Source organism: Nipponia nippon, unplaced genomic scaffold (assembly GCF_047370975.1).
Source record: "Nipponia nippon isolate SJK-2023a ecotype South Korea unplaced genomic scaffold, ASM4737097v1 scaffold_12, whole genome shotgun sequence".
Classification (NCBI taxonomy): domain Eukaryota; kingdom Metazoa; phylum Chordata; class Aves; order Pelecaniformes; family Threskiornithidae; genus Nipponia; species Nipponia nippon.
Window position 1 is genome coordinate 17171708 of NW_028262313.1, and position 67227 is coordinate 17238934.

The 67227-nt window shown below is 51.4% G+C and overlaps 1 protein-coding gene across 1 annotated transcript; it reads left to right on the plus strand.

The window, feature by feature from the left end:
- The first annotated feature begins 215 nt into the window (after positions 1 to 215).
- On the plus strand, positions 216 to 60020 carry PCDH19 (protocadherin 19). Its single transcript, XM_087749095.1, has 5 exons — positions 216 to 2369; positions 5420 to 5747; positions 28530 to 28588; positions 31634 to 31803; positions 55162 to 60020. The coding sequence occupies exons 1-5, from the start codon at positions 229 to 231 to the stop codon at positions 55749 to 55751; spliced, it is 3288 nt and encodes a 1095-aa protein (XP_087605221.1). The 5' UTR covers positions 216 to 228; the 3' UTR covers positions 55752 to 60020.
- Positions 60021 to 67227: the final 7207 nt, after the last annotated feature.

The window sequence follows — 67227 nt, forward strand, 5'->3', positions numbered from 1 at the left end:
CGCCGCCGCACGCCATGCCCGGCCCATCCGCGGCGCCGCCGGCTCGGAGCGCCTGAGCAGGCGGTTTTGGCGTGGGCGCGGGGGACCGCGGCTCCGGTGCCCGCACCCGCCCGCCCGCCGCCGCCGGGGCAGCCCGGCGGGCGCTGCCCGCATGAGGGCGGCGGGCCCCTGAGGCGGGCGGCCAGCGGCCGTCGGGGCGCGGCGCGGCGGCCGGAGGGGGCGGCGGCGATGGGGGCTCTCCCGGCGCTGCTGGGGGCCGCCTTGCTGTGGGCCGGCGCCGGGGCCCTCGTCAACCTCAAGTACTCGGTGGAGGAGGAGCAGCGGGCCGGCACGGTGATCGCCAACGTCGCCAAGGACGCCCGGGACGCCGGTTTCGTGCTGGACCCCCGACAGCCCGCCGCCTTCCGGGTGGTCTCCAACTCGGCCCCTCACCTGGTGGACATCAGCCCCGGGTCGGGGCTGCTGGTGACCAAGCAGAAGATCGACCGGGACCTGCTGTGCCGGCAGAGCCCCAAGTGTGTCATCTCGCTGGAGGTAATGTCCAGCTCCATGGAGATCTGCGTGATCAAGCTGGAGATCAAGGACCTCAACGACAACGCGCCCAGCTTCCCTACCGACCAGATCGAGCTGGAAATCTCGGAGACGGCCAGCCCCGGCACCCGGGTGCCGCTGGAGAGTGCCTACGACCCAGACTCGGGCAGCTTTGGTGTGCAGAGCTATGAGATCACCCCCAACGACCTCTTCGGGCTGGAGACCAAGACGCGGGGCGATGGGTCCCGCTTTGCTGAGCTGGTGGTGGAGAAGAGCCTGGACCGCGAGACCCAGTCCCACTACAGCTACGTGATCACGGCGCTGGACGGTGGTGACCCGCCCAACTTCGGCACGGTGGAGCTCAGCATCCGCGTCATCGACTCCAATGACAACAACCCGCTCTTTGAGGAGCCGGCCTACACCGTCAGCGTGCCTGAAAACGCCCCGCCGGGAACACCGGTCATCCGCCTCAACGCCTCCGACCCGGACGAGGGCACCAACGGCCAGGTCCTCTACTCTTTCCACAGCTACGTCTCCGAGCGGGCCCGGGAGCTCTTCCAAATTGACCCCCAGAGCGGCCTCATCACGGTGAGCGGTGCCATCGACTACGAGGAGGGTCACGTCTACGAGCTGGATGTGCAGGCCAAGGACATGGGGCCTAACTCCATCCCTGCCCATTGCAAAGTGACCATCAGCGTCCAGGATGCCAACGACAACCCGCCCCTCATCAACCTGCTCTCTGTCAACAGCGAGCTGGTGGAGGTGAGCGAGAACGCCCCACCAGGGTACGTCATCGCCCTGGTGCGGGTCTCGGACCGCGACTCCGGGGCCAACGGGCGGGTGCAGTGCAAGCTCCTGGGCAACGTGCCTTTTCGGCTCCAGGAGTACGAGAGCTTCTCCACCATCCTGGTGGATGGGCGGCTGGACCGGGAGCAGAGGGATCAGTACAACCTCACCATCCAGGCCAAGGACAATGGCGTCCCCTCCCTGCAGGCCACCAAATCCTTCACCGTCAAGATCACTGATGAGAATGACAACCATCCCCACTTCTCCAAGCCCTATTACCAGGTCATCGTGCAGGAGAACAACACCCCGGGGGCCTACCTCCTCTCAGTCTCAGCCAGGGACCCCGACCTGGGCCTCAATGGTAGTGTCTCCTACCAGATCGTGCCCTCCCAAGTCAGGGACATGCCTGTCTTCACCTATGTCTCCATCAACCCCAACTCTGGAGATATCTATGCTTTGAGGTCCTTCAATCATGAACAGACAAAGGCCTTTGAGTTCAAGGTCTTGGCAAAAGATGGGGGTAATCCCTCTCTGCAGAGCAATGCCACTGTCAGGGTGATCGTCCTGGATGTCAATGACAACACCCCCGTGATCACGGCCCCGCCGCTGGTCAACGGGACCGCGGAGGTGTACATCCCCAGGAACGCGGGGGTCGGCTACTTGGTGACAGTGGTCAAGGCGGACGACTATGATGAGGGTGAAAATGGCAGACTTTCCTACGAAATGGTGGAAGGAGACAGAGGATTTTTTGAGATAGACCAGGTCAATGGAGAGATTAGGACCACCAGAGCCTTTGGGGAGAACGCAAAGACAGCCTACGAGCTGATCGTGGTGGCTCACGACCATGGAAAAACATCTCTCTCAGCTTCCGCCTTGATTTTGATATACCTGTCTCCAGCCCTGGATGCCCAGGAGTCCATAGGATCTGTTAACCTCTCCCTGATTTTCATTATTGCCCTGGGGTCTATCGCAGCCATTCTTTTTGTCACCATGATCTTTGTGGCAGTCAAGTGCAAAAGGGATAACAAGGAAATCAGGACCTATAACTGCAGGTAAAGACATCTTTGTTTCTGTGCACCTGCCGGGTCTGCTTTGATTTTTGCCATCACAGTTACTTTTTCTATTTGCTGCTGTGTACTTGGGGGGGGTGGTGTTAAATTTGCTTTAGCAACAAAAGTGAGGTTCGCGTCTCTCTAAGGAAATTTCCTGCTAAGCTTTGAAAAATTGTTCCCTGGGAGGAGAGCAGAAATCCGTGCCGAGTAACGAATCGACTTAATTGTGCGGCTTGACAATCTGTTGCAGCATCCCTGATTTTACGTGCTCCGTCGCAGGAAGGGGGGAGAACAGTTTTGCAGCGGCACGGCCGGTTCCCGCGGGCAGCCCCCCCGTCCCCCATGCAGCCCCCCGGCCTTGCGAGGGGGGAAAGCCCCCCCAGCCCACCGCAGCATCCCGGCAGCCGACGGGGCGAGCGGCCGCGGTGGCATCCGTAAGCCCTCGCTCGCCGTTCAAAAGAGCTATTGTGCACCCGATGCGGCTCCTCGCCACGGCTGACGATGGGGCCAAATGGATAAAATAGTGGCGAAAATCACCCGGTTGCCCTCGATGCGCAGCTCCAGCTCCCGGCGCGGCCAGTTGGGCTGGGAACGATGGGGTGAGGGAGGATTTTTGCAGCGCTGCGTTATTTTGCCCTGGCTGAATGCGTGCTCCCGGGTCCGAAATGCCGGAGGGGAGGTCAGCCCTGCGCCCGGAGCCGCTGAAAGGCTGATAGGGGAAATCCAGTCCCCTGAATATGTAACAGCCCGGCGATTATTGTCTCTCTTTTACTATTCTCTGTGTTACACAAGTTAGGAGACAAATGCTAACCACACATGAATATCAATCAGATGCCATAAAAGAGCAGCTGCAATGCCTCATAAATGGTTTAATCCTGTTACTAGTGAAATAGCCATGACTTCTCCATTCCTTCGGCACTGAGTCGTTTCAGAGGGGAGGGATGGAAATTAATTTTGCTCTACCTTGGAAACGCACGCTGGCCCCCGGCAATTCTGCGGCGCAGGGGGATGTGCAGTCTTTGAAGTTTTATTTACGCAGAAATAATGCCGGAGAGTTTGGTTTTTACACCCCGTTTTCACAGCGTAAAGTGCATTTATAAGCCTTTTTGCTCGATGGGGGAAAAATCATCTGCAAATAAAGGTCGGTCTGTGCTGTATTATGGGATGTCTAGCTTCAAGTGAAAGCTCATAGACCAGATTTCTTGCCAGCTCAGTCCATTAAACGAGAATACGACCTGAATGGATAAAAATCATGTCGTGGCGGTGCCCCTAACAGCTCCACACATATGTATAAGCCCTGGGTTTACTGCGATGGCTTAGGGATTAATGAAGTGCAGTTTAATTAAATAATTGGTCAATAGAGAAGGGACAGCAAAATGAATGCCTGCAGGAAATAATTGGGCTCTCGCATTGCCAAACTTAAACATTTAGGTAAACAAAGCAATTAAAGCTTCATCAAGCATTGTTAGACGAGTCAGCAGCATATAGATTGTTGGCACAACAGAAACCCCTGCCTTCCCCTGATTTATTTGCACGCTCAGGGGGACGCACGGGCTGTTATCAGCGTGCATCTGAGCAGGAGAAGTCAGCTGCAGAGGTAGGGCAGCTCCAGGTAGGCTCGGCAGCGGCTGCGACCATGGGGCGCCCTCTCCCCGCGCTGGGTGCGTCCCTTTGGGCTTCGCCAGCGCCTTGTTTTAGAGGTTCTTCACAACAGCTGCTGGAGAGCCTTCGTAAAATGTGTTAATTTATGAGGGACATAAGGTTATATGAGAGCTGTTTGACTTGGTGGCATTTTCATGCTCAGGCAATTAGCTTTCTGGAACAAGAATATTTGTCCAATATTTGCCTTTCTAGATAAACTGTGTTATTTATTCATCCCGTTATTTCTGTTGCAGCTATTGGATTTTTTTATCTTTTTTTTTTTTTTTTTTTTTTTTTTTAAATACTGCTATCATAACAAGAAGAGGAGCAAAGTCCTGACTTTCAAATGTGTATTTCTGACCGTGGGTAGCATTTGATGTGCTTCCCTGGGAAATACCGAGCTGCCCAGCGCTGTGCATGGACAGATTCATCTGTGGGGCATTGGCTGGGGCTGTGTTGCTCCCTATGGAAAGAGGAGCCACAGTGACTCTGAGCCGAGCATACCCAGTTAATGCAAGGTGCAGTCCTATTTGTCATTATTTGCTCGGGTGGTGTTTTACGATAACTTTTTTCCTCCGGTGTTTTGCAGAAGGCATTCAAGGCACTTCATCAGTTGATTCTTTTGGCAGGTGGGAAGCGAAGAGGGAAAGAAAGGCAGAGAAAAACAAGCTTGCAGTAAAAAAAAAAAAAAGGTCAAAAAGGATCATTTCTCTTTGCAAAACACAGTTGTTGTTCTCCGATTTCTAGAAGACGAAAACGTTTCCCAGCAGAAGGGGGTGTGCGTGTCGGGGGGCGAGGGAGGAATAGGATGCAGTTGGAGAAAAGGTTTCAAGTTATCAGGTATTATCGGGAGATAGTCAAAATACCAGCAGTTTGGATAGATCATTAATAAACAAACAGCCTTTGGAGTGTGAGAGAATAGAGCTTGCCAGCTAGGACTGCTTCTGGGTCTGCCTTATTTACTGCTGTGGAAAATGAAATGGGAAAAAAATCCGCTATTCATTTTGAATTTTCATTACGGGGACCAAATTAAATCACTTCAAAAATCCTTATTATGCATGGAAATGAATGCAGGTACCCTTTTCAGTTCATGGATTTTAACATCTCCATTTTTCTGTTCTGTAGGCTGGACTTTACTCCTAGTAACTAAATATCAGCAATTATAAACACTAGAGAAAAGCAGAGGCATTCTCCCTTCCCATTATTTTTCATATTTGACCTGAAAGCATTATGCATATGAAAATAAGCTAAAGACCGTGTCGTGCCACCAGACCCAAAACATGATGTAATGTGCATGACTAAGAAGCCTACATGGAGATGGGGGCCAAGCCCTCCGGGTTTCTGCATGTGTATTTAGCGGGGCAGGATTCGGGATGCTCTCAGCTAGTCATTTTCTTTCTGTCCCCCAGAATCGCAGAATACTCCTATGGGCATCAAAAGAAATCAAGCAAGAAGAAGAAAATCAGCAAGAATGATATCCGCCTGGTACCGCGGGACGTGGAGGAGACGGATAAAATGAACGTTGTGAGCTGCTCCTCTCTCACTTCATCCCTCAACTACTTCGACTACCACCAGCAGACCCTGCCGCTGGGCTGCCGCCGCTCCGAAAGCACCTTCCTCAACGTGGAGAGCCAGAACAACAGGAACGCCGGCTCCAACCACATTTACCATCACACCTTCACGGGGCAGAGCCCCCAGCAGCCCGACCTCATCATCAACGGGATGCCGCTGCCGGAGGTGAGTGCGGGCGGGCAGCCCGCGCGCCCAGGGCGTCGCTGACAGGTTTGCACATGGACCGCGGCGTGCGGGTCTTGGTGTAAGCGCTGCTGAAACGAGCGTCGAGCAAATGGGCAGTGGTGGTTTCCGTGTGTCCGACACCGGTTTCCGTGTGTCCAACACCCCGGGGTGAGGGAGCGATGGAGGACAGGCAGGGGGGAGCGGCGACCACCCAGCTTGTGGGTTCTGGGGCAGCCCCAACACGTGGTCGTGGGTGGATGTTTCACCCCCAGCCACTGCAGAGACCCCCCAGAAGTGCCCAGGCAGGGATGCCGGCGGGGCCGGCCAGGCCAGGCTGCCTCCGTGCTGCTGGGAGGCTGGAGGTGGCTGCTTTGCAAGTGGATTTTGAGTGTGGTGATCCTCAAGGGAAGAGACACTTGTTGCCTTCACAGGAGTTTTTTTAAAAGGTTGTTGAAAGTGGTGTTGGTGGCTGTTGCTCTGGAGGCAGCGGGTGGTGCTGGGGACATGGGCAGTGCAGGATGCCCGGTGTGACCGCCTGTACGCCTGCCCGGTGCTGTCCCCTCGCCGTGCAGGACGGGTGTGCAATGGCCGGTGCGGGAGGGATGTGCGGTATCTGCCGAAGGCAGGGAAAGGGGCCGCTCCGATCCACGCCATCCTCATCAGGTTCTTCTAATTCATCGGCTTTCCTGTACATCACAGGCATCATTTAATGTTGCTTGTTTGTCTCTCTTTGAATTATTGTTTGGTATTAAGCAAAACAATCAAAGGTTTGTCATGTTTCCTGCTTTGAACGGAATAACAAAGCTGAAAAAGCAGCTAAAATATTTATGGCTTGCTCTGTTTTGCGTTCAGTGTGCTAGTGTAAATGCAAAACGATGCTGCTGAAGACAGTGGAGCTGCTTCAGATTTATACTTGCGCTATGGAGAGCAGAGCCTGGCCCTCTGCGGGAGTCTGCAGGGCTGCTGGAGAGGGCTGGTGCCGGCGGGCCTGATCCTGCAGCGTCTGTACTGGCAAAACGCTCGTTGAACCCTGGTGTTTAACCTCCGCTAAGGCTGCAGAACCAGCTCCCGAGAGGTCATGTATGGGTGTCGGCCCAGTTTTGGGGTGCTCCCAGCCCAAATGCCGGTCGCTCAAAGCAGCTTTTAATGACCAGACGGTCGGGAGGGGGTTGTCGGGATCTTCGTGACAGATCGTGGGCACTTAGCCGCCTTTGGCCCAGCCTCCGTTTCGAGCCTCTCCTGCCCTGACACATGCAGGCTCCTCACCGTATGGCATTGCCTTTTCAAGGTTACCTGCTGCAATGCTGTGAGGAGGCAACTTCTGCACGGGTGCACCAGTACAGCCCAGTGCAGCTGCCTGTGGTTGTGGGGCCAGGACCCTACCTGCGTTCGGGAGGGTATGGCGGGGGCAACCAAGCGCTGGTGCCGAGAATTAAAGCTCAATTTAACTTCTCTTGTCGGTTTAAAAGCCATAATAGAGTTTCTTAGCAATAACTGAATGGGAATGACCTGGATATAAGCACTCATATGTTCTACTTGCATGTATCCAGCCATAGAGCTGAGCGGGCTCTGCTCTCCCAAATGTCTCGATGAGGAGAGGCAGGGACTTTGCATCTGAGTCTGGATGGGAGCAGCCTGGGATAAGCCTGTCCCTGGCCAAGTAGGGCAGAAGAGCTGCTGCTGAAGCCGCCTGCTCCTTCTGCTGTGCCCGGGCAGGCCGGGGGTGGGAAACACCACCCTTCGTGTATTAGGGGATCTCCATCGATGCTCAGATTTGCCTGTGCTCTTTGCGGAGTACCAGTTGGGGCTCAGGGTGCCCAGCTGCCTGGGGGACGCATCCCGAGGTTGTGGGTGACCAAAGCTGTTGGGATGCTGGGGGCAGTGATCCCTGAGGAATTCCTGCCTTCCTGGAGCTGTGTCATTTGGAGAGGGGTCTCAGGCGTGTTTCTGGCTGGTGCTTTGCTAAGGGCACCGAGCAGTGGAGCACCCTGTCAGCCTGTGATTCACTGCCACAGACGAAATTCAGTCATAAAATCCATCACACGTCAGCATTAGCCAGAAGTGTGTGCTGGCAGCGGGAGGTCTGCGGTGCCGGGGAGGAGAGAAGGACCATTGGGAACATCATAGCTCAGCTGATAAAGTTAACAGGCAGCTGCAGGGAGAAGGCGGTGCTGCCCACGTTCCTCCCCGACACAGCGGTTAGCCTGGGGTCCGGCAGGATGGGCTCTCCAAAGACCCCCACCGCCTTGTGCACCCTCGCGTGAGGGAGCCGGGATGCTTGTTGCTTCTCCCCATGCCTCCAGCTCGCCCCATTTCCCCATCGCTCGTGCAGGTGGGATGCACTGCGATGAGCTGGTACCTTGCCTGGAGATATACGTTTGTCTCTTGTAACGAGTGCCATGGAGTGTCAGCTCAAACCGTGCCCTCCAGCAGCCCTGCAAGCACGCAGGAGGGCAGCTGGCGGCTCTCTGGTCCTGCTAAGGGCCCAGCAGCTCTCGGGTGGGTGCCCTCGGGGAGAGCAGCATGTCCTGGCAGGGGCCTCCTCGCTCCCTGGGGATGCTTTTGGACAAAAGGGCAGGGCCAGGGCACGGGGAGGAGAAATCCCAAATGGAAGTTGCTTGGAAGTTTGGTTTAGGGTGGGAACTTTTCTTTTTTTTGGCAGGGAGCCTCTGTGTAATGCTTCCAGCTGTTGTAAGGGAAGTTATCCCGCTGGTGTTGTGCATTCAGCTGGCTCCTAAAAATCCTGAGGGTGAGGAGGCTCAGCAGTGACCAGAGGGACAGCCCTGTCCTGGCACACAGGGTGACACAGAGACTCCATAAAAGATGCTTCCATGGAGCTTCCAAGGAGCATTGCAGCCTTGTACCCACCATAGCCTGTCGCTGCCTTAGCAGGTGCTATTGGTGTGATGATATGCTTATAAAGTATGCTGTTGGTACACCTCCAGGTGATGATGATTTAATAAATTAAATTCCTGCCCAAGCCTGGAGTTTCCAGAGCCAAACCATTCCTTGCCGTGCATCCAGCGGGACTTTGCCTGGGCTGGTTTAAAGCACCTCCAGTGACGAGGCTGCTGGCATTTCCCCTGGGAGCCTTTACGAGGTGTCGGCATCAGGGAGATATCGCTGCTGCTCCACCTGGGAGTGACTTTTCCTAATGGGAAGGCAAAGCATCGGTTGATAAAAGATAAAATATGGAGGTAAACGTGTCGCCGGCGGTGTCGCTTAGCATATGATGGTTGTGTCTGGGAGTAAGCGATTGCTTCTGCAGATGCACGCTGTCCGAGCAGCAGTGGGTTTGCAACGTAGCTGGTCTTTAATGTGAGGCTCATTTACTTTAACAGTCAGGAACCTTGAAATAAAAGTCCCCAAGGATGGGTTGTTTGTGGAGCTTCAGGAGCTGTTTCCTCCGCACCGTGGCAGCGGTACGTGTGGTGGCAGGTCTTGGGGCTGGCGGTGCCGTGCCGGTGGTAACTGGGTTCGTCGGTGCTCCCCGCCTTTCCCTGCTGATCCAGAAAGAATCAAACAGCGGCGTCTGTGGGGCTGCAACCCCACTCTGAGGATGCAAAAAAGGTGTGAGACAACCCTTGAAAAGCTTTTCCCTTCAGGTGGGAGCCAGGCTCGGCTGCCGGCTCTGCTTGTGCCAGGGCACGGCTGCCAAGAGAGCATCAGGAGGCAGCCAGGGGTGTCCCGGGGGGATTCCTGGCCCCACTGGGGTTTGGTGGTCCCTTGGGTGCTGGGGTACCACTTGGGGACCCCTGCCCATGGCCTTTTAGCATCCTCGTGGCTGTAGGCAGCGGTGGCAAAAAGCATTTGCGAGCTGCTCTGGTGATCGTGGCTGACAGCGGGAGGCTTGGCCCCCGTTAGTAGTTCGACTTGTTTTGCAGAAGGGAGAGTGGGACATGTTGGAGCTGCAAGGGCATTGCCGGTCAGAGGCTTTGCTGCTGCCGAGGGCTTTTTTTTTCCTTCCTGCTGAGCCGGAGGAGAAGTCAGCTTTGAAACCAAAAGGGCTTGTTGTCAGGTTTTGCATGTATATTACTGGAAGTTGTACCAGGAGATTAAAAATCAAAATTAATAGGAGCCATTAGGCAGCTTCCTTGATAAAAATGCACATTGCATTGGGGTGGTGTGGAAAGCGGTCTGAATGCCGAGCCGTTGAGGATCCCCGGGACACGACTTGCATGTAGAGCAGCCACCCTTGGGTAACACTTACATGCCTGGATTTTGACTTCATGGTTTTAAAAGAAAACAATGTGCGTGTAATGGCTGCGCCTGTGTTTCAGAGACAGTTTTACATCCAAAATCTGCGCCGCTTTGGGAAACGGTGCCGAAGCATCGTGTGCTGCCCTGGGATGGGGAGCATCCCCCGGGACACGGTGGCTTGCTCTGCACCTCGGTCTCAGCCGGGACCACAGTGGTGACCGGTCCCCGGCAGGACCCAGCGTGGGAGAGGCGAGAAGGTGTGAAATGGGAGTGGGCGAGCCTTGTTTGAGAGGTTGGGTGTCCAAAGATGGAATTAGCTTGGAAGTTCAGGATTGACTCTCTCTGGGGGTCCGGGATGGCTCCGTCGTGGCGGCGGCAGGGAAGGGAAGCAGCAGCGCTGCCGTGGCACCGTGAGCGGGGTGTGGATCAGGCGTGGCCTTGCTCTGGTGCTGCTTCGGTAGGTCCCGCTGGAGAAGGTCGAGGTGGAGCAGCCACTGATCCAGCAGGACTCGAGTCCTCCGGGGACCCGTGTGCCCTACGGCTCCCAGACCCGGCCCTGGCCCCGGCGCCAGGAGGGTCATGGCCATGGCGATCCGCTGCCTCCTGAGCTGGTGGCCACCATCAGTAAGATGGGGAATTACTGGTTTTAGTGATAATCCTGGTCTAATCCCCCAACCTTGATACACTCCCGCGTAATCCTCACTCACACTGATTTCGTTTGGGCTCCTCGTGGCAGCGGGGATTATTTGAGCGAGCAACAGTTGCAGGATAAGGCCCTGTTGGTTTCAGATATGCTTTTTACTACCTGGAAAGCGTTCTCCTCGCTGTAGGAAATGGTTTTCTAAGCACAATAGAGCAATTTTCGTTTCAGGCAGCACCGGCAGTTTTTGCTCTGGCTATCTGGCGGTGTTAACTAAAGCACATTTCTACAACACACAAAGATTTTTGTTTTGTAAGAAATGAAATCAGTGTGGCTGTTCCTCTTTCTCTGTCGTTTCTCTACTTGTCAATTCTTTCTTCCCCTCCAGCTTATCCTCCTCTTCTCCGCTAGCCTTAAAAAGCCCCCGAAGTGTCTGTTATAATCACATTTTGTGTGTTACAACCAGAATGAATGTACTCACTTTAATATGCTGGGTTTGAGGAAATCAGTTTCTGTCTGGTATAACAGACAATTTGTTATAAACCATGCCATTTAGAAGTGAAGGGCCTTGCTTTAGTGTAACGCTGGGGAAACGTCATGATACATAATTGGAAGGGATTTGGCTTGCTTCTGAGTAATACTCTGTATAGAGCAGGGGGAAAAAAAAGGAGATAATTTCCAACCCGGAGAAAGTTTGCGGTGCTGAGACACGCCAGGCTGTTGAAATAAGGCTTATTTTCAGCAGAGATAATAATTAAAGCATTATCAGCGATGATGTTCGACTAGTCGGAAGGCTGACTTCGCAGCGAGCGTTGCCAGTCTTGTTTTCTCCTTGGGAGGTCACTGTAACTCAGCACTTTTTTGTGCCTGCGATGCGCACCGCCATGGGTAAGCACAGGTCACGGCTCTCCTTAGTGCTTCTGCGTTTCTGTCCCTCTGCATCCCTGTCTGGGAGCTAGCGACAGCCCTTATTCTCCGAGAGCCCACCGAAGAGGAGTGATGCTTTCGGCTTTAGATAGTGACTGGTTATCGCCTCCCTGGGGAAAGCTCACCAGTCCCTGCCTGGGCAGCTCCCGGGGACCAGAGCCTGCGGGGTGGGAACCCCAAACCTCCCCCCACGCTCTCCCCATTCACTCCAAATCTGCCCCAAAATTGCAAGTCCCAGTAAATCCCTCGGCTCAACTGCTCCCGAAGTGTTTTGTGTATCGCTGCACGTTCCCTGACCTCTCCGAGCATCGGAGGCCGACATAATGGAGATCAGCAGCTCCATTTCGAGGTCAGCCTAACCAAATTATACATCTCCTAATGTAATCACTCCAAGCTCTCCGATTGGAAAAATTCATTTGAATACCTTGCAACAGAGGTAAATACACCAGCTCTCAGTCATGTTTAACCACGTCTCTCATTGATGGCCATGCTCGCTGTGCTGTGTCTTGGGGGAGCCTGTAGTTCAACATGCTTTGGCTTTTGTATCCGTGATATGAGGCTGCGACCCTGTCCCATCCCTTCTTTGGGTTTTCCAAGGGTTTTCCAGCCTGCAGTGGGGTCCTGGCTGGGTGGGACCAAGGGGTTTTTGCTGCAAGGGTCCGTGGAGGAATTAAGGCTGGTGTGGGATGTGGCGGCAGTAGCCAACCTGTATTTGGGAGTAAAACCCCTCTCCTCTGATGGCAAGGCCTATAGATAATAACATAATGATTGTATTGTTATATATTACATACTGTATGTTATATATCATATATTATCTATTATATACTCCATGCTATATGATATATACAACATATTGATGAGGATATAAAAAGTGTGTATGGAATTATTATGTATTGTACCTAATTATGTAAATAAGTATATAATATGTCATATAACCATATATATCTCTCATTTGTTTTTATGCTACTGGTTTGGGTGTTATGGTTCACTTTTACTGAAAGTAGAGAGACTTGTCTTTTTTTCCTTTTAGTAAATTTGAATTTCTGATGCACAGCTCTTACTTGTTGAGTCTTTAAAAAAAGGTTCTGCCCCTATATTTACATGCCAGATAAGAATTTTCCCTTAAATTGGGAAAGATTTATGGTAAGTTTTTTTTTAAATTACATCAAAAGGGTGGTCTTGCCTGCTATTTTTGGCCTTTCTTGTAGTAGTTTCCAAATTAGCTCCTGTTGTATTGAGCGATTTGAACTCTGTGGTTTCTCCCTGTCGTTCACTTTGCATGAAGCACACGCTGCATGCAAAGGCATCGTTAAGGCCAAGCGGTCGCCTTTGAATAGCCTTGTGCGCATCTGCTCGGCTCCCTGGAAGAGCTGTATTTTCCAGCTCCCATCTCCTGAAGTCCCTCCTGAGGGCTTTGAGCCAGAGAAGCTCCTCAGCCAGGTGCTCTCCCAGGCTCCAGCCCTCACCGAGGGTGCCCCGCTCAGGTCTTTCCTAAATTCCCATCAGCCGGCAAGGGCAGAGCCCTGCCTGCTCTGCGGCCCCTGCCTGCCTCCATCCGTGGGCTCTGCCTGCAGGCTCTCCAGCGATGAGCCCTCCATCTCTCCTGGGAGACCTCTCCTCTCGCCCCTCTGACGGCAGCTCCCACTCTCGTGCGAGGGCTCGGATGGGGGGACCCCCAGCCCTGCCCGCTCCCCCTTCCCTGCCAGGCTGCCTACGGGGCTGGGCACAGCCTTGCTTCAATAAATGATTAGATATTGTTCCCAGTAGAGGCTATAGTTGAGTTCCAATCATTTTCTGTTAATTAAAATACAGGATGGTCTTATTTGTAGCATAAATAGTTGTAATCTGTGTACTTATAAGTGTAATTATAATTTAAATTAGAGCGTGCTCTGAATTGGCGATGGATGGGGTGCTCCGCAGGCAGCGCTACCCTCCCAGGGCTGCGGTACGGGTTGTCTCCTGGGGTCCCCCGCAGTCCCGGTCCCCACCGTCCCCAGGAGAGCATCGCCCAGGGCTCAGCAAAGGGACTTTGAGGCTGTTGATGGCTCCCAGTTTCACCGTTCTTGTTGGGGCAGAGCTTGCCCGTGGCACCCGTTGGAGGGTTTGCCAGAGAAGAGACCGCAGCATCGTTGCTTTGGTGTCTCCCGCTAGTTTCTAGTCTAAATTTGGAAGGAAGTAATGGCTTATGTCAGCCGGACAAGTGATTAGTACTTAGCCTTGACGTGACTCCCTGTTTAACATGGAATTACGGTGAGTTCTCGTTAGGCTGGTGAAGGCTTGAGTGCAGCGACTGCTAATGCTGCAGCGGGCAGATGTGCATCGCAGGTATTGCAGTTCATCCACCCTCTGATGGAGACCCTCGGCACGCTGCAGGTAACCCCAGCCGCTCCTCCTCCTTACACCCAGCACATCGTGGAGGTCTGGGATAAATAGCGTAGGTCTGTGCGTGTTGGAGCCGTGTGGGTGAGGTCCTCGTCTCAACGCCCTGTTGGCCACCGGAGATCTGGACGTGAATCCTTCATGGTTCTCACGGGGATCTGGAGCTTGTTGGATTATACCATCTTTTGTAATGGCAGGTGTATGCCACAGGGCAGGTTTTAAAATTCCTGTGTTGGTGGATTGCATTAACCCATCCTAAGTCAGGTATGTAAAATTCCATTAAGCGAAAACCCTCTGGCATTTTCTCACCCGTGCTCGCGCTCTGCAGGCTATGCTAATGTAGTGTGTTTGCTCATCTATTAGGAGGATGATGGCTTTAAAATAATAACATTTATCTTTGGCAGCAGACCTACAATAGTGCATGCCGAGTACAATTTTGTGAAAGGCTCTGCAGATGTTGCCTCATTCAATCTGGGTCAAAAAGAGTGCTTAGAATCATAAAGGTTAGAAAGAGATCAAATAATTTGGCGGTTTTATTGCTGAATAATGTACTTGGAAAATATCATTCACCATTATTAGACTAAGTGAGTACAGAAAACACAGGACTCAATAATAATTTCTCAGTATTGGCTGATTTTACTGTTTTTATAATGTAGCTAAATTCCCTGTTATTGATTCTAGCATTGATTATCGATCTGGAAATCTAAATGTATGTGCTGGTGGGAGCACACAGGAGTCGGACAATTAGGGAATAAGGCTTCTGCACCTCCCTGCAGTGCCTGGCAGCGGGCAGCACGCCCGCAGGGCAGGTTGATGATATTTTTGGGGAGCTGTCAGGGTTTTGGGAGCTGTCTTCACAAACGAAGATGAAAAACCCATTTTATGTGTGTTCTTTTCCATGCCTGCGAGCTTATGTAAACTTGGTCATGCAAATCCAGATGGGCTGGGACGCCGGCACCGGGATGGGGGCTCGGTGCCCGCGCCTGCAGCTCCCGTCACCTGCTCCCTCCTGGACTTTTCATATTCAGATTCACATCTGGATGCTCTGGCAGGGACCCAGCTTCAGTGACATTTAGTAATCAAATCCGCACGGCTGTTGGCTTAGAAACAGCATCCGAACCTGTCTGCCCGGTGAAATGCTTTTCCAGACGTTTGCAAGCGGTTCCTCTGCTTTCTTGTTCAGCCCCCACCATGGCTGTGTCCCCTGTCTGGGGGGAAATACCACGCTCGGGCTGAGATCCTTCCCCGTACATCAATTAATTGCAGGGGTTGGATTAGTGAGAGACCAAAGCCATGGTCCCATGCGGGCTCCGCATCCCATGGTGAGCCCATGGACCAGAGCCGGCAGCATCTCTGTGGGAGTCACGGGCTCCCGCCGGGCTGGGGCTTCCTCAGCCGTGCGATGGATTCCTTTGTTCCGAAAAAAAAGATGAATTTTGGAATATGTTCATCTCTTGTTCTCCACACTTAGTTGTTGTCAGCATTAATATGCCATTAACACATGCTCATTAGGAGGAGAATGATTATACCCTGCAGAATATGGGGGAAACCTTCATTAGGCACTAACATATTGAACTGAGCTGCAAACTTCACTTGGGAAAACCGGGGAAGGTTCTGCTCGGCATCAGGTTTCCCTGATTTCTCCTTGTTGGTCTGATAAAAGCACCTCATCTTCTAGCACGTGGTTTCGGCCAGGGCTGCGGGTGATGTGCAGGCGAGCCTGGGCTCAGGCTCCAGCACTGAAGTCCTTCTCGGGACTTCAAACCCATCTTCCCCCAGATCGAAGATGTCCTCATCAGAGCTTATTTTGGCACGCAAAGAGGACGTGAGCCCGCCTGCCCGCTCCAAGGGCTGCGCTGGCTCTTCAGGCTTAACGAGATGAAATCTCCGCAGAGCTGGGAGATGCTCCGGGAACAGATTTGTTGAGAAAGGAGGTGTCATTTCTACATCCTCGCTTTTCACACTGTAACGACATTTTAAGCGTTCATCTGGCCTTGCTGCCTCCAGTCTGAAGCCATAACCTGCCATGTGTGACAGGGCAATTGCTCGCCCCGGTAATGATTACAGCGGAGCCCAGCGTTGCTCCCTTGTTTGCTCGGTGCGTGGCAGCTCGAGGCATGTGCATGGTGCTCTCTTAAAGTCAATCAATAAGAATAATTGCAAGTTCAGGTGGGGGTGAGGAAAGACAGTGCTGTAGCAGACAAATATTTGCCGATTAAGACCCTGTTTACATGCAGATGCCTCTTGTGATAGGTAACAAGGGACAGACAATAAGGACCATATGTGGTATTTAATCAGAATTTATTCTAAATGGGGTGATTTCATAGATTTCCATGGAGCTGACAGCTGTCCTCCATTAAATGTGAGTGTGCTGCCTCTGTCCCTGCCCCTCTGCCCTGTCTGCCCCACAGTTTTGCAGGATTTTGCAGCATTGGCAGTGGGGCATTGCAGTCCCGTCCCCCCTCATCTCTGTGTAGGTGCAGCCAGAGGGAATTCCATGGATCCGTTTTCATCTACAAACCTCAGCAAAGGAAAAATGGCATTGGATGGGCCTGGATTTCCCATTGTGAAGGTGAACGAAAGCATAGCCACGTCAGGAGTGCAGGAAGGCACTGGGGGAGGTAGCCCTTTCTTCTCGTGCCTGCAGCAGCCTCAGGAGCAGCGATGCTGGGCTGAGCGATGCCTGCTGTCCGCAGGACAGCCAGCACCCATGGGATGTGCTGGAGCTGCAGCTGGTCGTGGGGAGACCCAAACCAGAGGTTGGAGGGTTTCTTCCTGCAGAGATGGAGACAGAGAGGGCTGGAGCTGCCCATCCCTGGCTCATGTTGCCTTCAACCCCTTTGATGTTGATCCTGAAACCTAATAATGGGGAAGTACAACCAAACAAGAGAGGTGAACTGTGGTTATCTGTCATTGAAGGGGAGGGAAGTGAGGTGGCGAGGTGAGGTACCAACATGTGACAGGCCAGGCTTGGAAGCTTTTCGGTGTCTACCAGTGCCTTCATTAGAAGTAGAGTACCATCTCTTGGCTTGTGGTGGCTGGACGAACGGACAGATGGACACCCTGACTGTTGAGGAGGCAGGTTGGTGGCCGTCCCAGCTTCACCCAGCTTCTTGGTTATTTCTCCTCTGACCTGAATGACTTCTCCTCTCAGCCCGCCGTGCTGTCCGCAGGCAGAGCAGCCACAGGCTCCCATCTAATCGCATCTCGCCACGTTGGAAACGTGGCTGCGTCCGTTTGCTGGATGCTGTGTGACTCATGTAATCACCATGCGAAATGCATCATTCATAAACTGTTTAGCGTGACCTTTTGTACAGTAGCACTAATTATTATTATCACAGAAGCCCAGTAAACTAGACTAGTAATTATCAGGGATTTATTTGAATGGACAGCTAAGCTATTCTTGGCAAGTTAGTCAAAGCAGTTGTCATGACAGCCACACAAATGTGTCTTATGAATTGGGTTAATTAGGGTAATTAATAACTGTTGTTTTGCCCTTTTTAACAAGGTATTGCCTAGACACTATCAAAAAATAGCAATTGTACCTAACAGAAATAGTCATCTTCTAGCAGCAACCTTCAAATCACAAAATCAAAGTAGTAAATACCCGTTGGGTTGTCATTTCGCAAAGCGACGTGTCATCCTTCTCCTTGCGCAAAAGCAGGGAGGAAAAGGCTCTGTTGTAATTTTTCTGCTGAGCTTCCCCTGCTGTGCAGTGTTATCTAGAGATTGATCATCATCATTATTGATAATATTATTATTTATTTTAATACCGTGCTGCTCCGAGCAGTTGTCGCAGAGGGATCTCTGCCGTGCCTGGCTCTGTGCGAGCGGTGAGGGCAGCCCCAAGGTGCTGGACCCACCGGTCGGAGCAGGCTCTGCAAGTGGCAGGACTTAAAGCCAACTTGAAAGTCGTGACTGTAAATTATTGTTGTTTTGCTGGTGCATCGTCACCATCCTCATCAGGATGGCTGGTGCCAAGCCGCTGAGCCCTCGCTCAGCAGAGCATCTGCTTCTTTCGAAAGAAGGGTTTTGCTGATTAAGTGGTTTTGGTTTTGTCATGGTTGTTGCCGATATTGAGTAATGGCGGTAACTAAAGCTCTTAATAACTAAGTAGCACTAAAGAGCCTCAAAAGGAAAAAAAAACCCATAGTCCCCATCCCAGGGAGCAGCCTGGGCACCCCCGACTGCCTCGTAGGGGGTTTGCAGCCTGCGATGGTGGCGGTCCCCGTCCCGCGGCGGTGGGCTGGGTGCTTGCCGGCACAGAGCACCCTCTCCCCGAGGGCTGCAAGATTTGGTGGTGATTATTAAAAATGGCCCAAGATTACAGATGCGACTGAGGGATATTATGTAAGTTTTGTAGAAAAATGACCTGAATAGATGAGTGAAGGCTCTGACTGGTTCTCCAGCTGCACCGAGCCCTGGCTATTTATATCACCTTTGGGCTTTCGAAGCCCTCTTTTAACTAAAGGTTATTTGATAACACACATCTTTTTAAAAGAAAAGAATAAAAAGAAAAAAGAAGAAGAAGTAAAGGAGGGGAAAAAACCCTAAAGAAAAACACCTTTGTGGAGAAGGTAGGGTTTTAATGAAGAAATATTTTACACCATTCTCCTACAACCTTAGGGCTAATAGCCTGGAACTGGTACTTTGGCTCCTTAAAAAGCCCAACAAGACAAGCCAATTACGGCCTCTGAAACATTTTTATTTTTAGTTCCTTGTAATAGCAATTCATCCTCGGCTATGGTACATTAACTGGAAGGAACAAGAAGTAGTAAGGTTTTGGCATCTTTGTAATAACCAACGGGCTGTGTTTACCAGGCTGTTAATAATGCGGGGTGGCTGTCGGGCAGGGGGAGCGGGCAGCCTGGGGATGGAGAGGGGCAGCCAGTTAGTGCTGGAGCAGAGATCCCCTAACTTGGCGAGCGCTTTATTATCATTTACTTCCCTACAGTTTATTCTGGGAGAAAACAGGTTCCTGTTGGGTGAAATTCCTCAGTTTCCCAGTGCCCCCGAGCTGGCAGCACGGCTCAGAGGGGAGGAAGGGCTCTGTGGAGGGTGCTGATGTGTCCCCAAGGATGCTGGAGCCAGTGTGGCACCTTTGGGGGGCAGCGGGTTTCGAGGAGAGCTGAGCCGGGCTGAACTGAGCCAGGCTTTGGATCCTGCTTCCCAGCCGGGGCTCTGCACGTGGTGCCGCGGCCGCCGATGGCAGCGGGGAGAAAGGCCAGTCCTGCTCAGGTTTGCAGCCAGTCTCATGGCCGCAGGGTTGTTTTGTGGGCTGGAGAGCTGTGTTTTCCTGCTCAAGTAGGGAAAAAAATTAAAACAGGGGAAAACTCTTTGATAAATAATTTTGTTGTGAGCAAAATTCCCTTGAGGGCTTAGTGCGGGAGCTGGCCGAGGCTATCCTGATTGCAAGCCTTCCCGTGCAATTACAGATAAACAATGTAAATGATAGCACGATGAGCACACGGGGCAGTGTTCTCCTCGGTTTTATTATCCGCCATTGCCGGGGAATTTTAGCTGAAGCCAGGCGGGAGCTGCTGGTGTGGAGGTTTCACTCCAGCGCTGGGTGTGGATGCGCATGGCTGTGTGCCGGGGACACGGGCTGGACCGGATCAGGCCTCCGGTGAAGCCGTAGGATGAAAAGACCTGTGGGGTGTGTAGGTGATAGGGGAAGCACTCGCTGCTTGTCCAAAAATCAGAAGAAATGGGGCTTGCACTGAGACATGGGGCAGGGCCAAGGTCCTTGTGTGCCCATCCTGCCCTCCCCGGCTGCTGCCGTGGGGCTGCTGCCTGCCACCGCACCGGTCTCGGTACCCCCGGCCAAATTTCTCCCCGCTAAGCCACAAAGCGGGGAAATCCTCTGGCTGCCGCTGCGAGCCCCCTCGCCCACCGCCCTGGGGTGCCTCGGGGGCTGTCCCCGTCTCCTCCGGGGTGCAGAAGCAGAGCGAGGTGCCCCCGTGCTGGCTGGGCACCAGCTGAGCCCAGCTGCCCCTTTCGGTGCCTGGCTCGTTTTGCCGTGCCCCCGCGCCCTCCGCCGCCCCGGGGCTTGTGCGCGCTCAGGGATGCAGCCGGCGGGGCGGCTGCCCGGGCATCCCGTCACTCCGATGTGCAGAGCTGGCAGTGGCATCTCACACCTTTGCTATTTTTAACTCATCTGCAATGATTTTTGGTTTTTCTTTTTCTTTTTTTACTTTTTTTTGCAGTGACAAATCTGTGATTTCTCCTGTTCCCTACAAAATGCATCGGTCTGACCTGCCGCTCCAGAAGGTGAATGACAAGGAGTTTTATTTAGCCCTAGCGATGGGAACATTTAAAAAAAGGTTCCTCTGTTATATTTGTTTTCATTCCTAATGGCAGGAGGCAGGGAAAGGACAGTTCTGAAAGGTTTTTTTAACAAACCTGTAAGTCATGCCCCATTACCCTGGGGCTGCTGATTAGATCCAGATTGTTTCTTGCACTGCTTAGGGAGGGGTGTAGTCCACGCTGGAAGCTGCATGCATGGATCCATTACACATCTGAAAGTCCCAGGCATAGGTGATGGGAAAAAACCCTTTTATTAGGTTTATTGGCTATTATATACCCACAGGGAATTTTCCTCGGCGTATCAAGGCAGCACCCCCGTGCAGAAGGCTGTGCCATGGGGGGCCGGCGAGCTCGGCCCCGTGCCCGTTGGTGGGCACACGGGAGGGAGGCATTGCCCCCCTGCCCCAAAATCCCTCCGATCCCAGCCCTGGGGGGGCCATGGGCAGCCTCCTGGCTGCTCACGGTCCAGGGAAGGCACTTGTATGCTCTCCCCTAGAAAGCATGCCCCCCTTTTGGGTCAGTATTTTGCTTCTCGATCGATTTTGGGGGGGGTGGTACCAAGCGGGGGCCTGCCCTGGCAGTGCTGCTGGAGGGACCCCTGTGCCATGGCCACCAAGAAGCTTTTGGGTTATAGATGCCATCTGAATGTAAGGCAGGGTTTTTATTATTGCATTTTTGCTTTTCATAACCATATGGTAGATTTCTGATATGTTGACAAATTCAAGCGGGTGACACTATTTGTGGCTTTCAGGAGTGTAATTATGGCTTCATTGTGTGTTGCCGCTCTCGGGATTCAATCTGGGTTTCAAATCCTATACCCTTTTTCGAAATCACATCACAGCAGCTCCTTTCCTCCTGCCTCCGATCCATTTTCAGACAAAAAATGACAAAGCCTGTATTTATTTGGGGAGGGACAGGAGTTCAGCGTGGATTAGTGGGCACGTCTGCGCCGTAATACAATCTGGTTTGATACTTCTGCTCATTCTGATGAGCGGGGTGATGCTAAAGGATGAACTCTCCCAGTGATTTCTCTGCAATGCTTTTTATTTCATCAAGAGAAAATGGAGGCTGGACTCAGTTCCTTCGGTGTTTAATAACGTCCATCAGAACCAAATGCCCTTTATTTAAGCTGCAGTAATAATTAGAGGGTCGGTGGTGTTAAGCAGCCATGGAGTCTGGCTCTGAGGAATGTTCATTGTGCCTCATTAAATTTGGAATTAGTGCTTAAAAGGTCAGAAATAAATATTCTGTTTATATTTCGGCAATAGTAAATCTAAATGGATGCTGTGTTTGCACATCCTCGTCTCTGCTCGTTCCTGCTGAACTGAGCGAGGCACCGCTCCATTTGGTTTAGGCAGCAATCAGAGTGTCTGCAAAAAAGCCCAACCCCAAACCAACCCTGGTTTCATTGATCAAGGGCAGGAAAATGATCTGCTGTATTACATCTAATTATAAAACATCAATATCAGATGCTAAATGCACTTATTTTTTCAGAGACACTATGTTGCTGGTTAACAGTTCGCAATCTCCTGTATTATAGGCTTTAACGGTGAGCTGGCGTACAGGGAGATGGCTGCAAAGGGAGACGCCGGAGGTCAGATCCTGTTAGCCTTTATTGAACTCCTCCAGGTGACTGGCTCTTAAATGTTTCTTAATAAGAGCTGAATTGCTTCACGTTTTCCTTCCGTCTTGCCTGGGGCTGTTGACACAGCAGAGGTGCATCCCTCTGCCCCTCTCCTCCGGCTTGTGCTCCAGTGCCCATGGAGTGGGCTGCAGCTGTTGACGGGGACCGGTGGCCAGCCGGGTCCTTTCCAAAGGCGCTGACCCCACGGGGGTCTCCAGGCCACAGCACAGCTCGGCTGTTGGAGGAGAGGGTGGTGGGCTCCTTGGTGCTCACCCCACCGCGTCCATCAGCATTTGCTGACTTTCCCCCGAGGTGGAAGCACCAGTAGCTACTTGGGTAGAGTTTGCATGGGGGTTTAACCCAAAGCCTTGGGCTGGTGCTGCTCTCACATCTCTGACATCCACCGTGCCAGGATGTGCCGATGCTGGAGAGCGAGGAACTGGGAAATACGGGTCTGTCTTCTGTTACCTCTTCCTAGGCCGTGGCCGCGGTGCTCAGGACCCTCACCTGTGGTTGCAGACGTTGCAGATGCTGTCAGCACCTGAGCGGAGCTGGTGGCGAGCGCAGGGAAGGAGGAGCAGAGCTCCTCAAGTGAAGGGTCTGGAGCACAAGTCTTGTGAGGAGCGGCTGAGGGAGCTGGGGTTGTTCAGCCTGGAGAAAAGGAGGCTGAGGGGGAGACCTTATTGCTCTCTACAACTGCCTGAAAGGAGGTTGTAGCCAGGTGGGGGTCGGTCTCTTCTCCCACGTAACAAGCAATAGGATAAGAGGAAACGGCCTCAAGTTGCACCAGGGGAGGTTTAGGTTGGGTATTAGGAAAAATTTCTTCACTGAAAGAGTAGTCAGGCACTGACAGAGGCTGCCCAGGGAAGTGGTTGAGCCCCCATCCCTGGAGGTGTCTAAAAGATGGGTAGATGTGGTGCTTAAGGACATGGTTTAGTGCTGGACTTGGCAGAGTTAGGTTAATGGTTGGACTTGATGATGTTAAAGGTCTTTTCCAACGTAAACAATTCTATGATTCTATGATTCTGAGTGGGTCAGGCACCATGGTGCTCATCCAGGCTGGTCTCCAGCCACCGGTCCTGGCCTCTGACCGATGCTCTGAGGCAGTGGCGTCCTCGTCAGCAGCCGGTAGCGGAGGGGCTAATTACGTGGTGTCACACACAACAGGGGAAAATCTCTCCTGATGTCCTTTGTGATCCACTCCCAGCCCGGAGCTGGATCTGATGGGTCTCCTGCTGGTGTGTGGAGAGAGACCAGCCACCTCGCTGGGCGTGAGAGCATCAGGACAAGCCCAGCTGTTCCTCTCAGGGCCATGGGGCTAGATTTCGGTGTTCGGTGGGGTTTTGTACTGCGCCTGCTCTCGGCAGAAAGGAGTCTCCCGGCAGAAAGGAGACTGCTTATTTATTTCCCATGGGGTAAATAAGCAGCTTGCTAAACGATAATGACTTTCCCTCATTGCTGATCCTTACTTCATTTGACCTGGTCCCTACTTTGAAATTTTCCCTGTTTCCCAAGTGCAGCTGGAGTGTTTTTATTTAATTTGCATGAATTCTATATCACCTACAATATAGTTCAATCGGTAAGAATTAAGTGCTGGCGAGATCTCCTAACAGGGAGCAACAGTTTTATTGCAGATGCTGGAGCCTGTGATTGAGTGGCCCATGGAGAACGGGACCGAGGATACAGGAGGACCAGGAGAAGCGGTCTTACAAGCCCTGCCCTTCCCACCAGGGAGGCCCAGTGGATTTTTGGGAACGATTTGCCATTTCTATGGTCCCCGATGATGCCTGCAGCACGGAGGGAAGATCAGGAGACCGGTGCTCCTAGTGAAGACATGCAGCTTGATGCAGAGAATGAGGAGCTGTTGTGTGTTTCAGGAGGAGTTTCTGAAACCCAAAAGGAGAGATGCACATTGCAGCCTTGGAGAAAGGTCCGCTTTGTTTTCTAATAATAAAGGGTGACATGCAAGCTTTATTAACAAGGCACATGGGGGAAAAAAAAGGCTCAAGGGATAACCCTGAAAAAGTGGCGCTAAATGTGTCATTTTTATGAACCTGATTTTGTGAAGGGTCCCTACATGCTTTGGCAGGAGGTTGCAGCAGGTTTACAATAATTTGTAGAAAGATAGAAATGTTTTCACCCTGAAGTGAGAAGAAGGGCAAAAAACCCAGCGTTGAGATGCTTTAGAGTCATCTTCCGAGGCGGAGGCTGGCGGAGGGATGGATACCTGTCACTTCGGGTCGGGAGAGATGGGTCCAGCTTTGAACACCCATGGACTTTGCTGGGGGGCTGATGTGCGGACCAAGGAGCCAAACCCTCCATCAAGAGCCTGGATCCAGACACATCAGGGAAAGCTGGATTTTCACCTCCATGGAGTTTGGTTTGGAAAAAAAAAAAACAACCAAAAAACATTTGAAATAGCTGAAAAGAGGGAAGAGTGAGAAAAAGCCGGATCCTGGGCATCTGCCCCGAGGCGGGCAGGCTGGCAGGGACACGGCTGTGCTGATCCGAGCCTCCTGGCACGGCCCAGGACACGTCCCCCCCAGGCTGGGGACCGACCCCAGCCAGCATCTTCTATTTCTCCATCAGTCCACAGCAGTGGTTGTGCCCGGAGTTGCCGCAGCCCGCTGACCTTTCCGCTGGCACTTGCATTAATTCCCCTTAAAGCGCCTTTGGATCCTCCGGAGTTTATTTCTGTTTCTAAGGCAGGGAGTGAGCAGTCGTTAGAGCAGCGCCCTTTTGCTAACGGACCTTTCGCTAACGGGGAAGTCACTGGCCCCCGATGTCCAGGTCAAGAAGAGTTGTACTGACGTTTGTACATCTTTTTTTTTTTTTTAATTTAATGGAATTGGCAGTCCTCAACCGAAAGCAACCGCTGGGGAAAAAAAAAAAGTTTAAAATTTCCCTGCTGATTGCTCAATTCCGAGTGTGTCTGTTGTTATATTTCTATTTGTGTTGCTAGGGCAGCAGTTAAAAGCATTTTTCAAATTAGGCACTGGTAAGCTGCGGGCCGAGCCAGGGCTCTCTCTTTGATGGCATTGACACCAACACGCCTACATCTGGAAAGCAAATTGCGAGCCCGGAGGACAGCAGGGTTTCTCTCCTCTAAGAGAAATGCAGGCTGAGACCACAGACTTTATGCTAGGTGTTATTCAGCGCTTCCGGATGTCTCGAATTTATTGTTTATAGCACAGAGGCTGAGGGTTTGATCCTGACAAGCATGAGCATCCTTTGTTCATGTTACGATGAGCAGGAGATAAGAATTGGCAGCGCCGTTCGGGAGGTCCTTGCCATACCCAGCTCTGGACATGGAAAGGAGAGGCTGGGCTTGAGGCTGGGCTTGAGGCTGGGCTTCCCTTTGATTTCTACGGGAGCAATGCTGATCAGTGAGAAAGTAACGGTTTGTTTGCTTTTGCCAAAATAATGAAGAAGACAAGGGCTGGCCTCTCAATGATGCACTTTATGAAGAGCACACTTTCATCGGTGCCAGCCAGCCTTACCTTTTCCCTCTTTTTTGTGCTTCGACTTTGTTCTTTGGGCCTCATTAAGAGAGGGAGCGGGTCCTTTCCCAATTAAAATGTTGACATGTCGGAGACGCTCTCCTTCCCCATCGTTTTGCCTCTGTTTGTAAGTGATTGCACTTTGCAGGATGAACTAGAATTAAATCAAGTGAACTTCGATTGAATAATGCAAGCTATAAAGCAGCCCTTCTCCATGAAAAATCTAATTTCTTTTTTATTTTTCTGTTTTGATCCCCTAGCCTGCATGGAGATAACCTTGACAGATAATCCCATGGCTGAGGAGAGGCCTCGTAAAGTGCTGGGCTGCCTCGTGCACCGGTGGGAGTGTGCTGGTGCGGGCAGCACAGGCAGCTCTGTCTGAGGGTGCAAACCCCCAGCCCAGGGAAGCACATTTCCCACCCTTGTGGCCACGTCACTCCTTGTCTTGTCCAAGATCTGGAAGTAATTAGCATTAGTCGTGCTGCTTTTGGTGGTGTGGGGGATTCGAAGCCTGGGAACGGATGCTGTGACCGACCCCGCGGGAACCCCCTCGCTTGCGTGTGGACTTGGGGGTTGTGTCTTCATTAGCAACGTGGCGCAGAGCTTCCTGAGCAGGGGGCACATGTGGACCAGGGAGTCCGCATGTTACGCCAGTCCATCAAACTTAAACCATGGGGAATTTGCTCGTCGGTGAATGATTTCAGTTCAGCCAGGATTTGGTCTTTTTTTGGGTCAGAAATCAATAGCAAAGCTCCAAGTGATGTTGGTTAGAGGGGGATTTAGTGCGAGGTCTGCATCTAGGCTGCAGCAGGGGACGCGGTGGCAGCACATGTGGCATTTCCTCAGCCTGCAGTGGGGTTTCGGTGACACCAGTCGAGCTTTCCCTGCAGATGGCCCTGGGTATCCCTTGGCCCCTGAAGCCTGGGCCATACGGCGTCAGTGCTCTGAGCATTTTAAAGCTCTGTGATGTATGTGTACGTATTGAAATTTGCTTTCTGGGTCCTCCCACGCACCTGTTCCTCTCCTGGTTTTCCCGGGGCTGAGATGCACACACATAGGGATGAAGCTGATGGAGGTGGTGGTAGGTGCAGGGGGTCTCACACCGCTGCTGGGCACAGCGGCAGGGCTGGGGATGCGGGGACAGAGCCAGCTGAGGCTTCAGGGTTGCTGGAGCCATTCCCATATCCGCCAGTGCAGGGTGATGGAGGGGGCTCCCTGCCGAGCAGGGATTGCTCCGAAACTGGCTCCGATCCCTCCTGCCCTCCATCGCTCAGCTGCCCTCAGAGCCTGTTTTCAGGGCTGGGACCTCTTGCCTGCGCCGCGGGGCTGCTGGGGGGACCAGCTGTGGGGTGGCATCCCTCCCCTTGGGATGGCAGTGCCAGGATTGATGGGTAAACACAGGATCAGGAATTTTCTGCAGCGTTTAAAGTCTTGGGCATTGCGTATTTTAAAAATCCATGTGTCCATTTGCTCTCGAGCTCTAACCGTCAAAGTTGTCCTGCAGGACCGAGGATGCAGGAACTGCAGGGACCAGTAGTTTGTGCACTAAATCTCCTGCGTGACTCTCCAGCAGTAATTACTATGTGAAAGTAATAACTGAGCTGTGCTGAGTGCTAGGCCAACTCCCCCGGCTCGCAGCTCCTTGCATGTTTCTCTCTGGGAGGCTCCTGTTTGGTAAATTAGATATTGTGCTGTATTTCAGAAAAGGTCACACTTAACCAGCGCTGCCTTTGCTTTATTATCTTGGCAGAGCAGTCTAACCTCTGCCGGGGTACGATTGGATTTCACATTCGGCTCTGCTGCAGCGGCCCCGCTCCCTGCATCCTGCCATTGTGATTACGTTAGCAGCAGACTCTGCTTTCCTTTATTTATTGAGACATTAAAGATGCATGCATTTATTTTTACCATGTTCATAATTGCCATAAAAACAGGCCATAGTATCCCAGAGCGGCTCTTTGGGAAGGAGAGCGGCCGCGAGGCCGGGGCGAGGAGGAGCCGCGGCAGAGCGGAGGCAGGATGGAGCTGCTGGGGCAGGTGGCTGGCCCCGCTCCTGTCTGGGGAGACGCTTCCCGGAGGATGGGGGCAGAGCAGAGTCTGCCCCTTCTGCTGCCCAGGGTGCCTGGCAGGGGCAAGGAGCATCCCCCGGGCCAGGGGTGATGCTGGGGGGAGCCCAGGTGGGTTCCCTGCAGCTCTGGGGGGGCTTTGGGTGGACAGACAGACTGGGGTACCTGACTTATGCAAAGAGATCTGCATCCTCCAGGGTACGCGAAGGCCAGGATGGATCCCGGCCAGGCCATGCAGATCCCACCATGTCCCACCACATGGCTTCCACTGTGACTCACCGTGGATCTCCCGCCACATCCCACCATGCAGCTCCCACCACATCCACGGTAGTGCAACAGCCGCTGCATCCCACCTCACGGCTCCCACCATGTACCACCGTGCATCTCCCACCACGTCCCACCCCACCACTCCCACCATGGCCGCCTGGGTGGTAACACCCTGCTCTCTTCCCCACCTTCTGGCTGCTTTTTTTGGTTCCTTACCTGCTCAGAGCACCAGAAATCTGAGGCTTTGTAATCCGAGGTTAAAAGACGGTGTTTCAAGTGCAGAGCGAGTTAGTGGGTTTTGCTTGCAGATGACAAATCCATTGACTTTGCTTCCCCGCTTTCACTCCCCTCCAACTTTTAAGCATGTCACCCATTGTTTGCTTTTTTATTAATAACAGAGCCCACTGTCTCTGCAAATGAAATGATGTAAAACAAAGAAAAGTGCCCGCATTAAATTCTCTGGCAGGGGATTACCTTGCTAGCATTTACATATCTATGCAATAAATATTTTAACATGTTAATTATACACTAATAAGAAAAATACCTTTTGAACTTTCAGTCAAATTGACACACACAGAACGGAGTCCATCAGGGAATTAAAAGCAATTAGTTTTGTAACAGAGCGTAGTCACATTGTTTCTTCTCTGCAAATTGTTCTGTGGTCACCAGCCAGCCTTTTTTTCTGGTGAAAGCTGGTGGAAAGACCAGCAGGGACTGGAGTTTTCTGTGCCCAGCTCCGTCCCATCGCTGGGGTCTGTCCCGTGCCTGGATGCTCCTTCCCTCCTGTGGGGTTTGCTGGTGGCTTTTGACCTGGCTGTTCCCAGTCGTGGAGCAATCAGACCTGTAACCATCTCCCTTTTCTATTCCTCCTTCCAGACTGAAAACTACTCCTTCGATTCCAACTACGTGAACAGCAGAGCTCATTTAATAAAAAGGTATGTAGGCTTGCTTGAAAGCACTTGGGTTTGCCCAGCCAAATCCTGATTATTTAATGTTCTTCCTTACTGCGTTATATGCTACTAGCTTTTTTCAATATGCAAAACGTTTCAAGAGTAATCATTTGATTTTAAAAACAGTATTTACTTCCTATTAAGTCCCATTGCTCTTGGTTTGCAATAAAGGCAAGTCTTCTTTTCTTCTCCTTGGCTCCTTTGCACCGGGAAGTTGCAGCGAGTTAGGTGGAGTGCTGTTACCCTGACAACTTTCAAATTCATAGAGTTTATTCTATTTGAATGCATGGGAATAAAATTATAGATTTGGGTGGTGAGATCTCCCTGCCGTGTGAGGCGGGGGAAAAGGAAAAAAAAAAAATCTCATTTGGGGGGCAGGTCATTGGGTTGGATAACGCTTACTGTTTTAGTTTGAATACCGAGGCAAAACAGCACTTTGCTAGGCTTTTTTCTTCCATGGGTAAAAAGGAAATCATCAGTTCAGTTGCAACCTGGCAATTACTCTTGGGGGAATTTAACCCTTTGGATAAAATGCTGCCTCAGAGCTTAGCAGTGGCAAAGAAATGTCTCTGGGAGGTTAACACCGGGGTTATCCAGTTGAACCCCGCTGGATTGTATTAAACTGGAGATGAGCATTCCCCCCATGGGGCGAGTGGCTGGGCTTGCATCTGCCTCCTCGGCTGTTTCCGAGGCAGGGAAAGGCACTGACACAGCCCGATCGATACTCATCAGCAGGCCGCCGCGCAGGGCTGGAGGGCCGTCTCCCCGCGCAGGATGCGGGCGCAGGAGGTGGCCAGCAGCTCTTCGCCCACCTCCCCTCTTCTCGGCCGAGGTGTGGTGCGGGCGAGCCGGGGCCGTGCCCATGACCCTGCCTGCCGGGGTTGTACCCGGGGGCTCTGCAGAAGCCATTGCGGTGGCAGGGGTGTAACGGAGAGCAGGAGCCGGCCCTGAACTGTTGAGATCTGATCTGAGCAGTAAAAAAATCCAATTATCTGCCTGGCTGAGATCCCATTTGTTTACATCTTAAAAATATAAGGAGTAAGGGAGCTGCGAGCGCATTGTTTAAGCAGCTGGGGTTCAGCTAGCGAAGGGCAGGTATATTTGCCTGCGTGGCTCGTGATGTTTAACGATGCTAATGCAATTGCGAGAGAGACGGCTTGCCTGCGCCACGCCGCTCCTCGCCAGAGAGTCTGCAGGCATCCTGAAAAAAACCCAAATCTATTAATCTTTCCTCGTTCACACCTAAGATAAAGGCAAGCAGCGCTCCCGCCTGCCGCAGCAGGGCTTACTCGGAGGCTGTATTGTTTGGGAAATGCTGCTGCTGCCGATTCCCCGAGACCTGCCCATCCTTTAGAGAAGTGTCAGCCGCGGAAACATGTCGTGTGGCTGCTGCATTACAGTCTGGTTCACTGCGGGGAAGATAAATGCGTTGTAACACGGGTTGCCTGCGCATTATGAACAGCAGCTCCGTGTAGGACAGCGTTTCCCCTTGCTTTCTACCTTTGTCTTGTATCTTAAGTACAACGGGTGCCAGGAATGCTGTGCAGACATCTAAGAACAAAAAATATTTTCTGTAACATACTGTGGCATCATTTTCATCCTTTGCCTTTATGAAGACGTTGTAGCTCTTCTATCTTTGGTGAGTGAATCTCCTCAAATCCAGGACTTTAATTAATCTATTTGTACTTTTCCTGTGTTGTCTGCCTGCCTCTCTCGCACATCTACACACACACAAATGAATTGTAGATTTGTAGTGCTTTCTTAACTTAAAATTCTTTGATGTCGCCTGGAATCAAAGTCAGTGGCTTCAACAGGGACATCTTTATTTAAAAGGTAATGTTTGAAGGTTTACCAATTTATATGTATTTCAGAGCTCCCCCCTCGCGTGCTTTTGCAAAGCATCAGATGGTAGGTGGTCTGCTTGGTTTCCGTGGAGACGCAAAAGGGCTTTTCAAAGTAATGAAAATCTCCAGCTCTTTGGGGCTTTGAAGCACAGGCCGCGTCTTCCACCGACGCTTCACACCGAATCAGCCAGTGAGAAAGTTTGGGGCCATGGGTGCAGGTGGATCCCCCCCGATGGGTGCAGATTTCCCATGCCAAGGCTGGGTGTGGACGGAGGTGCAGAGCGGGTGGCCCCGGGGACGCCCCGCTGGCCCTGCCACTGGGGCAGGCGCATCTCGAGATGTCCCTGCAGCTTGCCGCCGCCGGGTGTCCTGGGGCATCACCCCTCGCAGGGCAGCGGGGAGCAGCAGAAGGATCCCAAATGCAACCAGAAATGAAACTCTTCCATCCCTCCAGCCTAGGAGCTGGGTGCCGTGGGGTGATCGGAGCTGCTCACCCCTTGGGGGAAATTTGGGAGCAGCTCAGCCGTCAGGTCCCCCCAGCAGTGGCTGCACTTGCAGGCGATGTCAAGCAGTTCGACTGTGTATCAGCTCTCCTTAAACCTGTGTGAACTTGGACCCAGAATCACTGGGTTATTTTTAAAGATAAGAATGGCATCGTCATTGGGAAAGGAAATTTCCGTTTCTGGGAAGACTTTTGTTTTCAAGTTTTAAGTGATTAGAATTTGGCCTATAACCTAAAAAATTAGGGTTTAGATCCTGTGTAACTTCAATATGAGGTCATACGACTTGAGGGAGCCTAATTATGGAAACAGCCCATTTAATGTCTATTTTTTAAATTTTATTTTCAAATCCCGCTTCACTCTCAGCTTCCATAATACCCACAGAAGCTCACACCAGGCAGCAGCAGCCTGTGAGGTGGTGCAGGCTGGATGCTGTGTTTTGGGGTGCAGAGGTGCCAAGCAGGGGCTGTCCCCCCTGCACCCCCTGCCCCGGCTCTCTGTGCTGGGGGAGCAGTCCCAGCCCTGCCGCTGGGTGCTGGGGATGGCAGGGGACCTGCCTGTCCCTGCGGGGCACGAGGCTGAGCGGTGGCAGCCGTGCCACCACCGCAGGTGTCGCTGCAGCACCACGGGGGGGTGGGGGCCACCTTGTCCCACCCAGTAAATCACGGCTGTGTCTCCCCCAGCAGCTCCACGTTCAAGGACTTGGAGGGGAACAGTCTGAAGGACAGCGGCCATGAGGAGAGCGACCAAACGGACAGTGAGCACGACGTGCAGCGGGGCCTCTACTGCGACACGGCCGTCAATGATGTGCTGAACACCAGCGTCCCCTCCATGGGGTCCCAGGGCCCTGAGCAAGGTGAGCCATCGCTGTGCGCCCTGGGGGGCTGCCCACCGCCCCCCCGACCCCCACGTGCCCCATCCAGTGGCTCCGGTGCTGCCTCAGTGGCTGCACAATAAGGATGCTTAGCGCTTGCTGGGGATAACACTGTACATCGTTGGAGTGCTGGGTACATAGAAATTAATCTTCACGCCATGCCTGTCAGGTAAGCAAGCAGTTAGGATTATCTTCTATTTCACAGGCAGAAAACCCAAGGCCCTGAGCATCTGCCTGACAGCGAGCGAGCGGTGGGATTGGGATTAGGACAGGAATTAGCGATGCCGTGCCTGGGGCTGGTCCCTGCCGGCGCTCCTCTCTGGAGCGCAGTCGGTGCGCCCTTCCCTGCGTGCTCCGCTCACCGACTCCAGAGCTCTTCGCAGGTCCTGTCCGTGCAACTTTTCCAAAAGGTCAGCGGAGCACATAGGCATCCCATGAGGGATTACTCCAGGCAGTGGGCGAGGGTTTTGTATCTTTTTCCCCAAACAGGCAGCAGGATTTCAGCTCTTACACATCCCCACGTGCAGGGATGAAGTCCTGCTCCGAAACCAGACCCATATTAGCTAGAGGAAAGAAGTCAGAGGAGTTCAGCTGAGACCAAGCCGTCATTTGTACTTGGGCATGAATGTCGCTTTTAATGTTTGACGGATGCAAACATCCTATGCAAACATCCTGTCTTTTTCAATTAAGAAGCCTGAATGCGGTTTGGTGCTCGGGCGCAGGGGAGCCTCGGGGCGCTTGGCTATATCTTGAGATAAGCTGTAGCTGAGGCTCAACTGGAAGCCCCACTGCTAAAAGACTTAAGGATATGAAAACAAAATGCTGTGATTATGAACTGGTCTTCAGCTGTTTAATTCAATTCATGGTAAACATCATTAAAAGCCTTTGTTTTGCTGTCATAAAAGAGTCAAACGGGGGAAAGAGAGTTCTTGCCATCTGCGCCACCGAATGTTTTTTTTTTTTCTGGAGAGAAGCTGATCGCTGTATTAATTCTCGATAGAGTCTGTTAAATGGCCATAGTTAACCCTGTAAGACTCCGCGAGGAGGGGAACGCAGAGGTCACCTACCCATTCCACGCTGCCAGCCACGCTAATTGGAGAGGGATGGCATCTGCAGCGATAATGTATTTCCAGACAACCCTACTGTGGCCAAAGATGAAAAAAATTAAACATTTATATAACTGTACAGTGGCAGTTTAATTCTCCGCGGACCGGTGCCGTGTCAGAGAATGCAGGCTGATAGCTATCATTTATTATTCTTCTATTACAAAGAAATGCTTTTTCATTTCGATCAGGAGAGGGTTTCCTAAGATGCATTTGCAGTAAGGGATGACTGTAGGAGCAAAAATGTTCATAATTGATTCCTGTCCTGTTGAATGGCCTGAGCAACATCTGTTAATTTTTTGTCACATTTCTTCGGCAAAAAAGACAATCTCAATGGACTGCAGATAGGGTTTTACAGAGATTACATTTCTGATAAGTCTGCGTGCTGGCTCTGTCATGCACCAGATAACAATGCAAATAAGTTAGAGGATGAGTTGGAGGCAGAGCTCGTCAGAGGATTCCGACGGAAATAAATATGGTTCCATCCGTTGTATCAAGAACTCCTTCTTGTGTGTAGAATACCCCCCAAAAATCAAGAGTATTTCCAGAAGGCGACTTTGAAAGGCAACCTGTGTGTCTGGCTCCCAGTCCCGTGATGGCCAGGGAGCTGGTGCTCTTGGCTCTGGTTTATTTTTGGGAGGAAGCCGGCATGCCGGCGCTGCGTTGCCATCCAGCTGGACCTGCAGGCAGGCAGGCAGGCAGGCAGGCGTGCCGGGGGGGCAGCTCTCATGTCCTCCAGCACCCACGCAGCCTCACGCGGAGGAGCAGGGGGTGCTCACCTGCAAGGTTATCGGGGTGTTCGGGGAGCAATGAGAGGAGCAGCGCAGGCGGGGGGGTTAGCAGTTACTGTCACAGAAGCTGAAAAAAAGGTTAAAGAGAGTATTTTCTGAGCTGATTTGTCGAGCAGGGACTGCAGAAAATAATGAGGAAAATCAAGATGCTGAGATGATGGTGATAGCAGCAGTTCCTGCATGATTAAAGCGATGGTTTTTGCATGGTAATTTTTACCCGATTTCGGGTCAGAGTGGCAGGGCGGGGAGGAAACACAACAAGTTCAATGCCAAGGATGCACAGGACCAGTGGGCTGACCACTGCCCTGACTACACAGTCCGTGGCTGAAGGGCAGCCTGGCAGCTCACATCCCCACGCTTTGCCTTCGTTCGCCGTCCCTGCCCGAACCGCATCTCACGTAATCCCAGAGAAATGGGGTGGGAGAGTTGCTGGGGTTTACTCGTCGATGTTAATGATCCTGCCTGGGAGCCTGGCGAGGTGCCCCCATGGCCAGGCACTGCTGGGCTTGGACCTCAGCTTCGTGAGCGGCCAACCCTCAGACTTCATCAGATCATTCGGGAGTCGTTATCTGCTCAGTGGGTAATCCTGGATCTGCCGAGGCAGGACGCTGCTTGGCAGAAATCCTTGCAGCTCGGTGGTAGAGGATGAGAGGAGCTCAGTGGTGGCACCGGGGGGTTAGCGTGGGCCTGTCTGGCCAGCCTTCTCCTGCTGAGATGCTGGATTTCCTGCAGAAAGAGGTAGGCGTGGGGTAGGCATGGATGTGTCCAAGCTTCTTTAGTGTTCTTAAACCAGTGCGTTAGGCTGGCACTGACGGTGAGTACGTGACCACGGGAGCCCCAGGGACCTGCTGCAGATTCTCGGGTGGCCTCGGGGCACTTTACCCCTTCACTGCCCTGGTGCCACTTTTGGATGGGAGTGACACCAGCTGCCAGTCCTGCTGGCAGGAGCCCTTGGAAATTTCCTTTGGAAATGACATAGATTTCCAGAAAAATGGCAAACAAGCGTGGAGGGTGTCAAGCTTTAGTGGGCAGCAGCAGGTCATCAGAAATACTGCCTGGAGCTCAGCCACACCGCTTATTTTGGGAGTAGGACTTCTGCCCTCTTTACCTCAGGATCTTAATTATTGATTATAAATTCATCAGCTGAAAAGATTGCGTTAATTGCTCTAATATGTACCCAATTTAGAATTCATTATCGCCCAGAATTGTTTTGCTTCCCCTGGTAATTGATACCAAATGGGACGCTGAGGAAGGCGGGCACCGGCGCGGCTCCACCTTTCGCGATTGCCTTGCTGACGTTTAATTGTTTGTTTATTTGTGGAGGTGTTAAGCGCTGCTAGAAGTTTATATGCACTCCTTTCCTAACGGCGTCCTCAGCTGAACTTCCAAACGGATTTGTTTGAGAAGGGGAGGTTTTCAAGTGGCTGTTGGATCTCAGCGACGTTTTGGGTTGGCTGGAGAAGTCTGTTGGAGGATGGGGGTAAATCCTGCGGTCCCCCTTCGTATCTTGGCCTATTTCACCGCAATATGGGGTGGATTTTCTCCACGTCCTGGCGTAACCTTGACTCAAAGTCCAGCACTGGAGGAAATTATGATTTCCAGCAAGGAGGCGAAGTGCACGGTGGTGCCGGGCGGGAGACCCACCACCGGCATCGCCTCCGTGGACAGCGGTGGGTGATGCTGGCAGCCGCGGGAGCTTTGCCGCCGGGTTTGAAGCTCCTGGCACCTGTTCCTCCCAGCAACGCGGGGAAATCTCAGCGTGAAATGTTTTCCAACACTGCAGAGCGTGGTGGTGCTTTTCCCGGGAAATGGCAGCGCGGACCAGATGTTTCACAGGGTAATTGAAAATTCCATTTTATCAGAAAGCATTTGCTGTCAAAAAGTTTTATCTTTACTTCAACAAAGAGGTTGATTAGATCCCTCAGGACCTGAATTAGCATCTTTGAGGCTAGATACTCAGTTCTGTAATTCAGGTAGTTATTCCTCCCTTGGTTTTGCTCATACTGGGACTTTTTTTTTTTTTTTTTAATGCCTCCGCCCTCTTCCAGACATAGTGTTTGTGCAGGTTTGTCTTGTTTTCTTTGTGTGGATGTATACGGGCACCTGCTTAAATGTTTTCTATCACCTTTTTCACCTTGCCTTGAGCCAGAGCCATACTTGTACTCTATAAGTCATAAGAGCTCTTGCTAGCATAGAAATCAGAAAGGAACTATTTAAAATATGTGTTTTTAATGTTAGAAGCAACAGATTTCAAACTTATCTTAATTCCCAGTGCCAACCAGTATTTTTACCATCAGTTTTAGAAGGAAAATCGTTGGCCCAACAAAGCAGTGATTCGCTGTTTAAGATAAAAATAGAATCCAAAAGAAAATATGAAAATAATAGACACACACTAATCATGAAAAAGCCAGTGTTAGAAATAGTCATCACAGCCATAAAATAGTGAAAAAGCTTTAAAATCAAAGTGAGAGGGTTTTTAAGCAATGTCAGTAATGTGTCTCTACAGAGAATTGCTTCTAAAAGCATCACTTCCATTTTTCTGGTGCCAGATCAGCAGTAAAGGTTGGCGTGAAATGTCATCTGGAAAGACCTGATCCTGCATACATTTCCACATTTGAGTAACTTTGTTCACATAGGTGGTTTAATTGGGTCTGACTCTCATAAACTCCAGCAAGACAAAGGGTTCTTTGAATAGAAATGGGTTATATTTAAATGCTTACGTTAGGTCTTCATACTATCGCACACTGTAGAAATAGGCTTGGATGTAAAGGAGAGCCGGGCACATGATATTCACCGAAACTTTTCTGGCTGGTTGCATCCCAAATTATTCAGATACATCGTCATTAGGGGATCAGGTTTTATCTAGAATATTCCAATTGGTTCCTAGCTCATCTCCATAGTATCCGGGTACATTTCAGTTGTGAATTGAGAACATGACTAATGATATTAACTGGAGGCAAGCACAGGTATTAGAAACTGTTGATTTTTTAAGCTGATTTCCAGCAGTCATTCCACCTGCAACTCCCTTTTACTCTGCAGAAAAGCCTGTCTGTAGAGCTGTATGTACATGAAGACCTAAGTGACATATTCTCAGGCTTTGGAGTCTGGAAATACAGCCGCATTTCTCTGGAAGTTTCTACAAATTAATAAAAATACCTACTTTCTTGTATTCATATATGCAGCACAAAACATAAAGTATAACATTCATATGTGAGTGACAGCACATCCCTTAAGATGGATAAATGCTGTAAGCTTTCTTTACAGGGCAATGTCAATTATTACAGCTCTTCTGATTTCTGTATTATTGCATGGATCTGTCAGTAACGCAGCCTCGGAGAGCTCAGCGGTGCTCCTGCAGTGGCCAGCCTGGAGGGAGCAGTCAGCTTCTCACAGTGCTTTGAAACCCCAAAGAAGGATTTTTATGATGAGCGGGTAAGCTGGGCTTTGGGAAGAGGAGTTGATTGTCTTATGATTCCTGCACTTTTAAACGATTACGTATTGAGCATCTAAGTCAGCTTATGGATGGCTGGCGTGGTGGTTACTGATGCTTTTGTACATGCTCTCTCCATCCTCCCCAAGCGCCCGCTCCTGCTAACGTTGCCCAGCCGGGCTCGCAGGGGGACGTAATCTCTTTTTATTAGACCAGTGATTGTAACTGGAAAAAAGCTGTCAAGCACTCAGACTAACAAGCCTCTCTTCAGGTTGACCCTTACCGCTGCCAGGTACGCGGTGCTTAGCTCCATCTTCAGTGGGTGATCTGGGCAGGTAGGGTTGGACACGGGGTCAGGCTGCGCGGCCGATGGGCTCAGTGTCCTTCACCGCTGCGTTGTGTCGCAGCAGAGCCGGGCAGCAGTCACTCGAGGAGGTTTAATCCACGCACGGACAGGTCCCTCGTGTTGCTTCTTCCTAGGTTCATAGCTCTGTAGCATTGAGCACAGCTCGGAGAAGTCCTCGCTGGAAACTGCTGGTGGGGCAGGGGTGACACTGAAGTCATATCTACAGCAATAAATGAACGCCAGTCCTTTTCTGCAACAGCAGAACTAAATAACAAACAGATGTGTAACCTCCTGTGTTTGCATAAGAAGCATTATCGTATATCCCACATTCCTGGCACTCTTCCTTCAGTTTTCAGGTTCCTTCCATCAAAGATAATTCTTGCAATGTCTCCATCACTGAAGTTACTCAGTCCAGGGTCACAGGAGTTACAACCTTTAGATCCTCAAGTCCATCCCGTCTAAGCACAGAAAACACTCACCAGATGTGAACACTTTGGCAACTTTGGGAGGAAAACTAAAACTTGGATCCCTTCCCCATTGTGTAGGTTTGTAATGGATGAATGATCAACCCAGAAAGTTGGAGGGTTTCTAGTGTTTCATTGTACTTTTTAATGAGATTTTGTCAAATTTAGTTATTGCTTACCCATATTTTTGCTGGGTGACTGGAGAGCAATTTATAGGAGATATGAAGAAGTGATATTTCTGACTAGATAGCTTCAGCTTCTATTTGTGCTTGGTTTTGTTAACTGCTCCTAAACTCCAGCCCAGGCAGAAGGTTCGCAGAGAAGATCTTTGTCAGGGTTCAGCTGAAGGACGGGGCGGTGCTAACCCTGGCCCTCCCAAAGCATCCTTTTCCAAAACACCACACAATACTTAGTTTCTCAAATATTTCTAAGATAAATAAACAGTTCAGTCAAGCTTGCAGCTTCCTTTTCCCTTATAAACAAGCCAAAAAAAGGCTTGTGTGGGCTTTTTTTTTCTTTTGCCAGTAACCTCTAAGGAAACCATTAACACTTTCTGTCTCACAGCAGTTAAGACTAGCAAAGTGGTCAAGGTAATGGCCATCATATTTAACAGTAGGGAAGGTATATGAATAAAACCTAACCTTCTGCTAACGCAGCAAGCCAGCACTTCCCGATCTCCTCCTGTAATCAATCTACATCGTTAATGACTCTGAAAACAGACTGAACTGCTGGGGCTGGCACCGGGAAACTTGCATTACAAACTAACCGTCTCTTATTAACCTTTCGGTGTTTCCTTCACAGCACTAATTAGAGCCAAATAAAACTACTGTTTGTGAAACTCTTAAGTTAAAATACAATTTTCAGAGGAAATATGGTAAACTCCAAAGCTCCTGTTTGCTTGGCCTTTCTTTTTAATTATGATGGAGGATGGCTGTTACTTGTTTAACAGAGGCTTACATGATTAATGCTGCAATGTTACTGTAATTAAAACGGCAAAAAAAGATGTGATTGGAGCCCGTATAATTTACAGACATCTTGGCATTCTGGTGGCAGAGCAGCATTAAGTGTTGCAAAGAGGAATCATAAAAATTTATTCTAATTAAAATTGCCAGATTGACTAAACAACAGGTGACTTATGTAACTGGAGCGACTTGCTCTTGGGGTGAGAAATCATCTGAAATCAGTGAATTATACAAAGCTGTCTATTATTCTGCTAAATGGGAAAGTGTGTGCTTACCATGGCAACCTGCATCAATTTTGCAGCTGCTGGAAAATACAGGGCCTTTATTAAAGGAATAATCACCGCAAGCAGCGTGCTGACCCTCGGCTCGGCGGGCGCGGGATGCCCGGCACAGCAAGTTTCAGAGCAGCATTCTGGGCACGGGCGGTTGCCATCAGGCTAAATCCGCTCCTGCTGTACCGAAACACGCGCCCGGCAGCTCGGGGGTGGTTCGGGTACGGCGCCGGACCCGCATCTCCGGAGGGGGTGGTACAAGTTGCGTGCCTGTTTATTTTCCCCCCAAAAGTGGTGCATACAACTTTGTAAGTGCCATAAAGATAAATCGTTTGGACATCTCTTAATTACGCTTGCACGCTGCAGAGAGCTGTAGGGCAGGGGACTGCATCTCCCCTGGGTGCAGGGGAAGGAGCCCACCCGTCTCTGAAGTATGGTGTATATGGGTGAATGTCTAAACTGCTCTGGTTCCAGCAGATAACTGCTGAAGGGAGACATACCACTGGGTTTGTATATAGGTTGTTTTACTAAATGATCTATGTAATAATAGATAAGTCAAAACTCTGTAATAATTGGCACCAAACAGCAAAGAGAACTTGCAGCTTTTATCCGTCTTATGGGAAGTGCTGCCACTCAAAACTTGCGAGCGCTATATTTTATTTCTCATACAGCATATATGAATGTGAGAGAGTAGATATTTTTAAATGGGTCACAGAATTGTTAAGAAGTTTGGCAGCCTTTCCTCACGGCAGACGTGCAGGTATGCAGCGGCGCGGGCAGGGCTGGGAAGCAGGAGCGTGGGGCTGTGCCGGGCACTGGCTGGGTTTGTGTTGCCTTTGCTCAGTGATTTCCCTCTCCATCCTGCATTTAACCCCTGTGTCTGTTTGGAAAATAAGTTCTTTATAGCGAGTTATTATAGATATATGCTAGCCACAATGAGTATAATCACAGTAAGCATAATATGGCCCCATTTTTGCTGAGTATCTGTAATAGTAATGATCAGCTTCCCCACTCTCAGCATTAGCTCTCTTAGTGTTTTTATTTTTCAACAGAAACCCTTTTTTGTTCCATTTTCCTTATCATATTTTCACCCTTTTTCAAGTATGGAGAACGACTTGCTTTGTAACCAGCTTCATTAGCTACTCGCACGTTGTGTTTCATTACCGATACCCACAGCCAGTTGCGGGTGACAGCACGTGGCAGCGGGTGACCGGCAGTCATCACTGTGTCGCTTCATCTTCGGGCAGTGACGGTGACACTTGGGGCAGGGAACTGGAGTCGGGTCGAGATGGGTTGGACTCGAGATCTGGGTGTAGTAAATAGGAGGACATCTGGGTATGTGGAATGACTAGCTGTAGTGAGAGCAGAGCTTTATCCTGAAGAAATCCTGGGTTAACGTCAGTCCCTGTAGGAAAAGGAGAAAATTGAACCACAAAAAAAAAAAAAAAAGATGAATAAAACCCTCTCTGAATTGAAGCAATAGGAAATGAAAATTGCTGAGATATACTGTCATGTGGGTAGTGGTGCTACCAACCTTGTGCTGCAGTAATTACCTCTATGCATGCAATTTGTGCTTGGCTACGACTGATTTCCCACATCATCCGGAGCCCAGGCTATATTCAATCAGTCCCAGCTGGAGAAAACTATCTTGGATCATTTGGTGAGATTTCACCACAGATGCTACCTTGCGTCTTAGGGAAGCGCTCGAGAGCTGTACGCCCCAAAGCCTCCCTGGCACACGGGTGGAGGTGTGGGGCCGGGCACGGGAGGCTCCCTGCGGCACGGGGAGGGGTGCCGCGTCCTGCGGGGTGCTGAGCACCTGCAGCTGGGGGGGGCTAAAGGCGAGGAGCTCCTAGCCCTTTCTAGGCAGAAGGCTTTGCTCCGCTGGGTGTGTGCTGGAGAGAGTAGGTTTTGTGGTTGTTCTTGCACTGCTTTCTGTGAAAAATGAAAGAGCGAAGAGTGTTGGTTGGAAATTTTTGTGAGAAGCCTGAGGACGGTGGGTGTCCGCATCACTTGCAAACCAAAATAGGTCAGGCACTTGATTTCTTCTGACTGCTTTGGAAGTGTTGGCTTCATTAAAGAGTCGAGGCAGGAGATCAGCTGGTGCGAGCACGGCAGACGGTGCTGCTTCATCTGCTCAGGCACGTTCTCCGCTCAGCTGGTTTAATGGGCGAACCGCTCCTGATCCAGGTGAGGAGCCTCTGGATTTGCCCTGCGAGGGGAACAGCTTTCTCAATTCAACTAACTCTGCTTCTGGATTTGGTACAGCTCAGTGAGAAGTTATGAAGGAGCAGCTCCCTTTCGGGAAGAGGAATTTGGCTGGAAACCTGAAGTCAAAACTGCATAGTAGTAATTCAGGAAAGGTTAGAGAGCCAGAAGTGTTTTTGGGAGCGGTAGGTGGTTAGCGGAGGGTATAAATACCTTTGGGGAGGGTCTGGCACACTTAGGTGGGTCCCCGGGTGGGCACTATGCATATACTGGACTTTCATTTGGTTTTCACTCTCTGCGTTTACCAGCTATTTGTGCCGCTGACATTGCTGCTCGCCAGCATGTTTCAGCGGGAGCCGTGCCTTCTCGATGCTCCGCTCTGCCCGTCCTCGCCGCGCCTCCCGCAGCGGGCTCCTGGGAAGCCATCCCCGGCAGCGCGGGGCTGCCGTCTGCCTCGCGGCGCGCGCCGGTTCACTTCCATGTCCTGCATCTGTTCTGACAGGCGGTGCTTTTGCAGCCGCTCTCTGATTAGTTTTGGTCCCTCGGATGCATTGATTTACAGACCTTTGCTCTGCAATACAGCTTTTCTCGATGACAGTCCATGAAGCACATGATAACTCAGCAGCCTAAATTATTCAGGCAAATTGAATGTGTTTGGCTTGTTCCAAACTTTTGTTTCCTTTCAGCGCTGTCAGGAGAACAGGTAGCCGTGATGCTTGTATCCAACTCATTCCAGTGCCAGGGAGACAAACAGCTCAAGTATAACCTGTGTTTTACCTTGTTCATCACTTATTTCTGCCTTCAGCCGTGCTTTGTCTGGGCACTTTTGGGCCTCATAAAAATGTTTAACTTGCATCTAGGCTTGCTCCCCTCTGGTACACTGCTGGGCTCTGGGAAGTCGCTTCATCTTCTGGTGGAAACACCCTTGTAAAACCCAAAGAAAATTCTGTGTCTGTTCCACCCTTTAGCCACGTGTCCTTTTGTGGAAGTATATTCACTCATGCAAATATTTTGACCCATTAGTCATCACTGTAGGATCCAAGAACCTCATATTAATGAAGACAAGTAATTAAAATGAACAATTCTACCTGCAATTCCCTTATCGCCTGACCTCTGCTTTGTCAGTCTTCCTCCATTATTATTGGGTAGATATGTCCAATTAATTCACTATAAAATCCACGCAAGCCCCACTTCACAGTGCTTTGCAGCAGCCAAAGAGCTCTGGCACATCAGGTGGAGAGGAGATGCTTTGTCAGTGCAAAAATGTCCCATTGCTTTCTGGAGACTGTTCTGCATCAGGAGCTTCTGGGTATAGCTGAAGGCATTGCCTTTCATTCTCCAAACATGTGTCTGGACATTTAGGACCTGACTCAAAGCCCGTTGAATCCAGCGGGACTCTTTCAGCTGAGACCATTGGGCTTGAAATAGGACCCAAGAGAGGTGCCATCCTCGGGGGACGTGCTCTGGACTTTGCTTGAGACATCGGTCAACTCAGCCTGTGTTCAGAAGTGAACTCGGGGAGAAAATATCCGCTACTAAGCATCTCTCTGAATCAGCAAACAAGGCACAGCTGCTGCTGGAGGATGGAGGTTTGCCTTGGAAAATTCGAGCTGCAAATGAGACGCATGATTTTAGGAATTAGAATAATTACCCCCTGGAACAGGTTCCCAAGGGATGTGATATATTCTGTATCACTTAGAGTCTTTAAATCACATTTGCATATCTTTCCTAAAAGCGTGCCTAGTCACTCAAAGTGAAGGGCTGTGCTTGAGAAGCACAGTGTGGCAAAGCTGAGCATCCCGTGGGTTGCAAGGGAGCAGAGCAGGGAGTCACCGTGGTCCCGCGTGGATTAAGCTCTGCAGATCCCTTGAGGAGTAGGTTTTGGCACACCCTCGAGGAGAAGGGCTCACGGCCGTCCCCTTGGCTGGCGCTGGCTGCCATGCAGGAATGTGCAGAACTGAGCAAGTAACCACGTTGGGGATGATTCAGGAGTGAACTCCCCCAGCCAAAATCTGCCTTCCCTTTCCGAAGGCACACAGTCCCTTCCTCGCTGAATCAGACGTCCCCAGGGGCTGAGCAATCCTGGCTGTATCAGTGTTTCCAGGACCTTCCCTCCCACCGCTCCCCAAATGATGACAGTGTTTTTGAAGACCTCATTTCCCGAACTTTCCCTTTCATCTCTCCAAACAGCAAGTAAATGAGCAGCCCTTTAGTTTTTAGTTACTGCTTCTGCACCGGGTGAGCTATCAGAGGCTGTTGACGATGACTTTTCTCTTTTCCGTGCTCCTGCCTGCAGGATTTGGGGAGATAATTCATTTGGTCCTGGTGCTTTGTCAACTTTCAGCAGTTGTAATTGCCTAATGATCAGTGCTGATGCCGTTGTTAAGCCTGTTAAAACTTTGTCCTGCTGAACAGCCAGACTGTGGCTGTCTCATCATGTTGTGCCTGCTGTGTCAGCTGGGGCCGCCTTTGATGCTCCCTTCCCGGTCCTGGCTTTGGTTGCTGCTTCCCATCCCACCTCAGGCGCCTGCTGAGGGGGATGGCTGCAGCAGGGTGCTACCCATGCTAGGAAACTGCTCCCGGGGGTACAAATAACTAAAGAATAACTCCACGGAGAGCCAGCTGCTTTCCAGGATGAATCCCCTCTCGCCTGCCCCAATGCCCGTGCTGGCCCTGAGAGCCGGTGCTGGGGGTGAAGGTGGTCCATCGCCCTGAGCCCTTGTGGGGTGTCGAGAGATGCTCTCTGGAGAAGGCTATCACTGGTAGGGTTATTGCTATTTAGTAACCTTCACGCCATTTTTGCTCTTCCATTTCTCGGATGCCTTTTCCACCTTTGTTATCACTTTTTTAGAGCTCTAATTGGCTGCATTTTGTGCTATCACCTTCTTTGCTATGCATCCGAGGTGCCCAACTGGCTGGTGCCCTCTCGAAGCTCCCGTCGCTCATCCTCGCCTCTTCCAAGGCTGTTTCTTACTTAATGGCGCACACTGAACATTAGTGCATTACCATCCCTTTTCCAAGAACAGTCTCCATCCACTCTTCTCTCGTCCCCCAGTGCCTCATCCAATTTAATTAATTATACTTAGTATATTACGCATCCTGTCAAAGTTTTTCCTTTCCGAGGTTTAATGGTTTTTTAATTCTAATGCATGCTGCATGTGTAAGTGTTTTAGAAATGAGGCAAGCGTGCAGTGGCAAAGAGGCAGCATTACATCTGTGTGCCACAGACAGCGAGGGTGGATCCCTGTAGAGAGGCTCCAGCAGAATTACTGCAGGACCGCGCTGCCTGCCTTCCCATTGCATCCCCCTTCTTGTGCTCAGGAGGAAAATCAGGCTGATTCCCACCGCAGAGGTTCACGTTTGGGTTAAACCTACCCGCTTATGGTGCATCTCGTGCTCCTGCCGCAGAAGCGGGCGCCCGGCCGGCGGCTTAGCCCCAGCACCGGCCGCGTCTTCTCGGCTGCTGCAGCCCTGTGGTGAACGCCAGTGTAATGAACTTGACTCTTCTCCTCGTGCTAACCGTGTCTGAAAGCACCAAATTACATCAGTCATTTCAACCTTGCTTTATCCCTTTGAAGAAAGGCTGTGTTAAGGATGCGGTGGGGACTAGACTAATCAGGTAACGCCGGCTGGGGCTGGTACCTATCGCTCTTTATTTCCCAGTGACAGTTAAAAGGTTTGGTCAGAAAAGTGGTTCAGGAGGAATGACTTTGTGGGGTCTTATATTTACCAGCTTTGGATATTTCCAGATAAAACCTGCTCAGACTAAGAGGGTTGTGGGTTGGTGGGTTTTTTTTTTCTTGCCTGTCAGTGTTGCAAAGTGCTTAGGTTTTGAAAATCCAGCTGGGCTCTGTCTGTCTGTCACACCATCACCGGGAGTAATGATGCCGTGGTGCAATTTAGCTGGCAGCCCTGTGAACCGGGGCCAGGAGCCAACACAATCCAGACTGACCTTGGGGCAGCGCTGCAGAAATGCACCTCGGAGAAATCAGAAATCATGGGAGGCTGCGCAGGCAGAGGTTGGGCCAGAAGTCCGCCGTGCTGGAGCAGTGCCGGAGCAGCCCGCCTCGGGCAGCCGGAGCCTCCTGCCCTCTGCGCTGGAGACCCAGCAAGGTAGCACATGGCAGGGCCCCAGCGCGGCGTGCAGACCCCCCGCATCAGACTCGGCATCCGTGCCCGGGCGCCCGTGGGTTGGCATCAGCTTGGCAGGAGCCGACTGCTTTCCTTGCAGTACTTACACAGGTCATGAAAATACACTTATTTTCCATTCCTATTGCTCAGCCGTCTCACCATGGCTCTTCAGTTTACAGCCCCAGACAAACTCGAGGGCTCGTTTTCCATCTCGCCCCCATGGCTGGATGGGATGGGATGGGATGGGACAGGACGGGACCCCGCCTGCATTGCTGGAAATTGAGCTTGTCCATGACTCTCACATAATGTAGTTTCCCTAGGCCTATAATGAGGTTTTAGATTTGACTCTTGACCTTATAGTAATTTTATGTGTATATTTATACACTATGATCACTCTCTTAATTAATGAAGGTAAACTTAATTGCCAGAACGAAGTTTTGGCTGAATTAAATGGGCCAGATTCCCAGGCTTTGGCAATGCCGTGATCTCTTCTGGTGGCCATGGGGCCAGTCTAACCTGTGGCTGGTGTTCCCCTGGCATCGCCGTTGTTCCTCGTTGGTGTGGAGCTGGAGCCTCGTTTGAGCCCTCGGTGTAGATCCATGGCCGGGACAGAGAGGACCAGGAGTCTCCTTGTGTCACAGTGAGTCATGGTGCCGGATCAAGCCGTGGGCGCTGTTGGGTGCTGGACAATGTAGAGCAGCTTTTGTAGACCTGTCCCTGTGGCCGTCCCAGTTCCCTGTGGGGTTTTCTGATGCACCTGCCACCCTAGGCCAGCATCTCATCGTGGGACATCCCTGTGCTTCAGACAAGGGGGATCCACCAGCATGGAAAAGCCCTGTGTTCATCTGAAAAACCCAAAGAGTTCAAGCAGAACACCAGGGAGAGGATAACGCTGGGTTCCAGGGTGGAGGAGCGAGAGATCAATGTCATGTGAAGGATGGCCAGCAACCACTGCTTTTGGTTTAAAAAAAAAAAAAAAAAAAAAGGGGAAAAAATTCCCTAGCTCGCTCTCGATGGTGGGGAACGCCCCATCGTGCTGGGAGCCTTCCAGCTCCCTCCGCTCTTCAGAGCTGCGCACTTTTCAAAAGTACAAAGAGCTTCTCATAATGTTTTGCCTTGTGGGTACATCTATGATTAATTCCGTGCAAGCATTACTGGTGCAATAACAATACTGGAGGTCCTAAAACTGAAAAAGGAAACACATTTGGCTCGTACTTCATACACAATCACTTACACTTAAGCTATTGATAGTTGATTGGGATCTGTAGACTGCTGGGCTGGTGCCACTGGATTTCTGAGCGCGTTCAATGGCTGGAACAGACAGCGAGGCTGTAGGTTTTGGCAAGCTGTAGGTCTCATTAGTCAGGCTGACTGTATCTGACACGAGAGATTCCCATCCACCAAGATGAAGCTCACTTCCCTAGGCTTTGGCTGACGTCCCAACAATATTTACATGAAGGACAACAGAGGATCAGTGTTAGATTAAGGCTGTGAGTTTCCAGTAGGCAGACAGTTAAATATTCTATTGAAATACTCTTTTGATTATTTAGATAATAACGAAGTTTATGCATGTCCTTGAGAAATCTGGGGAAAGGCAGTTGTTTTATGCTAAGCATGCAAAGATGTGTTTAATCTTGATAATAGGAGTAAATTATGTATCAGCGTTTATAACCTCGGCTCCTTTATTTCTCATTTGTTGTGTGGAAGCGCCAGAAACCTCGCAGGGATGGGAGAGCCGCGTTGGGCGGGTGCGCAGGAGCGGGTCTCGCCTGCCTCCCCGCTCCTGCCGGCACCCTTGCCCTCCGCATCCCTGCGGGGAGAGGATGAGGATGGGTGTTTCTGCTTCATCCTGGCCAAGGGAGGTGCTGGTTGCGGTAAAACGTTTGCCGTGAGCCCCCCAAGGGGTGTACATAGGTACGGCTGCAGCGAGGACAGGGATGCTGCTCCGACAGGCGCTGGGCCAGGAGCTGGCCCAGTACAAGTGGCTGGGAATTGCTTCTTATCTCCACAAATGTAATTTCTGTTTTGTTAGATTTTTATCAGAATCGTCGAGTAGCTCTTTTCGGAGCAATGCCTAATTTTGAATGGGGTAGGGTAATAATTTGATTTATTGCTGCCATTGGAATGTGGCTGCCTGGCTGGTCCCGTGTTGCCCCGACAGAACACGTGAATTTGTCTGTTTCGGATTTGACAATAGCGGAGAAAAGTAACCTTTGGATTAATTAGTTTTAGTGACTAAAGTCCCATTAAATGGAAGGCAGCTGGTGTCAAAGGCATAAATGGAGACAAAGTTTTGCTCCCAATTGTGGGAAATGTGTTTAAACAGACTAGAAATGTTTCCATCTCTGCAGGGTATAATATACTCAAATGGTTACATTAACATGAAAAAAATATAAGAAAGAGTGTATTTAGGACAATCCCTCTGTATCCAGCGTTAATGAAATTGAATTCCAGTAATGAAGTCAAAGGGTTGTATTCTGCACTTGTGCAGGCAGCACAGTAACTGCCATTAGCATTAATGGGAGCTGTGCCTATGAATTACGGAGCTGTAATGGTTCGAGATGGAAAAGGTCTATCGGATCCTGGAGTGCTCTCCCCTCCGAGGACCAGATCCTGCATTCTAACATCAGTTAGGATGCTAATGAGCCCTGTATCGAGGCATGAGTAGCGGAGTTTCGGAGGTGAAATCCCCGCCGCTCAGGGGCCAGCACGAGCTCTATGGACCACTTAAGAAAAGGATTAATTGGAGTTTAAATGGTGTGTTCCACCGGTCCTCTGAAAGGGAATTAATTTTGCCTTGTGAATGAGGTGGGGATTGGCCCGCGGTCCCGGACAAAGCGGGGCAGCCAGCATTAAATTGCATTCCAGCCCATAATACCTTCTGGGTCTGGCTCCGCTGTAGTGCACGGCGTGCCCAAGCATCAGCTCCTCTCGCTTCGGGTGATCGCCCTCGTTCCCACAGCCTTCTTCTCATCCCAAAGGTGTGCCCGGGAAGGCATTTTTCCAGAGAAAATCTTTTGCATCAAATCTCTGCTTAGCCCTGCGGTGCGTAGCTAGCCAGGCACCCCAGATGTATCGCTGCGCCAGGCTTCGTTCATGATACAGGGACCGTTCTGCAGAAGAAAGGGCGTCATTAATGGTAATAGAGAGCAGAGGAAGAGGTGAATGGGCCAACCCCCCGGCTGGTGTAAATCAGCGTGGGTCCTCGGCGCTGCTTGGGAGCTGTGTGTAACAGCAGCAGCTGGGGGCGAGCCCCGTCACATCTCTCCGTTGACCATTACAGAAGCGATGCCCATGAGCTGCATTCAGCCATGGGTCCTTATCAGCAGTTGCCTGATAAATTAATCTAATTCACATCCCTTGTTTCGCTAAAATAATTCCTTGCAGGCATTTGCTTTGTCCAAGCACTGTTGACCTCCTGTGTCGGGACAGACAATCCAGGATTAAAAATACAGCATTTTTTAGCTTGCATAAATCCCGAACAATGGCAAAAGAGAGGAAAAGAAAGGCTCCTCGTTGCGGTAAAGAGCATTTGTCACTGTCCCTGGTTATTAGCATCCTCTGAGCATTGTGCAAGGGAAGCCACGCCAGGATTACATTTCTGCATAGACTGGAGATTTCTTATTAGGAAAGGCGAAGAAGGCTCTGTAAAAGCCCATAGGTCAAAAATATAATGCACTATTCCCCACCTCTTGTTTCCTGATATTGTGCTATTACCGGAGATAAGGGAGAGGTGCAGAGTCTTAATTTATAAGCAGATGATGAACCATGGCTGGGGACTGTTTGTACTTTGCTCGAGCTTATTATTTTATCTGGAGTGTAAGGCAGTGGATCGCTGCTCCTGAGCTGGGAACTGCCGCTCCTGGTGGGGTGGAGGGGAGGTGGGCTCTGCCGGCGTGCCGAGGGTGCTGGGTGCTGCAGGGCGGCTCGGGGACCTGCCTCACACCTCGTGGTCTACATTCCCCAGAAAATTAAGGTGCCAGAGTTGAAAAGAAACCCCAAAGTAGCTGGAAGAGGAGTGTTAAATAATGCAGTTGTGCATTGTCCATGAAAGATGGCTAACCATGAGTAAACATCAACAGCAATGTTTGATCCCTTCATGTTTACTATTTATTCATATTTATTATTCATAAATTCTGTCACAAATGTTAGGCCTGCACCCCAGTGAGACATTTGTATTTTATTTTAAGTTTGATTCCCCCCCTCCCCCTTAGTTCCGTGAACTGAGATTTAATGATTTGCTTTTCCACATCGTTCCCATGCTGGCTCTCCCTGGCTTTCCTCTTCTTGTTTCAGGAAGAGATTTCTAACATGGAAAAGTGATATTTGAATAGATTCCCCTAAGGCAATCAATTTACTTTTAATTTGTCTGGAACTAAGCTTTTCTTTGTTGCAATGAGAAAGGATTGAAACTGCTGTAAAATTTATTAGCTTCCAGGAAGATTTTGAAATGAATTTTTTAATGATCGTGCTGTTTGCTGTACCCAGGAGCAGTGTCATCGTGATTACAGTATAATCATACGGTTGCTGAAGAAACACTGAAATGTGGAGATAAAGCCAGGCTCCTGCACGAGGGTACCGATGGCACCGGCCCAGGTACGGGCACGCGTGCCCTGCACCGGCATCGGGCTGGGGCTTTGGGCTGGGGCCGCTCAGCACGATGCTCCCCCACGCACCCTCGCCTTGTGCACGTCCCAGCCAGGCTGTGATTCTTCCAGTCGCCGTTTTTTTTCTTATTTTTCATTTTCAAGCAACTCTTCCACTCCTTTTCCTTGCTCCCCATGTAATAGCACAAATGAGCTCTACTTACTCACCTCGGCAAAGCTGCTCTGACATGGATTGGATTGAACTGAGCGGCTGTTTGAAAATGGAAACTCCAGGGACTATTGTCATCGCCCAAATTGCACCTTAGATTGTATAACAGCGCATGTCATCTGGCCATTTATCAGGAATATTACATTCCCAGGCACTTGCACCTTGCTACGATTTAACTTTGTCTCTTTGGCCAGCACTGCGATGCCACTGGAGATAATTCAATTGCTCTGAGAGCTGAATGGGCACCTTGCACACCGGCTTCATGTTGCTCTGCCGCAGGTACGCAGGCTTTGAATAGGAGATTGAAAGCACTTGTACACCCTGGATGTTCGTTAGTCCTTCCTTTTAACGAGAGAAGGCCCCGTGCAGGGGGAGCTGGAGGCTCTGTTGCTCCAGCACCCACCCCATGTCCTCTGCCAGCTCCTCCTGGGCTCCTCTCAGCTCCCAGCTCTTGGGCATCCATCCCATCTCCCTGCTCACCTGGCCAAGAGCTTTCATGGTGGGATCGGGAAGTGCTGAGGGTGCAGGCAGAAGGGTGCTCGGACCCCTTAGATGGGTGCTGTGCTGGGCTCAGCCCCGGGAATTAGGGCAGTCTTGATTTTTCATGTCACCTCCCTGCTTCTGGTGTTGCTGTGCCACTGTCCCCAGCTCCCGTTCCCCGCCAGCAAGGAGAGCTGTGCGTCTGCCCACAGATGAGCCGCGGGTGTCGTCGTCTCTCCCACCAGGTCTTTCTGCAGCCGCTGGTTCTCAGCAGCCCGCTGCCTGGCTCAGACCCCGCAGGCAGCACAGGCAGCATGCGGGGCTGGCTGGGGCTCGTTATTAGTTGCCTTTGTGCTGGTCCCCTGAGGTGCAAGTAGAGAAGGTTTGAAATCTGGAGCTCAACGTGGGTTTTGCTGTACTTGTTGAGGAGCATATTTATTCCAGGGGTGGCTGTTGGTTTTATTTTAATTCATATTTGCTATGTGAAAGCTTACGTTCAGCAATGACACATTTTTTCTGCCAAGCCTCCAGGATAACTGCTCACCTCTTCATGGCAAGGCTTCTGCCAGGATGTTTTGCACCTGGAGGGGAATAATTTTAAAAGTGACCCTGCCCCAAGGTGCTCTGAAATGAGATTCTGGAGTTGTGAAGGCAGACTGGCTGAAAAATGGACATTGCTGCTGTGGGACCTGCGCGCCTTGTGTGCCAGACTGGATGGCCGTCACCCGCGCGTGGCACCTGCCCCCTGCGAGCTGCTCCGCATCTCTCGGGACAGCCTGTGTGTGACACAGGTATCCCCACAGCCTGATATGCAACAGGACTCTCCCTGCAGCCTGCACGCGATGTGCTTGGCTCATTAGAAAGCCCAGCCCAGCTCAGAGCAGCTTGCACAGCCCTGGGCCATGGTGTTCCCCTTCCCCGGGCCGTGTCAGCCGGCGGGTCCTTGCCAGCCTGGTGCATTGGGCTCCTTGGGGACTCCTGTCCGGGAGGAGGTGTCTGCTCCGTGGCTCATGCAGAGCGCCGCTGAAGCTGTGGCATTGCTCACCCAGCGATGCCCCTCTGTTGTTTCCTCCTCCCTTTGCTCAACCCCCTGCCATCGGTGCGCCGGGCGCGGAGGTGGGAAGCTGCCTGTTTTGGCTGCCTGCCGCTCGTCATGTTGTGCGTGGTGCGGTGGTTATTACCCGGGCTTTGCTCCTTGCATTACGAACATTTTTTAGTGCAGACAGTAACAGTCATATTGACTAGGGCAGGTCTAGGGCTGTAAAACAATTTCCTGTTGTCCTATTTCCGATTGTTAAAGTGGTAAAAAAAAAAAAAGACAGAACAGTACAATAAAGAGCCCGTGAATGTGAATGACCGTCCTGGGTGCCGTTAGGGCTGGGTGAGTCAGACCTGGCTGCAAAGGGCAGCACCAGGAGCGGTGCCCGACGTGCCTGCCTCTGCTTTGGGGCAGCAGCTGCTCCTGCGCAGGAGGATGCGAGGTGACAGCCCTGGGATCAGCCCGCCGGAGGAGCCCGAAGCCCTCCGAGCTTGCCTTTGGACCTGGGATAGCAGAGGAGTGCTGGGGTGTTCGTGTGTATCAATAGGGAGTGCTTATGGCGTAAAAATAGTATTTTATGTCAATTACAGGGTTAAGACAGTGATGGGTGGGTAGCTGAAAATCCTCATTCTGCCATGAAGAAGCGGCTGCTGGTCAGGGCCCCGCACTGGTCCCCGGGCCTGCTGCCAGGTCAGGGCTGGTCTGGGCAGCCCAGACATGTGTTGTCCCCAAGAGCAGGATGGTTTCTGGCTGTGGGACCTGGTCTCTGCAGACCAAAGCTGAGACATGTGGTAGGGACAGGAGCAGGGAGGCAGAATGTCCAATGGAGCTACCTGTTGTCTTCAGGTCTGTGGATGGCTGGTGACATCCAGCCTGGCGTCTTACGTACTTGTTACATTCCCTTCATAAAATAAAAGATTGAAACGGTATAATTTAATGTAATGCTTTTCATCTCTTCTCCTGCCTGCGTTTCAGCTGCCGCTGGCGCGACTTACAGACAAGCATCTTGGTATCCAAAGCGGATCATCGCCACAGCAGATAGGCACCGCGCCAGCGGTCTTTAGTAAAACCTCTCTTAAAGCACGGGTCCCTTCCTAGGGTTTGAGGAATATCCACTTGCAGTACAATCATTGGTGAAGTCCTCAATTTGTTTTTAACTGTAAAATGTGCCAGCTTGGAATAAATGGGTCAAGGCGAGGTAAACCTGCCTATGCTCCGCCTGGAGCCAGGTTTGCCTTGGCTGCGGTGGTCCCGTGGATGTGGGGCTGAACCGTGATTCTGGGCTGGGCAGGTGAGGAGCAGCAGCTCCCTCCGTGCCTTCCCGCGCTGGACCAGCCAGCCCAGCGTGTGCCCAAGATCCCGCCTTTCGTGTTTGCGGAGAGACTGAAGTGATGTGTGCTCCAGCAATGCGCCCAAGGTCACACAGCACAATAAATCAGTGTCTCATCAGGGATGAGAACCCGAGATATTTCTGTAGCCCCTCCAGCCATCACCAAGTCCTCTGCTATCGCAGCCAGACTACACAACTTTGTACGCCTGTAGCACCCTTTTGAAGTTAAGCTGTGGATAAATAGGCAGACAGCAACACTTTCTGGGCAATTTTTCTTTTTTTTATTTTGCTCAAGTACTTGAAAGTAACAGAATCAAAATATAAGAGCATGGGCTTTTAGATCTCGGTGCAGGTTGTTCTGCATGTAAGGCTCAGAGCATCCCTCTCTCAGACTGCTGTAAAGGCGGCTGCCGAAACCCAGACCTCCTACGCAGCCACCCGGCGCCACGCTCCACACCACCAGGTAGCTGCTCTGATGTAGAGAGAAAGCTTATGTTTTACCCATAGATTTTTCAATTAATTGGCTTCTTCTCCTTTAAAAAAAAATCCTTCTTTTTTTTTTTTTTGAGGTCTGCCTTTTACTCGTTTATTCTGTGTAAGTGTTAAGCTGCTCATATTTTGGTGCATTGTGTTATGTGCTGAGAATTTTTATCAGCCGCCCTAGTGCTCGAATGTGGTGGAAATACCAATGTGTCTGAGGAGCGGAGGTTATGCACACAGATGTACAAAGCATCAAAATGAACGGTTTGCAGATGGACGGGAAGCAAACCCAGGCTGAGTCTGCACCTTCGCAGGCTTCAATCCATCAAACCGGCACTGACCGAGCGCGGTCTTGTATGGGTAATGGCATTAGGGCTTTAACGCTGCTTTGCGCGTATATAGGGTAGGATAGGAAGGAGCTACGTCTTTGCGCAGGGAAAGGTTGTGCTTTTGAGGGCTAGCTGTAATGACAAGTTCTTATCAAATGAAGGGAAAATCATAAGCTGAGACTGAAAAGCAGCCAGGACCCTGCAGTGTTCAGTGGGAGCCACGGTCAGACGCTCAGCAAAAGCTGGGGAAGCTGAGATTCCTGGATTTGCTTTCCAGCTTTGCACTTGGCTGAGCCCGGCCGCTTCCCTGGGCCCCAGTTTGTCCGTCCGTGGTGGGGGTTGAGGCCATGCAGCCCCTTGGGGTTGGCCGGCAGCGCGCGGATGCGGGCGAGCACCAGGCACGAGGGTTTGCACCCGCCTGGGAGCGCTCAGACCTGGGCATGGAAGGTCCTCGGAAAGGATTAAACCACCACTCCATATTTCAGCCCTGTAACATGGTGTCGGGACAGCCCTAAGTCGAGAGAAGGGATCTTTATTGCTCTCGTATGAATAAAGCCCCAGTGCTGGGAATGACACATTTAATCTTCAGTGGAGTGGGCAGTCTTGGAGATTTATAAAGCCTCTGTTGTGTGGGAGGTCAGTGGGGATTAAGCAAAAAGTTAAAACACAAATATACACCAAAAACCCAAAGAAAACTCCCTCCTCCCTCTGCTCCCTTCCCCCTTCTGCAAAAAGTCAAGCTTAAAAGTCACGTCCAACCAAGCTTAAAACATGGTGGCTTTTAGCACTGGTTACTAAACCCAGAAAGCGCTGACTCGGAGCGGCTCGCCACGCGGGACAGGCCCGCTGTGATGGATTTGCAGCCGTAACTCTTTTCTTCAGGTTGCAGGTCTGGCGGTGGCAGATGACACACAACCTGTTGGAAATTGAACTCCGGTCTTTAGAGTAGCAGAGAAATAACAGTAAAGAAAAAAAATCCCTCTTCCGAGCCTTGCCTTAAAAATGATTGCTGTTTAGGGTAGGAGAAGCGCTGTTTGGGTGGGAGTGATGGGCAGCGCCTGGCTTGGTGGGGGCTCCCCCACCCCGGGCAGGCTGGGGGGTGGCGGGCCCCCCCGGCGGGTCTCCCTCCCTTCAACGGCCCTTGTGTTTTCTCCACGCAGATCAGAGCGAAGGATTTCATTGCAGGGAGGAATGCCGCATCCTGGGCCACTCGGACAGGTGCTGGATGCCCCGCGGCGCCGTCCCCAGCCGTGCCAAGTCCCCCGAGCACGGGAGGAACGTCATCGCCCTCTCCATCGAGGCGACGGCGGTGGACGCGGAGCCTTACGCAGACTGCAGCACAAAAAGGACCTTCGCCACCTTCGGCAAGGAGGGCGGCGAGCCCCTCGCCGACGAGCGGCTCGCCAACCCCAAAGGCAAAAGAACGGTGGACCCGGCCGCCTGCAGCCCCAAGGTGAGCGGCGCCGTCCGCGAGGCGGGCAACGGCTGCGAGGCCGTCAGCCCCGTCACCTCGCCCCTCCACCTGAAAAGCCCTTTGTCTGGCAAGCCGGCGGCACCGTACGGTGCCGGGCACTGCGCCGGCAACCGGGAACGGGAGCCCTTTGGGAACAGTGGCCCTTCCCGGCCGACGGAGGCAGAGCCCCGGGGGGCGGACAGCGAGAGCGGAGGGCAGGAGGGCAACCCGCTCCTGCAGGAACGCCGGGAAAAGGACTCGCCCGGCGCCCGGAGACTAAAAGACATCGTCCTCTGAGCGGCACCCAGCGAGAGGAGGAGGAGGAGGATGATGAGGATGAGGGACCGCACGATTCCCAGCGCAGATTGTTTTTATCGCTTACCAATGGTTCACAGATTGCTGTATTTAAAAGCTTTCCCTAAATGTATTGTTTATAAATGAAGCTACCGTTAATGTGACAATCCCACTTGTCTCAACAGGCGGCAGGGGTGTGCAGCCGGAGCAAAGTAGCTGGTGTTTTGCTTTTGCCAGGAGGCGGTGGGTGGCGGGGGGCAGAGGCGAGACCCCCCCGGTCCTCAGGAGCGCTCGGTATCCCCTCCTCGGAGTTTATATATTTTTATATCTCAAAACGAAGATAAATTTCCGTTCCTGGAAAGAATTGAATGGCAAATTCCTTATTCGGACATCTTTAGTAATCACCCCGGTGGTTTTGTAGTCTAGACAAAATAGCGGCCATTTCTTGTGTGTGACTGTTCAAGATGACAGTCTGGTGAGTTTTAATATTCGCCCAACACAAGGTTGTTTGTATTTTAAGATGTTGCTATTTTGCTATGGACACCCCTGCATTTATGAATCCTTTTGCTGTCACATGCTTATCTGTACTATTATTGTATTTGATATTGCAAATTACTGTATGTCTAGTGATGGCAAAAGGCTTTCAAGCTAAAAAAAAAAAAATAAATCACAATCATCTTACTTAAACCTTGGGGAACCTGCAGTTTTCAGACCCAGTGGAGCAAGCGCTTCTTCCAGCCCCCACCATCGCCTGCAGCCTCCCCCGGCTCTTGCAGGGCGGCGACAGGGCTTTACGGGGAGACGTTTTGGGGAAAATTCTGCCTGGATTGCAATTGTTGGATGCACTGTGCTGAACTTTTTCCCTTATCCATTTCTTTTGCGTAATTTCAAGGCAATGCATGGAAAGGTTTTCCAGAAGTTGGTTGAGTTGGTTGAGTTGGATTTTTTTCCAGTTCCCAGATTTAGATATCCCCCATCTCCAATCATTTCCAAGTCGAAGTGATGGAATTATTTAAGAGATCTAAATTACCTTCTCAATTAGCCACACGCTTCCAGTCAGCATTTCCCAGTCACGATTATGCCAAGTATGTGTGTATTTGTATGTCACCATGGCATGGATTTTAGACTGCTCTGTTTTCTTTCTATCCCTCCATCATAAATAAGTATGGAATGAGCAATAGTGATGTTAATTTAGGGGCAGACAGGTGATATGTAACAACGCTACTAATTCAATTAATGTGCCTTCTTAATGGAGAAAAAATTAAAGCAATTCATTATTTTTTCTCATAATTAAGGACTTTTTTGTGTGGGTACAAATTTACTCATATAAAATTGATTTAAAAATTGAGCTACTTTAATAGCCATTTTGTAGAAGGGGGAGAGGGAAGGGGTTTCACAGCTCTCTACTCTCTTGCAGTGATAATTCCTCAGTGAGGTATGAGTAAGGTAGGAGGATTTCAGTTAGTGTATTATTATTATCATTATTATTATTATTAACCCTTCACCAGGCAGATTTTCCTAGCCTAAATAATGTTTCCTAGAATTTAAAATTGATTATGGAAGGGAAAATACATAGCTCTTGCCAATGTTTGCTGTACCAGCAAGTTGAAATTAGTGGTTTCTAGAGAGATAGTCTTTCTAGGTCTACATATCATGATAAAATATTTGTTACTTTGATTTATTTAAATTAAAAACATCAACAAGAAAACAAGCTCCAGTCATTATTATCCTCAAAATAAAATTAAGCTCTAGCCATTTGTTTCTTCAGGGCAGATTGATCCTGCCTGAAGTCGTAGCCGGTCTGAGACAGGTCCGCAGTCAGCCTGTTCCCCCTGCCACTTGCTAGGGCCAGGAATTGGGAAAGAACCGACAAAAAATGGTCATCTAATGAAATTTGTGACGCTTCCCTCGCTGGTGTTGATGACTACCTCATTCAGCTCCCATCCCACGCGTTAACGTGATGTCCTGCATCCCTCCGGAAAGCGAACCGGGGATTTTCCCCTCTGTTCTGGAGTTTGAGCCCATTTTTCAGGGATATGCTATTTCTGTTCCTGCAGTGTTTGCTGCCTGCGTACTGTTACCGCTGTCATTTATTTCTGTTTTTTTTCCCCAAATGTGTGTATTGTTATAACACAAGCAAAGAAGAAAGGGGCTGGCTTGGGGCTGTTGGAGTAACTGGATTTTCTGTAACTGTTCAGCTGGGTTTATTCTGATGTTACCTGTTTTTGTCAGCTCTGGATGTTTTTTTGGGGGGCGAAGTATGCGTTTGCTGAGCGACAGAGCCTGTGATGCCCCATCTGTCAGATCCTCTTGGCTTCGCAGGGCAACGGCCCCACGTTGCCCCATCCTCTGCCCCCCAGCTCCGGCAGGATGGGACCCGGCTCCCCCCATTGCCCATTGCAGGGATGGGGTGCGCTGGTCCCCCCCGTCTCCGGGCGCCCCATCATCATCCCCAGCTGCCCAAAAAGCTCCGGCCGGTAATTTCTGCTGAGCGTTGCCCTCTGCCTGCAGAGCCACCACCACCAGCCCGGTGTTTTGGATGAAAAATAGATGCTAACTGAAAAGGAAGAAAGAAAAAAAAATAGAAACATTTCACTAATTTACCCAGAGGAAACGTTCCTTGCCACTCTGAATAAAAGCACAGCCGAGAAGGAACGTGAAATAATTCTGTATTAAAAGGGGGCATTAAAGAGGTCAGTAAACCCTTATGCCTCCAAGAAAATCGTTTAAACACCAGTTTTCTGGGCTGACCCGGGCTGCAGCCGGGGATGCTGAGCGAGGGGCCCTTCCCCGGCACGTCCTCACCGCACGGGGCCGAGGGGAGAGCCCGAGAGTGGCCCTGGCTCTGCTGCCTCGTCCCTCTCCTGAATATTTTGCTGCTCCTGTCACTGTCCCTCTGTGTCACTTGAGATGAGTTCAGGGCTCCTGGGCAAATCGCAGTCTGTCTTGGTTTTTTTCCTAGTTGCATCAAAACCGGCCATGCAAAAACGTTCAAAGCTGCGGGGCGTGGGGGGCGGTCTGGGGGGGGGCTCCAGATGTAATTATTGTGCTTTTTAATAACTTAAACCTGTCCTCAGATTTGGTTTAGGAAAAATCGCTGGGTTCTGTTGGTTTCCTTCAGGCAAACTTGCTCTGCTCCCCTGGTTATCCCATTTATCCAGGAGAGCAGCAACCACCTACGATTCTCCCCCGAGCATGACGAGGACCCCACCTGGAGCAGCCCCGGGGCTGGGGACCGGGGGAGATGAACCCCCCCCTGTGCTGGCCCAGGGACCCTTCCCTGCTCCTTGGGGAGCCCCCGGCCTTTCCCACCCTCCAGGCTGCAGGGCTGCGCCGGGAGGGATGACGGAGGGCTGGCGGGGACGACTGATGGCTGGAAAAATACCCCCTGAGCACCGTCCTGCTGAGGTTGTTGCCGTTCCCTGTTTGTTGTGAAGCTGGAGGTGGCCTGTGGATCACACGTTGTGCAGAAGTGAATTCCTTTTTTTTTTTTTTTCAAATAGGAAACAAGTTGCTTTTGTAAAGAACACACTGTCTGATGAATATGTTGAAATTATTCTTGGGGGAAAAAAAAATCTAATTATGAATGGAAACACATTTGTCTGTCATTGGGGAAAATTGATGATCTTGTTGCTACAGCTGCTTTCGCAGCGGTGGGTAATCTCTGATCCAACCTGAGTTGCGGTACCCATTGGGGAGAAGCCCAGCCGACCCTGCTGCAAGCGCTGCTGAGATGGATCCTCTGTCGGCATCAGTTGATGTTCAGCTGATCTAAGCTGGGATATAATCTTCAAACACACCAAATGCAAACTGGTTTTCAGCAGCACGCCGCCTCCTCGCAGCCTTGCGGGATGGCAGGTATGAGCCGCGGGTCTCGCACCTTAACACCGGGAAGAGCCGGCGGCGGCACCGGCGCTGCTCGCCTGCTGGCAGCAGGCAGGGCTGCCACTGGACTGAGCGCGGTACGTCTCGTCATGGTGTCTCCGTTGCCGAGTATATGAAGAATAAATTGTTGTATATGCTGATATGTATGTTATGTACATTTTCACAGTGATTGAATCATTGTAAACAACAAAATGGAAAAAGGAAAAAAAAAAGAATCACCATTCTGTCTATTTTATGAAGATGATAAAGCAGCTTTATTAAATTATTACAATTCTGTTTCAAAATGGTGTACCTGCCACACTGGTTTTTTTTCATCTGATGAGAATTTTGTTTTCCACCTAAATGTGATTTTCTTTTCTCTGCTTTGAGCATCTAATGCATTTTAGTATTAAAGCAATTATTGAATAAAATGGAAAGTAAGTGTTTGGTTAAATATGCCTAAGTGGGTTTGCTTTGACGGGCTCCAGGTGCTGGCCCTGCAGAAGCCAGCACAGGGCTGGGTGCCTGCGTGGTCTGGGTGCCTCTCCAGCCCTTTCCCCATCTGCTTCTCCCGCAGCTGATCCGCTTTGGCACCCGAGAGGCTGCAAACCTCAGGCAGAGCTTTCCTGGTCCCAAGGAGGGGTCGTCACCGTCCCCACGGGAGACCCACTGGGGCGGGCAGGCTCTGAGCCCCACCGCGGCTCTGGCCAAGGCAGAGCCCCTCTCCTCGCCCCCACGAAACCGGGCACGGTGCTGGCCCTTCGCACCCCCCCCCCCCCCCCCCACCTTCGGGGAAACACAGCTCCGAGAGGGGTAAGCGTGGGTAGGAAACACCTCCAACACACACTACTTCTCCACTGAGGCACAGTAGAGAAGGAAAGACCTATTGTCCCTAGGTTTTCAGGAGGCACTTTGGAGGCTGTGGGGAGATGATGAGGAGCATCCACTGCCTCTGAATTAACGGTCTGCTCACAGACCGCTCTTAGGCACGGAGCATCCGAGCGCGTTGTGGCTAGCAGGGATAAATGCCCTCCCCTAGTCGCCTCTGCCTGTTGGGTGGCCCAGCGGAGGTGACACCAAGGTGGAACTGGAACGAGCGCGACGCGAGAAGCCCCTTCCCAGGGGTGGGAAGGTGCTTGAGCTGCATGCCCCAGCACCGTGCCCATGGCTGGGGCACACAGGGGGCAGCCGGGGTGTTAACCATGCCTGGATGGGTCCCCCACTGCTGTAACTCCGTAGTAAAGGCTTCAGCGATGCAGTGGGGTCTGGCTGACTGCTCCGGGGTCAGCTCTGGCACAGGCATGGGTCAGCCAGCACAGGGACCCCAGGCAATGGTTTGCAGCCAGCCCAGCAGCAGGACCCAGGGCCTTGCTGCCCCCTCGTTAGTTAGTCATTTGGCAGGTGGGTAAAAGGAGATAAAGCCAGGCTGTGGAGGGGAGGCTGGTGGTTCATTGAGGATTTGCAGTCTTTGGTCTGTCCGGGTTGGTTTGTAGCCTGTCTGGGGACCAGTGGTGCTGCTGCAGACCCACGCCGGTGCCTGGGGAGGCAGTGGGCTGCGTTGCAGCATCCCTGAGCCGTGTCCCCTGCCTGCACCAGGGACCCAGCGCTGGAGCCGTGCCGGCACCATAGGCTTGTCTCCCAGGTAGGGACTGACCCTGTTTGGGGGGGGAACGGCCCCAGTGAGCTGACCCTGAACAGCAGTGGTGGGAGGCAGAGGAATAAGGGCAGTGGCTGTGGGGCTACCCAGGGGGCTGGCAGCGCGGCAATGCACAGCCCCAGCCCGGGGGCCAGGCATGGGCTGACTGCAGGCTGAGAGCCAAAATGGGGCTGAAACCTCTCTGGAGGGAGGACTCCCCTTGTGGCATCCCAGACCAGCTCTCACCCAGAACCTGCTGGGACCCTGTGGGCGCTGGCTCTCTCCTAATTTAATAAACCTCCTCTAACGCCAGCCAGCTCGCCGTGCTGGCTGCGGGCTCCTGCTTGGAGCGAGCTGGGGGCTCGGAGATGTCAGGTCGGTGACATGTCCCCGCTGTGCTCCCCAGCCAGCTGTCGCCGTCCTCTGTCCCCGCCGGCGCACCCCAAAGAGCTGCAGCGTCTCCTCTGCTGAGACAGCAGCAGTAGCAGCGGCATTGAAGTTTGCATAAATAACGGTGCCAGGAAGGGCCGAGGTGGGCGGCGGGAGGCAGCGTGATTGAGAGTCTGCTGCAGATAAAAAAGGGATTCTTCTTTCAAGCGTGCCTGTCTGGAAACGCTGCTGGCCCATAGGGATGTGCTAAATCTCACCGCTCGGCAGGCTGCCTTGCGCTGAGGGCCAGATTCTGAGCTGAAGCAAGCCCTGGCGAGGTCCCTGGGGCTGGGCTGGCTTTGGCCAGGCAGGTCTCTCCCCAGCACTGCTGGGCTGCAGGCTTTGGGCTGCGCTGATAAACAGGAGCGGTCGGTATGGAGAGCTGGGTGCTGTGGGTGGGCTGGGTTCCCCAGGGAGCTGCTGCCCCAGACCTGGGGGGGACCCAGCCCGCAGCCCCCTGAGCTCCCCAGCATCCCTAGGAGAGGCTTCCTGGGGCTGTGCCAGCAGCTGGTGCTCCCTGCTCTCCCATGGGAGAGAGCTTCCAGGGGTGCTCTGCCGCACCCCAAGGTGCGGAGCCCCCAGCCCTGCTGCGCCCTGGCTGCGGTGAGGGGCTCGGCCACAAGGACTGGCTCAGTGAAGCTGGAGAGAGAATAAATTAGCAAAGAAAGCAGCCAGCCCTCACCGGGCAAGGTTCAGGGCTGGTTCATGGACATGGATCTCATTTGTGTTTCTTCTGGACATTATTTTATATTACATTTGATGTTAAACTGGAATATCTAAATAGAGCCAAATTGGATTAACAAGCAATGAATTATCATACACTTTGACTGTTAAGCCCACAAAGGCAAGAACAAATAAATTGGAGGGATCAAAAGCCTGAAAGCACAGAGCAAAAATACATATAATATATTTCAGTTTAAAGCATGGCTCTGCAAACACAGAGTATTGCGGGCAGGGCAAGGGGGAGCGTAGGTCCCCGTCCTGCCTTTCTGTTGGTCCCGGGTCCGGGCTCTGCTCCCACGTCGTGGTGCTGGTGGGGAAAGGTGTGGGACCTTCTGCCTGCCGTGTAGCTGCCTGCAGTCACTTGCCTTGGGCAGAAACCAGAGTCCAGCTTTGCTGGCAGCCCCAGCGGGCCTTCCACTTGTTTAACTTGCATCTGTTTTTTGTTTCGTGTTGTTGTCCTTTTCTTTTGAACGTGATGTAACCAAGCGTCCCCAAAGAGCCATCAGAGAGCAAACACGGGCAGGTGTACAATTATAGAGCTCACCTCTGCTGCCGCGCAGCCCTGAGCAGCTCCCTCCTCTGCTCCTGGCCCTCGGTGACGGGGACGGGCTGCAGCAGGAAGGATGGCTCTTTGGGGACAAACTCTGGGCTTTAGGGTAGACATTGTGCCATTGGCGGGGCCGCTTCTGCGGGGACGTGGTCGGTAGCTGCTGTACTGTGGTGTGATCACTCATCGCAACCCAGTGTTTAAAAAAAAAAAAAAAAAAAAAAGACAAAACCCAACAAAGCACCACTGTACTACTGCTGTAGAAAACCCTGCTGTGGCACCTCCATTAATACAGATAAAAAATTGAGACACATGGCAAACAATATTAACCCCATCACTGATCAAGCTTAAAAGCTTTTCCCAAGAAATATTGTCTCTGGATTGCAGTTAAAGAATGGGCAGGGGGATTGCTGCCTGCAGCCGCCTCTGCCACGGGTCCTGTGCTGCTGCCTGGGCGAGCAAAGGTGGAGGGGATGGCAGCAGCGGGTCAAAGGCAAGCACGAGCCCGATCCCTTGCAAAGCTTTAGGACAGAAGAAACTCAAAGTTGGCCTGGTGCTTTGGGGGGGTGGCAGAGGAGCAGAGCTACAGCCTTGGCGGGGGCCAGTCTGTGCTGCCTGAGGGTGATGAATTGTCTTCCAAGCCTAAAATAAAAAGGAATTATGATAATAAAAGCTCCAAGAGAGAGAAGCTCAGTGCAAGGGTTTCCAGCTTCCCCGATGGGAGGGGTGGGGTTGCTTGGTGGGAGCCCACGTCCCCCAGATGTGGAGGCAGGGGGCTCCAGCACAGCCCCACTCCCCTGCTGCGGCAGAGCTGGTTTGCCCTTTCCAGCCCCAAATCTCTGCCTTCCCTGCCTCGCCCTCCCTCCCCGGCCCCTCTTGAAGGCAGCTCTCCTGCCCATGCAGATGGATGCTGTATCACCAGTGCGTTTCTTCATCTCCCGTCACTTCTGGCAGCCTTTGCGGACCTCAGCCCCCAGCATGCTGGACCCGTTTGGGCATTGCAGAGCTGAGGCAGCTTCACGGGGTGGGGGCTCCAGGGATGGGGACCGCAGCAGCTCCATCCCGGCCCCGCTATGAGAAACCCTGGGCTGCTCTGCTCCCTCGGTGCCCATGTGGAGAGCAGACAGAGGCGGGGTTGTTTTGACTGGAAAAGGAAAAATGAGCAAATAACGTTCTCCAGGTTCCTTTTTTCTTTTTTTTTTTTTACTTTCCTGATAAGGAAAGAACCTTTTTTTTAAACTCCCCTTTCTGCCTCTGCTGCACACCAGCTCAAAGGCTGTTCTTTATCTATTTGATTCTCTGTAAAATTGATCTTATTCTCTTTGGAGGAGTTAGGTTTAAATCACAGGATGAAATCCTGGCCCCAGTGAATCAATATCAAATCTCCTATCAACCTCAGCCTGGGGTGGAGATTTCAGCAATGGGGCTTTGGTTCCCCCATTCCCAATGGGAAATGTCATCTGTTGATGGAGGATGTTTTCATCCTTGGCCAGCAAGCCGTTCCCAAGGTCTCTATTAAAGCAGGTCGCTTCTGCTGTCCTTCTGCTCCAGCCCCATTTGCCTGTGCTCGTGATTGAGGCAAGGGCTGAAGTCTCCTCCTCTAAATTTCGGTGGAAAGCCTCCAACCCACCCGCCAGGTACCTCCCCAGCCCTCCTCTGCCTTGCTGACCGCTTCTGTCGGGAAGGTGCTGGTAGGCATGAAGGCGTAGTGCGGCGATGGCCGGCCTGGCTGGGTGAGGCAGGAGATGTGCTCAGCGAGGAGCGAGCGCTGGCTGTCTGCGCCATCCCTCCTCCATCATTTGTCCCAGCCTCCAAACCCCAGTGTGGCTCTGCATCCCCCAGTGCCCCTTCCCTGGCCCATGGCGCAGGCAAGGTGCCCAGCGCTGACACCCACAGCCGCGCTGGCGTTCCAGCACTGTGCTCCCCCAGGGAGAAAAACCTAATTTTTTTAGCTTCCTGTTGCCATAGCAACCACATCCCACCTCCTCAGCGGGCGACGCGGGCTGGCTGGGCAGCCTGAGCACCTGCTGGGGCCGTGGGCAGGATGCGGCCCCTGGGAGGGGAAGGGTCGTGCTGGCTCCCCTCCACCTGCAGTGGGTCCGGCAGCCGCAGTGCTGGGGCTGGATGGCAGCAGGGTCCCCCCTCTGCCGAGGTGTCCCTACGGTGGCCGCGTCTCCCCTTCCCGCTGCCAGTGGTGTGAGGTTCCCCTGAGGCAAATGGTAGAGCAAAGCAGTGTCTTTATCGGAGGATACCGGTAGCATTCAGCTGCTTTTGAAGTCTCCAAAGAGAGCTAGGATATTTCTTGATCTGCTCTTAAATAAGTCATCGCCACTGCTGTTAACTCACATTAAGCCCCGGAAGATGCCGGGTGCACAGGGACAGGTGTGCGGAGCTCGGCACGCTGGGATGGGAGCCTGCCTGCACGAGGCGCGCAGCCGCGGAGCGTACCCTCGGGAAGAGACTTTGGGGTATTAAATATTTGATGTGCAAAGTTTATTTTAGCCTGAGCCAGACTGGAATTGCTCTGCCTCCAGAATGCTGTTGGTCAGAGGAACAACCTTGTCTGGTTTTGTGGTGTTTTTGCACCCTGATTTCTCTTGGTGCTGCTGCAGTTTTCGTTCCACGTCACCCCCAGCACATCCACGGCGTCTGTGCCTGAGCCCTGCCTGCTCCCCGGCAGCACGCCCTGCCTCTGTACACATGTCTACACATAGGCGTTGGGGCATCTCATCCCTTTCAAAGGCACTGAAAAAGTGCCTTTCTTGCTGTTTTGGCTTGAATGCACAACAGTTTGCACCCAGATACCCTTTTTTTCTGGCTCTTTGCTTACGCTTAGCTGTGGGAAGGAGGGGGTTTTGCAGAAGGCTGACGCAGTGCCTGGTGTCCGGGAGGTATTCAGTGTTAACAGAAATGTTGACAGGTCAGACTGTGTTTTTTAAATGCTGCTTTTTTGCTTTTGCCTGTTCCCCTTGGACTCTTTTCCCACCAGCAGCACCTTTAGCATTTATCTCATTCGAGTCTTCTAAGCAAATCTTATCTCTACATTTATTGCATCTTTGGGAATAGTAATTTTCAAGTCAGCTTTCACATTACTCCGTATTTGTTACTACTCCTCCGTCGAGGGAAAACCTGGCTCGTTATTAGTTCTCTGCCTGATACAAAACATTTAATTTGAACAGAAACCACCAAGAGAGAGATACATATTGCTTTTCATAACCAAAGTGTCAACATCTTGACCAGACTGTAGCTGAAGTAATCTTTACCATATGGTGGATTTTTATACTTTAACGTCACATCTGCATCCCCGCTGCCTCTCCTTTCATTCCGGAGATGCCGTGCTGGTGATAAAAGGCGCTGTCTGCATGTCCTTCCTCAACACAGCCAGAAAAGGACTCCTCAGCAGATAAGGAACTAAACCAGGGATACAATAGCTGTGGCTTCCCACTGGCTTTCTACTCAATAGCTTTCTGCTATGCAGTAAAAAAAAAAAAAGGGGGGGGGGGGGAAGAAAAAGAATAGCAAGGAGGGAGCATGTGTTGGGAAAATAAGCCCCTGTAAATCTCAGGGAGGGCACGGCTGCAGAACATGCTGGGAATAGCGACTAGAACTGGGCTGAAACAAGATGAAACTGGTTTTTTCCAGATTCCTGGTAAATGGGATGCTACGGACAGCTTCGCTGAAGCTCAGGGGCCTTCAAAGCATCCAGACTTCATTTTTAGGAAAAAAACTGAGGCTGTATTAGTGTTGGCTTTTATTACAATGTAATGCAAAAGTGTATTAAACTCTGTTGAATCCTGGTAGGGATGGGTTGTGCGAAGTTCCTAGTGTAAAAGCTTGTTCAAAGCCACAGTGCAGTGTACCTGCCGCCAAGCAGCAGGTAAACGTTCTGCACAAACCGCTGCTGAGCTGGGGTCGGGGCCGTGCCGACGGCAGTCGAGAGCGCTCAGAGCATCGCCTCTGTTTTCTGCTGGCTTGGGCACTGCCTGTCCCGGCTCCTGGCACTGCCTCGGTGCCAATCCCAAACCCCTCCGCTGCTTCTCCCTATACCTGGCTGGTCTCTGAAGGATGCCAGGAGCTTCATTCCTTAAAGTGTGCTGTGAGCATCGTTCCTCCTCCTGGCAGCTGAATTTCTTGATGTGCCCTCAAAGCTGGCTGCAAATGCCCATTTTGATTGCATTGAGGCTGCGCGGTCTCTGCCACCAGCTCTTTCCTCTTCTCGCCTGGGCTGGCCCAGAGCCCTGACCTGTGAAGGGGAGAAACAGGACTCCCATCCCCATCCC

Excerpts from the sequence above, each read along its gene's own strand:
- PCDH19 (XM_087749095.1), top strand. The coding sequence starts at position 229 with ATGGGGGCTCTCCCGGCGCTGCTGGGGGCCGCCTTGCTGTGGGCCGGC. Across the intron at positions 2,370-5,419 it reads ATCAGGACCTATAACTGCAG|AATCGCAGAATACTCCTATG; the intron begins GTAAAGACATCT and ends TCTGTCCCCCAG. Across the intron at positions 31,804-55,161 it reads GTCCCAGGGCCCTGAGCAAG|ATCAGAGCGAAGGATTTCAT; the intron begins GTGAGCCATCGC and ends TTCTCCACGCAG.